General features: G+C 42.3%; 1 protein-coding gene across 1 annotated transcript; it reads right to left on the bottom strand.

Moving 5' to 3' along the window:
• Positions 1–23,242: 23,242 nt before the first annotated feature.
• IHH (Indian hedgehog signaling molecule) lies at positions 23,243–47,765 on the bottom strand. The gene is made up of 3 exons (XM_026708085.2): positions 47,060–47,765; positions 30,430–30,691; positions 23,243–26,084 (listed from the first exon to the last, which is right to left on the bottom strand). Exons 1-3 carry the CDS (start codon positions 47,363–47,365, stop codon positions 25,435–25,437), a joined length of 1,218 nt encoding a protein of 405 aa, XP_026563870.1. The 5' UTR covers positions 47,366–47,765; the 3' UTR covers positions 23,243–25,434.
• Positions 47,766–57,070: the final 9,305 nt, after the last annotated feature.

The following is a 57,070-nucleotide window of genomic DNA, read 5'->3' as shown; positions in this document are numbered from 1 at the left end:
CCTCTCCTCCTCCCTCCTCCTCTTCTTCTCCTTCTTCTTCTTCTCTTCTTCTTCTTCTTCTTCTTTCTTCTTCTTCTTCTTCTTCTTCTTCTTCTTCTTCTTCTTCTTCTTCTTCTTCTTCTTCTTCTTCTTCTTCTTTTTCAGAAAGACCTAGGTCTTCTAATGTTCCTTCCTTGTCTTACCTTGTTTAGGAGATAAGGTGAACACTCTCCATGGCAGAAGTGAAAACAAGGTCTAATTTTCCTCCTCTTCCACCCCACATTAAAAGAAAAATTCATTCATTCATTCATACAAAAAGAAAGGATTGTAAACTGGCAAGTATGGAGAGCCAACTTTCTTCAAATGTTGAGGTTGCAAGTAGACCATATTTTTCATAAAAATCAGTGGCAAGTTCTCTGCATAATCACTGCATGGATAATCAGGCAGGGAGCTGCAGTCAGGGGAGCTAAGCTCAGCCTTCCTATGGAAATGGAAATTATTGTCCAAGATTGTCACCAAATTTTGCAAGGTAGGAAGGGCAAAATTGCAGACTTTCAGGACTGAGGACTTCTTAGAACATATGGATTCTACTTCCAGCATTCACCTTTTCTCTGATGTGCTAAACACCATCCCAGATCAGCTTGTTCAGTCCCAGTGCTCTCTGGGAATGATGGAATGGCACACCTGGAAGGTCTGGAGAAGTTGCTTCATTCCCACCCTTCTATTTGATAACATGCCCTCTCTTCCTCATACCTTCTTCATGGTATTTTCATTGGGTAGACATTCTAGCATCATCAAGAGGACCTGGTTAAACCAGCCCATTTTCCCAGGACCTTGGGTGTTAATTAATGTCAGCTCATTAAAGAGATAGTAGCTGTTTATTATTATCTCTCTGGCTGCTGATTAACCACACCAGTGCTGCTGCAAGATTAAAATTAAAATGGGTAAAGGCAGGTTGCTTTCAGAAAGGGTGGGAAATCTGGTAGCAGAATAATACAAAGGAGTCAGCTAGTAGAGAAGCCAAGTTTTGCAGCGGGGAACTGTAAAGCTACCAGCTCTTGGTTATAAAAATCCAGACTACTACATGAAAATGAACAGTTAAAATTGTCCATATCTTTTTTTGCAGCCATTTCGTTTTCACCTTTACTTTTGCAGCTCAGAGGTGGCAGCCTTAGAGAAGGGTCTGGCAGGAGGTCTGTGACTGATGGGATGAAGTTCCACATGTGACAATATATACATGGATATCCGTGGTAAGCAAGGCTGCCTGCCATGGAGATACCGTGGAGATCGCTCAAAAGATGGCAGGAGGAGGAGAAGGAGGAGGAAGAGGAGGAGGAGGAGGAGGAGGAGGAGGAGGAGGAGGAGGAGGAGGAGGAGGAAGAGGAGGAGGAGGAGGAGGAATAATGATCAGCCCTAGACACAGTGCTACTTAAACCCATACTCTGTGGCATATACATAATTTATGATATTTTGAGAGCTGGAGTAGATTCTAGTAGTCAATATCATCTGACTTTTTTCTTGTTCTTTTTATAAGGAAGTGGAGGTGGACCTGGTTAGTATCACAACAGGAGACAACTAGGAAATCCTAGTTGCCTATAGTTTGGGAAGTTGAAAGAACATACTGGAAAAAAAAATAGCAAACTACTTTTGTATCATTGCCAAAGAAAAATGCATGGCAGTATCCATTTATTCACAAGGACCTAAACTCAAGTTGAAGGAGCCTTCGCATTTTACCGTTTTGGTGGGGGCAACCCCACTATTAGAATGGCTATTCCCCTTCCTCTTTGATTAGAGCAATCCCTGATTGGTTGGTTAATGCATAATGTGCCTACATCACTAAAGCTTAGGATATGATATATGATATGACATGTAATATCTGATACATTTAAACATTTGGGGAAAAAAACCCCAGGAAAATCCAGGAAACCAGTAAGAAAAGGAAATGCCACATTAAATGGCCCCATCAGGTAACCAGAATGCTTGATTTCATTTTAAACCAGGCTTGTGACAAATAAATGTACTTTATAAATGTGTCAAAAATATACAGTATACGCTGATTACTTCTGTATCACTATAATTTACTATATTTATCTTTTGCATTTTTTAAAAAATGCATTGAATGAACAGGGATGGAGGAACCTCCAATATCTAGTATTGTTTAAGAACCTGATTCTTCTTTAAAATGATTTCATTGTATACTTTTAAGAAGCAGGCGATAGCCTGATATTTTACACAAAGCAATAAAGCCCCAGTTTGGGTAGTTTTCTCTGTTAAAAAGAAAGAAAAAAAGGGAACGTAAAACAATATATTTCAAATGTACCATAACATTTATTCATGCTCTCTTTTCATGGATGTATTGGAATGCAGGGTGACTAAAGGAATCAGATATATTTATACTGTACCTTTGTTGTGAGAAAGAGAGCTTGCAGTCCTCTGGGATCTATGAGTTAGGTCAGTACATTGCAACTTTGGCAACTTCCACTTCTGAACTCCTCAGACAACTTACTGGAAAGTTTAGGAATTGAAGTTCACATATCTGACAGTTACCAAAGTTGGGAAACATGATTACACAAATCAGATTGATAAAAATAATGTAGATGGGTTTATTTATTTTATTTTATTGATTTGATTTGATTTGTGTGCACTTCCTTTAGAGGTTAGATCAGAGGTCTCCAAACTTGGCAACCTTAAGACTTGTGAACTTCAACTCCCAGGACTTCAACTCCGAGCTATGGCGGCTGGAGAATCCTGGGAGCTGAAGTCCACAAGGGTTAGATGGATGAGACGGGTCCACATAGAGAGAACTTGGAGCCTCAATTGCCATAGGTCTGGGAGGGGTTCTCTTCTCTTCTCTCCCATTGCTAGAAGCTTCCCATCCAGCCAAATGCCAGCACAGAGCTATCTTATGAGCTGTTAAATTTTGCATTCTGTTACTGGAGAATATAATGAATGGATAAAAGGAGCCAAAAGTGTGAATATGAACAGTTTTCTGCAAGCTACGTCAGATTGATCTAATAGTTTTTGTCTTTTTCTTGTCTTTTTTCTTTTGTTATTGCAGGAACAAATATAACAGGTGAACGGGTATCATCCTTCCTTAGTAGTGTCCCAAAGGTGCTTTTTTTTTTTTTTAACGAGGCAGCTGGACTTCCTTGTTTTTCTTGAAGACCAGAAAGACCAATTGTCTCTTGGAAAAAAAACACCTTTGGGACAGCCCTGACCTGGATCAGAGGTGGGTATTCAGCAGGTTCTCACCAGTTCTGGAGAACCGGTAGTGGAAATTTTGAGTAGTTTGGAGAACCGGCAAATACCACCTCTGACTGCCACGCCCTCCTTCCCCTGCTACGGCCACCAAGCCACGCCCACAGAACTGGTAGTAAAAAAATTTGAATCCCACCACTGGATGCCTGAAAACCTCCACAGACTTCCCTAGCAGTGTTCTCCTGTTCAAACCCACCCCTCTCATCTGCTGTTGGGCCTGGTTGCAAATGCTTAGGACCTTGCAAGCTGGTTTATGAGAGCTGTAGTCCAATTTATTTGGAGGTCCCTGGGTTTATTTATTTATTTATTTTAGTTTGTCAAGCATGTATGAGAAAACAAGCATGAAGTATGAACGTAACATATAAACACGTTAAGTATAAACGGGTATAAGTATCTACATAATAATTGAGTACAAATAAATGGGAGCAGTAGTACAGGGACGGTAGGCACGCTGGTGCGCTTCTGCACGCCCCTTTACAGACCTCTTAGGAATGGAGGGAGGTCCACGGTAGACAGTTTAAGGTTAAAGTAAAAGTTAATGTTTAAGGTTAAAGTTTGCCAGAGCTCTACTGGCCTAAAGGCCTGGAAGAAGCAGCACAGCCAAGGGAGTCAAACAGATCAAGAAAAAAAGGCGAAGGCCAAACCCACCCACCCCATCTTTTCCAATGCCTTTCAAGGCCGTTTCTGCCTCGGAGAAAAGGGCATCTCCCTGCGCCGGGCGGCGTTTTACTCAAGGGAAGGGAAGGGGAAGGGAAAGAGGGGCGGGCGGCCCATTCTCTCCGCTCCTCCGGGGAGCGAGACCCTCAAACGACCTTCTCCAGCGACTGAGGCGCCCGACGAAGAGCGCCAGCTCGCCTCTCCCCGGCAGCCTTTAAGGCTAATGAGCCCCATTATATCAATCACTCCGCTCAGCGCGGCCCTATTAGCAGGAACGGTGGCGGATCAATCAGGCTGAGGACTTCACCTCGGCCCGCTGACACCTCCGAGGTGCGCCGCTGGGTTATTGACTGCTTGCCCGGGGAATAGATTAAACAGATTAAATTTCTCGGGCGCTTTGCAGCCAGGAGGAGGGTTGGCGGGCGGGGGGGAGACAGGAAGCCCTGGAGCTCCTTCTGGCTCGGCTCCCGCTTGCGCCACAAGCGAGGATTCATGACAGGCACGGTGCCCTTGCTTGGGGAAGAGGGAAGATCTCGGCTCGTTGGGAAGGGCGAAGGATTCTCTCTCTCTCTCTCTTTCTCTCACGTGTGTGTGTGTGTTTGTGTACAAGGATTTCCCTCCCCTGATCCTTCTTATCCCATTGAAACGAAGCGATCCGGAAGAAACTGAGACGCTTCCATTTATACTGGAGAGGACAAATAATAAAAAAAAATGAACACAAACACATATTTGTGAGGAGTCCTCACAAATATGCCAACTTGCCTCTCTGATCTGCTGTCTCCCCCCACCCACCCTATATATAAGGCTCTTAACTCTAACCACGAAGGCTGTTGCATTCCAGCACTTGAGAAAGGACAGAATGATCTATTCTACACCATCCAGGTGGGGTGGTCTGAAATGCCTCAATGGACTGCAGGCCAGGAACATTTGTGTATGTGTGTATTATTGAATTAAAACGTGCATTTTTAAAACATACTATAGACCACAGGCTGGTCTATGGGAGCGGTCAGGTGGTTACGTGATGAAACAGAATATGAAAAATAGAGTGGGAATAAAACCAATACAATCAAAATTAAATCTGGTGTCATATAAACCAATCGTCATCAACAACTTGGCAAAGAGTATGTTTTCTGCCTACTTTTCTAAATACTGGGGGAAGGGAGAGACAAGCTCACTTCCATAGAAAGTGCAATTCACACACTGAGGGTATTACAGGAGAAGGTCCTTCCCAACATACCTAATAGTCAAGCTGCCAGCAGTGGTGTCTCTTCAGGAAGTCTTCATCCATTGATCTAAGGAGCATGGGATAGGAAGCCCTTATGGAAGTCAGGCTCTAAGCAATTTAATAGGTTGTCAGCCTTCCCCACTGCCATTTTTAAATTACATACCAAAAAACTACCCAAAGAAAATGAGCACATATAAATTAAAATAAAATACTAATAATACTAATATTACGGTAATACTACTACTACTACTACTACTACTACTACTAATAATAATAATAATAATAATAATATTAATAATAATATAAAAGGGAGGGGAGCTTCCTCCCCAAATAATTTATAAGATGTGTATTGCTACACATACAAGTATCAATACATTGAATACGTTACAGTTATCCATGAGTGCTCTACATTATTCAGTTCTGCAAACCACAGAATAGTTGCAGTTATATATTTGTCTTCCCAAGGATGAACTGTAAGTCTTTAACTCCCTTCTCACAAAGATAAACTTCAAAAGAATACAGACATCTGAAAATATTGAATCTTAAAGTTGAGTTAATGCATGTAATTGCTTCCTATCGAAATGAATGGAAAGCATTAATTTCACTGCATCTCCAGCAACATTAAGGTTATTTCTGAAATATTATTTCTTGTTGAAAAAGATGTAATTAAAATCCATTGAAATGTTTCCGTTGTTTATTTAACATCTCTTATTATTTTACTGTTAGGTAAAACATGAAACAAGAAAGTGCAAAACAAAAGATAATACAATATATGTAACTTAAAAGATTTTGGAGAGGAAATCAAAACAAATAAAATTGTAAAATTGTAAAAGGGGCATTCTAGTCTTTCATCTACTGCACTGTCTATTTGAGGAATGAAGAAACAGGATTCTGTTTATCTCTGTTGATCTGCCACTGTTCATTGATTAATCACTAAAATCCATTTCCACTTCCTAAAGAGGCTAAATTGGGAAAGGAAATTCATTCGGATTTCTGCTTGGCAATAGAACTACGCATTGTCCAGTTAAGAATCCATACTTTCAAATTCAGGATGTTTCATTGCTGGACAGTTCCTAGGTTTTCTGATATTTTCTGCGGAGGAGATGAAGGGGGATTGTCAGTGAAGCATCTAAAGAAATTGTTGGGGGAAATTCTCCGTTTTGCAATCCCAATATGTTTACATTCCAGTTGTGTCATGTTTTCTGAAAGGCACTGCATACAGCATCTGCTCTGCACAAGCTGAAGAAAGCAACTCCAAGTAAACCATCACAACTTCTGCTTAGTCTAAATTAGCTTTCCCCAAAGTGGTGCTGTCCAGATGTTTAATGCTGCAGCTCTAAAAATCCCCCTTCAGTATCAAAGGCTAGTCTAAAGTTTTAGAGGAATAATAGTAATACTGACCAAATTTGCTCTCTGATTCAAGAAGGAATAAATCTCAATTTTCTGTCTGCAATGAAGTCTTCTGTTGTAAAGAACTGGTATCAGATAACATTTAATCATTAACATCTTCAGCTTGCTTCACAAAACAGGTGTGAATAATGACACGAAATGTTGAGATTAACATGAGAAATATCCTGTTTCCCTGGATTTCCGGGGAAGAACAGTGTTTCAAAGTACTGTTGGTTATAAGAATAGGAGTGAAAAGGCAGATAACTTTGCTTGGAAGCAGTGGTAGATCTGGGACACTGCATTTCAAAAGCTATAGAAATTACAGGTGAATTTTGCATGATTAAAGCATTAATAGATGCACCGATAACCCCCAATTTAGAATGTGAGGAATTAGTACTTCCTTGAGGGATTAAATACTCTTTATTGATTCCAAAGTAACTCTAATTGATAAGGTATGTAGTACTCTTCATCTGTAATAAACTTCATATCCTAAAATCTAGAATCTCACTATTTGGACAGGATTAATTTATACCACCCTAGTAGGGTTTTTTTTACACTCTGTGTTTTTATTTATCACCAGTACAGCTGAAGCAATTCGACTGATGACTGCAGCCGAAATGCAGATGCAGATCCTTTCAGTTTGAAGCGCCTGCTGTTTGTAGTGAGCATGTGATGGAATAAAGGTGCAAGGAATGTGCAGGGTGGCGAGTTTAAAGAGAAGATGCAGTTGGTTCAGTTGTTGGAGCTCTGCAATCACCTCTCAATAGTGGAGACTCCCGGGATGTTAGATGGCAGGCCGATCTCATTCTGAGTTCTCTGTAGATCAGTTTGCATCTCAACTTGGCTATGCACCAGAGGAATTTAGGATTTAAGCAGCCTTGATGTGTGGATTGCTTGCAGTTCTTACCCTACTTGGGGAAATCTATATTAAGGAAGATAGATTACCAAAACTGAAGTGATATGCAAACTGAAGCAAGGGTGCAGAGAATTCCAACCCTCATAACTCCCAACTAGCTCAAGTAGTAGACCACCGGCTGTCAGGATTTTGATGGGTCCCTCCAGAAACCCCTAGGGATTCCGTTGTGTCACTGCAGCATCAGCTCTGCCCCTCCCCCCCAGGAGCAACCATCAAGGAGGGTTTTTTTTTTTGCCCTTTCTGCCTCTTCCCTCAGCTGTGCTGCCCAGCATTCCCTAATATTTCCCAGTCAGGATATTCTCTCCATTTTTGTCTGTTTTTCCAGTTTTTGACAAAATATGTTAAGGAGGAGGAGAGGGTGGGCAGGAGAGGTGAGGGAGGGAGGGAAGGAGAGAAAGAGAGAGAGAGAGAGAGAGAGAGAGAGAGAGAGAGAGAGAATATATATAAAGGAGCTTAGGGGAAGAAAAAAAGGATTACACTTGAGGAAAAATAGGCAAATTAAATCAATGTAGTTCAACATATCTCCTAGATGCATGCACACATACATAAATACACTTCATCCCACCCTGAATACACTTAGCCTTATACTGAAATCTCCTAGGTCCTAGGTCTTGCCCTTATTTTTAATACAGGCTTAAGAAAAAACACATATTTTAAGATACATGCCTAACCACTGTCCCTGCCTCCCCCCCAACCAAATGTCAGCGCATTCCTGTTCAGTCTTTCAATTGCCTGTTTATTTAAAATATTAGCTCCACCTTTCCCAGTGGAAGAGTGACTCCCAGGAGGTTATTGAAGAATTAGAAATAATTTAATTTCTGTCTCTTGACAGGTGCTTTGCACTGAAAAGCCTCTTGTCAGGCAGCAAATCCATCTTGCTGTAGACTTACATCAAATTTCATTCACTAATGAGAAAGTCTCGCTCCCCCACAGTCCCCCAACCCAGCCAGGCTTATTCGCCCGCTTGCCCCTTCTCCCACTCACAGAAAGCCCAGCACCATTAGGAAAATATATTGTTCCATTAACTGCATTGTTGCTGCGGTCAGATCCCTGATGCTGTGAATTATTATGTGGGGAGGGTGGGCATTTGATTAAAACAAACGATTTATTAAGGGAAAGGGCACTGATTAGATTTGACTGCCTTCCCCAACTCCGCTGTAGAGGCTGTCAAGATAGTCTCAACTGTATCCCCGCTCCCAAGACAGACACACTGCTCCCAAATGAGTCATTTTCCAGAAGGTCACTAGGAAATGGTTGGTGTCAACACTCCACAACTGTAGTGTGCTCGCCCGAATGGGGAGACTTGTTGATTCAAGCCTCAAATCAGAAATCCAAAAGCTTACAAAATTTCCATCCACGTTGTGTGTTTTAACAAAAAGAATGCAACTTTGCTCATCCAACTCATTCAGGTTGACTTTCTTGAGCAGCAGGTGGCCATTTCTGGCTTCTTTCCCTTGAACCTGTTATTTATTATGCTTTTAAAACTGAGAAAATATGAGGTGTTTGGTGGCCTCTGAGTTTGATTTTCTTCTTAGAGATGTTTCATTACCCAATGAGGTAAGGTTATGAGTGCTTTGAATGGGGAGATGAGGGTTTTCATTGTTTAGATCTACTTGCTTGTTCTCCTAGCCTTGTGTGGAACTGGAATATTATTGTTCCTTTGATATTTCCTGTTTATCTAATGCTGGTTCCTGCTTATCTAGATGTTGGTTAATGGGTGTATGATAAGGGAGAATCTGCCCAGGGCTGTTTATCCCCCCCACTCTTTTGTTCTTTTTGAATGGTTTATACATGGGGTTCATTTCAAAATTGTAAAAAGCTTATGCTTTTCACTGAAAACCCCCTAGTATTTATTTAAATATAACAATATTTGCATAGCAGTTAGCATAAAATATCATAAAATCAATGGCCTATCCAAAAAATGTCATAAACCGTAAACCATAAAGCATGCAGAACTTTTTCACACAGCTGTAGTTATTGACTTATGATTGGTCACTTAACAACCCTTTGAAGTTACGACAGAGTTGAAAAAAGTTACTTATAAATCTTTCCTTGAAGTTATGACTGCTGCCCCACCCCAGTCATTCTAGGTTCTTGGCTCACCTTTATGATCAATTGCAGCATTCCAGTCATGTGATCACATCACATCTGGCAAAAATGTCCAATGGATTAGACGGATTTGAACATACAACCAAGTGATTTGCTTAACGACCACAGTCACTTGCTTAATGACCATCACAAGAACAGTCATAAACTGAAGTTTAGTTACTTGGTGACTTATGACCACAATGACATGACCAAAATTGCAGGGTTAGTTGTGGCCATAAATCAAGGATTACTTGAATGTTGCCAATGGCTAGTTTTTCAGAGGCAAGCTTTTAGGAATTCTCTTATATTCTTAGACCAGACTGGATCTAAAAAGTTTACAGTTGAAATTAAAAGACTGGCAAGCTGGAAGTTGGTTCCATAAGGGGAACTACTATTTCCTTACTCTTAGCCAAAGTCAAAGGAGATGTTATCTAAATTACGCAAGCTAATTCTGTTTGATTTGTGTTGTGTCAAATAGGGAAAGCTGAAGTTGGCTATTAATTCCCAATTCTTTATTTGCATGGAACTTTGAAAGATAACTCAATCAGCAAAGTAAATATATGCATAAAATTTGTATAATGTTGATTAATGCTAAGTATAGAGCTATCCCACATCATGATACTTTGGCACTCATAAACATTTTTTTTCTAATCTCACAGATGATATTTCAGAATTGGATCCTGTTTGACCCAAAGCTTTTTATATATGCATGGCATTGCCAAATGCAGTGTGACAGGCTCATTAAAAAAAATAAGGAAGCTTCTACTTTGCAGAGTAATATCTGTGGTATACCTGAAATTACATGCCCCAAAGGAGGCCCTTTATGACACTGAACCTGTTCCATTGTTCCATGTATACAATCAATGATTGTGCAATAGATGTATTCTGGTCAAAATAGATAGAGAAAAACAAAGAACTAAGATTCTACATCTCTTAAAATGTACTAGCTAAACCAAATAATGGAATGCCCAGGAGTCATATCTTAACAAGAAGGATAGTATTAAATCTGACCCCAAATTTTAAACGTCTACTGTCAGTTATGACATTTTCAGTGCTTCCTAGTGCTTTCTTGAAAAGGCAGGATCCACTTTTTCAGATAAACCAAATGTTGATCCATTTGTTTGTAATAGGAATTGGCTGACCAGTCTGTCACCCAAATCAGACATTCTGGGTTGAGAGTGACTGACTCAAAGTCACTCAGCAGGTTTTCATTGGCCAAGGCCACAGTCTTCTGGTTTCTAGCCGGGTGCCTTTTTAACTACTATACCAAACTGGCTCTTAACAGAAGATGTTTAAAATAAAAAAAAGCTTACATTTTGTGTGAGAAAGCAAAATGTATATTGAAAACATGTGTTTGGTTACACATTATTATCAAGATGAAAAAAATAGTAGGGAACAACAAACACAAATTTATCACTCAATTATCTTTAAGGTGAGCCAAAAAAAGAAGAAGAAGCCCAAACACCCGCAGCACTTTTCCCGCCTTTATCCCCGTCGCGCGTGCGCGCGCGCGCCAAGGTTCTGCCCTCTGTTCCCTTCCCCCTGAAGAAGTTTGACATGCCTCCCTCCGCGAGGCTTGAAAGGCGCCGGACAAGAGGGACGCAGAGTCGGGTAATGTAAGGCAGTGGCGCTTCGAAGGCGGCGGTGGCGGCTGCTCTCCGGAGGCCTTGCGTTGCAATGCGGACGGAGGGCAGGTTGCGTCGATGGGTCTGTAGTTAGACGAGTGGTTGGCATGTGCTGAAGAGAGCTGCTTCCCGGCTTCAAATTTACCCGAGCACCTTGTGCTTTAATTTTTCTGCTGGGACAAATCCTCCTTTACTTTATGCATATTTTTAGACTTTTGTCCCCCTCACTGTAGAATTTACACCGTTGTAGGGGGAAGGGAGCGCTGTGAATTCTGCTTTGAAGGAAAGGCAGGGTGTAAATCAAAGACATAAATAAACCGTTGCATTGCTTGGATGCAGTCAATGTTCTTCGGCTGATTTTATTGCCCAAATCAGTGCATATTTTGTTTGGTTTTTTTTTAATGGGATCTTCCATTCTTTTCTGTGTAAATTTAAAAAAAACTTTTTTGGGGTGAAACTGATATTCTTGAATGTATGGGGAAATGGCTTTGGTGCGAAGTTTCTCTGCAGCCTTGCAAATATGTTCACCTGAGAAGGCTGCAAGTATGAATTTGCTTTGCCAGTTGTCCCATTGCTTTGGCAATAATCAAGATCAGCTCCCTTTTTTTCTGCAGCTGTCACTCTCATATCTTGGATCAATGGTATTGAAGTGTTTGACACATAGCAAATTATATTAGCTTTTCAGCTGGCACAAAGTGTCTTGAACATCTTTTTAACCAATGACGTTTTTATTCAAGATTTTGCAAGTATATTAATTATTTGCTAAAAGAATATCATTTCTGCATGTAACTATTAATCGGGAAATTAAAAATAACTACACATATTTGTGGATGTACATTCTCTTTTGATGTTTTTTTTTAATCTGCTACAAAAAGTACGGAGATATATGAATGTATGGGGATATTTGGGATATAAAAAGGTTTCTTTTGCAGTCAGATGGGCAGCAAATTAATAAATAATCATTTATATCTTTGGACACAACAAATGCGCAATGCAGTTTTGTTCCTCTATTAATGTATTGAGTTAAAGAAGATCTACACATTGTAATCTTATTAACTTTTTACTATTATTGAGATCATTGCTATCTCATTTCCCTAATAAATGTTGTTAATATTGTCCCCAAAATGAAGTCATTGAAAAACAAAAGAAAACGCCAGCAGGTTCAAAGGCAATTTAGGGACTAGTAGAATTGGAGGTGGGGGATCTATATTTTTGATCCTCATTTGGGTGGTATTCAGCCAGTTCTGACAGGTTCTGGAGAACCGGTAGCGGAAATTTTGAGTAGTTCGGAGAACTGGCAAATCCCACCTCTGACCGGCCCCGCCCCCATCTATTCTCTGCCTTCCGAGTCCCAGCTGATCAGCTGGGTCTTCTTTGGTTGCCCTGAACAGGAGAACAGAGCTGGAAAGCAGGTTAGTGGGGTGGGGAGGGAATGGGGATTTTGCAGTATCCTTCCCCTGCCACACCCACCAAGCCACGCCCACCAAGCCACACAAGGGCCCACCTAGTCACGCCCACAGAATTGGTAGTAAAAAGATTTGAATACCACCATTGGTTCAAAGATGTGGGCTCCATTTGTCATGTGACAGATGCCAAATTTAGTAGAGCAGAATTCCCCCGCCCCAGGAATAAGTACATCTGAAAATGAGGGCTTTCTACATATACAAAACCACATGAATTCATTTTTGTCCCAGGATTAGTATCTACTGTCTCCTGCTAAGGCTTTTATCAGAAGAATTCAAAATGAATTCAAAAGAGCTATGATAAATAATGTAAGTCCTTACGAATGTAGAATTTGTAATTTAGCTTGTATTCAGCTTACTATATTTTCTGTGTTTTTCTATATGAGGAATCTCTTAAGGATTTTACTTACGGGCGGGGAGAACAGATTTGTCATTTCAAAGGGTGATGCCCTCAAAGAAATGAAATATCTCCTGTTCTGAGATCTGAGGAGCTGGCCCTGTCTTTGATGGCTGAAATTGATGGTACAACAGCAGATATATGAAAACTGTTTTGTTGAAAAATTGGCAATTTAAATATCAGAGACAGAAAGGTGAGAAAGCAGGACATTCAAGGACAAGCTTAATATATATTGTGACTTTGCCATATATAACAAGGCCCTGCAAGTCTGGGGCCCTTACTCATTTCTAGAAGCTGTGGATGAGAAGAATCTGTGGTGTAATGTAATGTACATATAAGGATGTTTAGACCAAGCATGCAAAGCATCAATGCCTATTTTTGCATATATAACTCTGGAGAACTCAAAAGCTGTTTCAAGCATGCAGGTCATACCAATATTTCTTACTTGTTTCCACTTAAGTTTGGCCTAGATAGGTCTGTTGTACTGTGTTGAAAAGATCACATACAAAAGCCTGAGACCAAACAGAATTCGGATCTGATACATCAAATATTTGTTTGTTTATTTATATTGTATCCTGCTCATTTTGTCAAAGTTAATTCTGCTTTTCTAGTGTAGTATATGGTTTGCCAATTTGGGGATAGAACATTATAGATTTAATCTTCAATTGTTGCATCATCATATCAATTATATTTTTGTGCATTTTTTTATCGCCATGAACTTTTTATTTTTTATACAAGCTTTGAAAGACTACGAAGACAAAAATAACTCAAGAACAAAAGGATACATAGAGCAAAGTAGGAAACAAATAATCTCTACTTAATGCATAAGTAAAAACATTATGAAAAAGACTTTTGATAATACATTCTCTGCTTCACTTCTATTTGTTTCCCCAATTGCAAACCACTTCCTAAATATTTGTGCTATACTTCAATGGCTAAACATTGGAATTATTGTTAATATCTACTCAACATCATTTCATCTACTGTTTTTAACTGGCCTTTTAACATTTTTCATAATTGTATTTCCAGTATTGGAATTTGTCTTCCTGTGTAAAGGAGCCATTTCAGCTTGAACTTTGTTAGGCTTACATTATAAATATATACAATACTTTTAATTTTGCTGGTTCATTTTTAGAGTGAATTATCCTGTTCCCTGTCCCATGTTGATATGGGACAGTTTCCTGCTTAGTGTTACATTCAGCACTAGATAAACCTTGTTTTTGTTCATTGTATCAACTGAGCTCTTTTAAAGCTGCATGCAGGAACTGGGAACCAATTATGCTACAAAGGCAATTGAAAATATATTCATTGGGGGGAAGGATGGAACTCTATTGTAGTTATAGGATGCTCTCCGTGGTGCTGAAAATACCAGCAATTAGGAAAATATATATTGTACTAAAATCAAACTAAGCCACTATCTTTATATATTGAGAATTGAACGTAGCTCAGTGTTATTGAAATTAACTTGATGTGTTTCACAGAATCCAGAGAGAAACTCCAAAATATAGAAGCTTATAATAAAACTATGATTTAATAGCCATGTAAGCCTTTCACATAATATTAGCAGAAGATTTGTTCATCATTCATACAGATAATTGCTTCCTCCAACTATTATCGTTTTTCTACTCCCCTTTTATTAACACCCCTTCCCCAAATTACCTCTAGGGAAATGTATCATTGATGGGGGCAGATAGGGATGTATAAGCCTCCAGGTTTATTTTTTGGCTTTAACCAGAATTCCCTAGGGAATAGGAGAACTATAAGTGAATATATAAAAAGATATTGAAATTTTAATAAGCCTGAGAAAATGAGGAAACTAATGACGTGCAAGGGCTGTCAGGGAGGTAGGAAGGTAGGCAGGCAGAAAACATGTCTTATGAAGAGAAGCCAGTTTGGTGTAGTCGTTAAGGCATGGGATTGGAAACCAGAACACCATGAGTTTTAGTCCTGCCTTAGGCCTAATACACTCTCTCAGCCCTAGGAAATATGCAGATAATAAGCAACATAGTCAGAACCTACGTTCAATTAGATTGAAAAGTAATGATTGCTGGAGGTCCCCCTAGTAACTGAGCCTGAGGCATGAACCAATCAAGTACTATAACTATTAAAGGATTTATGTTACTATGCTCAGAATTACACTGGGCACCCTTATAAATGCATTAAATTAATAAGCAATACATTACAGTGGATGTGCTACTACCGGTAATAGAGTATATTTATTACTTCAGTACTGGGAATGGAAGAGGAATTAAACTGAACTATACAGTCTTGTTCCTGATTTTTAGCATCCTTTCTGTCTCGGTATATGGCTAGCTGGATTACAGTCAGGCTTACAGGCTACAAGTTTTGTGTAATCCTGCTCTTCTTTTCCATGTTATCATGTTCGATTCTCAGAGACAAGTCTTGGTGTTTCCTTGGCAAGATTTTTCAAAAGTGGTTTGCCATTGACTCCTTCCTAGGACTGAGAGAAAGTGACTGACACAAAGTCCCCCAGTTAGCTTTGTGTCCAAGGCAGGACTCGCCATCTCCTGGTTTCTAGATGAATGCTTAATCATAAGGCTAATCTTATCTAAGTATTCATCATCAGTTATACTTGAACAGAAAAAGAATAAGAAGCTTCTCTGATGTTTCCAGGGCCAAGTAGAATTCATGTTGGAAATCTTGAAAGCTTCATCTGTGGCTTCTGATCTTAGCTGAAGTCCATTTCCTTGCAATATTCTGATTCAACCTTCACAAAAATATTGCAAAGAGAAAGCAAAACTAGAGCCAGTTTGGCCTAGTGGTTAATGCAACAGGTCAGAAACCAGGAGACCATGAGTTCAAGTTCCATCGTAGCAGTGAAAGCCAGCTGCATGATTTTGGGGCCAGTCACTTTCTCTCAGCCCAACCCCTCTCCTGGGGTGGTTGTTGTGGGGAAAACTGGAGGAAGAAGTAGCATTAGATATGTTTGCCACCTTGAGTTGTTTATAAAAATAATAAACACAGGGTATAAATTGAATGAATGAATAAATTCCATACCAATACAAAGTAGATAGATTGATTGTGAGAGGCAGGCAGGCAGGCAGGCAAGCAGGCAGATAGATGGGTTATATTAGATGGGCCACAAGTACTATTTAAAAACTGGAGAGGACAGGCCTCAACATGAGCACTTAAAAAAAGAAAACAGGACAGGAATAAGGGAGCTGCTTCACTCTATTAAGGGCTATTTATAGCATGTTTAATCCTATCAGTGAGGGCTTGGAGCTGTGATCTGTGGCAAACATTTCTCTCGGTTGTGAGCATGAGGCATGGGGGCTGGCAGTGGGTGGCAGGATGGGTGGCCTGGTGTGGCATGGATCCACCACAATAGAAACATCACCATCAATTTGTCCTCATTTCCATGTCAATGGCATGGCTAAGAATGGGCAGCTGGGGAAATAAGGCCTGCTGGTCCCATCTGGATATTCACCCCTCCCTTTCACTGGGGTTTGATAGGCTTTTTGACTCCTCCTGCTCAGTGTCCCCGGCCGCCCCATTTCTTTTGACCAGTTTTCTCCACCTTCTCCCCAATTCCCCGCAGTCCATTCCTGTGTGCTTATACCCATTTAAGCAATTAGGAAAGCTCCATTAGCTTTGAGTTGTTAACAAGGAAGGGTAGGAGTGTTCTCTTCCCTCCTGTTCCGTTGTCATGTCAGCCTTTTCTATTTCATCAGATGTTCTTTGACCCTTCTTTTTAACCCCAAAGTCATGGCTGCCTACTGAGTTAGTCACGCAAGTCAAAAGGAAACAAGAGAATTGTTTTCTTTAAAAACAGAACTGCTCCCCTGGGGTTGAATCTTGCCAGCAGAAGGGTTGCTAGCTGATTAAGAGAAACCTGATGGTGGAGAAAAGTCAGTCTGATGACCCAAATTAAAAAAAAAAAGCAAAGTTGTGTAGTATGAAAGCAGATCTTTTGTCTGTCTAGTTCAATTCTCTCTTGGGTTAGAGGGGGTGACAGACCTGTTATGTGATGTTTAGGTCTATTTGATAGTGTTTATTTCTCTGGATTATTTTCCTTTTTCAGGTTATGTACATTCTTATTTTCTTGTCTGATTTTGTAAGTTGCCCAGAATTGTGATTGATTAAGATGACCTATACATTTCATGTAGAACTGTGATAAATAGTATTTATTCTGATCACAGTCTCAGCAGGGAGAGAAAAGGGCCTTTCCCCACCACCCCCAATCTAGGTCTGTGGATTTGTTTTAATTGGTGATGTTTGGAATCAAATTCTGATATTTCTTCCTAAAGACCATGCCATTTCTTTTGTTCCAATTTTCAAAGGAGCTTTCCTATCAGCACAGCTTAAAATTATTTTGGAACAGAGTCCTTCTGCACAAAAACAAGGGACACAATTGCAGCCCTTTAACAGGCAGGAGAGCTGCATCTAACATCTGTATATCCGCTCTACTTGTCTATTTTCTCTCTTTAAAACGGTACACAGACATTATAATACTATCAGAACCATGCACCCTTTAGAAAAATACAAAAAAAACCCGAAACCAGTTTAGCAATTTGGTCAATTATAAGCTGAACAGTATCCTGCTAGCGATATGACTCATCAAAAAAATCATTAATTTATATATAGGTTTCATATAAGCACATTTATCCATCTTCCAAAATAATAATTGGCTCTATTCCACACTAGTCAACTGCACTTGGTCCAGCAACTTGCATCCCACCATAATTGAAACAAAAAGCTAAATTTTTTCCTGATAAAAACATTGTTATATTTATAGGTTTCTGAGGTTTTCTTTGTATCTATTATTTAGAAAAATATCTGCACCCTGGGTGCAAGTTAATGCCTACTTGAAAGTGATCCAACACCATTTATATTCTCACTGCCCTATCATTATTAGATCTGTAATTCTCTAAGCATTGGGTTGTATGTGCCAGGTATTTTCTCTATTCCGGTAATAGTTTGGCATAAGATCTTGCAATGTAAAATGCTCATCTCTAATAAATTAAGGTGCAGTGCTGTAGAGATGTTTCTGTAATTTAATAAATATCTTATCGTGGAGAGATAAAAATTACATCTCAGAGCTATGGAATCAAAAAAAAAACAAGAGTGAAGAAAACACTCCAATTCAGCCTATTCTTTAGCTGACCAGGTAGGATGAAGAAGTAGCCTAAATTGAGTTGGGATTTTGGGCATTTCAGAGATTTTAATAACATCTTTTAAATGAGTTCTTTGCTGTCTAATTATACAAATATCCTTCTCCTACCATAACCTAGTCTAAATGTCCCAGGGCCCAGGAAATCCAAAATAGACCAACCTATATATCGTGTGCATGTTCAGAACTTCTTGAAACTGTCTGTCAAGGAGAAAGGAAGGAAGCCAATTCTCAACAACAGAGATAGCAAAGGTTACTTCCTAATGCAATTATTTAAAATCACTTAACAGAGAGTGACTAGTTATATAGATGTGGTGCCATAGGGTGTATCAAGCTATATATAATTCATCAATGGACTAAAGCAGCTTTTCCCAGCTTAGGGCACCTAGAGTTTTGGATTTCTAATTCCCACCATCCCAATGCAGGCTGCAGATGGTAGGAGTTGAATTCAAATACACCTGAAAAGCCCCAGTTTAAAGAGGGTTGATTTAAACCCTGCTTGAAAAGCCATAAATTCAACTTTTGTCACTTAATCAATGATGCAGAGCCTGGCAGAACACAAATGGATCGCTGTGGCTGTTGTGCTACAGAGAATGTTTGTGCAACTTTTGAACCTGGAGAGGCGGTGGGGGGGCGGGGAGGAAGACTTGCAGGACATTTGCAAAAGCTGCCTCTTTTCCCTACAGTAGTGCCAAACATGCTAAGTTTAATTCGAGAATATAGGTCCCTTTTTTGCAGTGGTCAGTTGTTTGTTTTTGAAAGGAGCTGGTGTGCTATCATACCTTTGTCACAGCTAATCCATGCCCACCCACTTCCATAATTGGTGGCTCTCCTCATTGTTTAGAATTTTATACTAATAAGATAATATAAGGGGGAAATAGCCATAGCACTTAGACTTATATAACACTTCACAGTGCTTCACAGCCCTCTCTAAGTGGTTTACAGAGTCAGCCTATTGCCCCCAACAATCTGGGTCCTCCTTTTTACTCAGAAGGATGGAAGGCTGAGTCAACCTTGAGCCTGGTGAGACTCGAACTGCTGAACTGCCGAACTGCTGGCAGCCAGCAGTCAGCAGAAGTATCCTGCAGTACTGCATTCTAATCACTGTGCCACTGTGGCTCATATAACTTCATATAAATATAACTTTGAGGCTGAACAATTAATATACAATCAATTTCTTTCTTGAAGTTTATTCCCAGAGGAATTGTCAGGAGAGGAGGAACAAGCTTGTTAAATGTTAAGTTCATAGCGCACCATCATGTATCTGAATGCCAGTCTCCTTAGCTGTGAATCCTTTTCCAGAAACTCCTTTGTGGCTAGCAGCTAACAACAGGGAGCATGTGGCAAATAGTGCTGCCCTAAGAATTGCACTCCAACTAATTTATTAGATTGTTATTTTTGAATGATACTCATGATGATCTACCCTTTCTGCATGAGCAAAATCACTCCATATTGAAGCATCATTTTTGAATATCCTAGTTCTCTTGACTGAGTCTTTGAAACCAGTTCCAAATGCCTGATTTCCATGCAGGGAAGGCATATTCCTAAAAATGGAACATTTGGTTTAACCAGCTGTGTGGGAAGAGGAGGGAGGAATCCTCCAGCAGTATAATTAAGCGTATTTTTCTTGGAAGTATCTGCTAATATGTAGCACCCTCTGCTGACCCTTTATGGAATATTTCCAAGATAAAGAAATTAATTGGCAGTCCCTGTCAATTACTTTGAATTGAAGAGGCAATACATTGAATTCTGTATTTAGAAGAGTTTCTTTTATGTATGCCAATTTGACTTAGACATTCTCATGTTTATCTCAAACCTATCATTCCACTAAGTTTCTTCTTGTTGCCAATCAAGTCTCCTTGTCTAATCACTTATTCATTGATTTAAAAAAAAACATGTCTGTGCATTAAAAATAATTTATAGCATTCTGTCAACAAAAGTCTTCTTAAATCATTATTCATCAATGAAGCTACCCAGAAGCATACCATATACTAGTTCGCAAGTGAGCAGTATCTCCGGAACATGTCAGTTTATCAAAATGTAATATTTTGAGCAAAATATTGAATAAAATTAGAACTTCCAAATTTGTTTCAAAAGAATTTTAAAACAAATGAAGATATTAATAAATATGACAATAATAGCAAGGCTTACTTTTAATTTTTTATAAAACTGGAAAATAAAGATGGTTATAAATGTAGCTCAGTTTCATCTTTGGCCACTGCAAAACTGATCCTTATAGCACATTTGATAGTAGCCAGCATCTCTACTGAAAAAAAGTTGATGAAGGAAAGAATGCTACCTTCAAAGATATTCATTTTCCCTATTATTTGGTAGAAAACCTTCACATTAACGTGGATCCATTGTTCCAATTCCTATCTTTTGGAAGAGCAGAAAACTAATTTGGTCGTCCTGTCTTTGACGCCTTTCAAAGATAGATATAATTATTTCTTCTCTGGGCCAACTATATCCAACCTCTTCCCGGCTTTAGTCTCCAAGTTACTCCTGATCTCTTCCCTGTTTCTAGAAGTGGAGAAATACCTTCTTGCCACAACAGAAGACAAATTGTGATTGTTCTTTGCTCTCTATAGTGAAAAAGAAAAGTGCCGAGTTTGTTACTTCTGAATAAATAAATCACTGTAAAGTTCTATTTCTTTCTAATGAGTGAAAGTCTGTATATTTGTGGGTGTAGTAAGTTTTTTCTCCTGCACATTCAGAAATAGGGATTTTTTAAAAATAAACCAGTATAATTTTGGCCTGCACAAATGATCATCCATCAGGCCAAATGCAAAATGCTGGCTATTCGCTGCCTAGAGTCACCTTGCAGCAACATTGGGTGGTAAACAAATTTAATAAATAAAATAAATAAATATGAACAATGTATAGGCTGTGACAAATATTCAAAAATATTGTTTATTTCATGTCTCCAACTAGTGACAAAGGAGATTTTTCTTTACCGGACTTTATTTCTCTTAAGTAGGGAAGAGCAGATTCATTATGAAGAGGAATCAGTAGAACTGCAAAACTAGAGTCTGCAGAAAATCCCAGAATCAATAAAATACCTTATTCATTTAACAAGTAATGAAAAAAAAAAATCCTTTGCCCAAGTATTTGGACTTGGCATAAGGCAATTTCCTAAATTGCCACTCAATTAGATGTCATATTAAACAGCCTCTAACTTTTGCTGATTGATACATTATGGATTTGGAATACTGCAGCTTTTTATCATGAAGTCACTCCCCTGTCTCCATTCCCAATAGTCCTATTTGTCTAAATAATCCATACATCTGAAAAATTAATTGCTTTCCTGTATTCTTCAAGAAACCCTTGTACACAAATGTTGCATTGGCAGAGAATAAACAATCTATTCATTAAATAAGATTTAATGCATTTTTACATTTAGTATCAGAAGAACAGACTTTGTAGCCACCATTCTTTTTGCAAACAAACAAAACCCCCATTGTTTACCCCAGCAGTTAAGTGTGCCAATTGATCACATTGGTATATAGTTTCCCCTAAGATGCTGGAGTAGGTAGTACAAAACTGAAACACTCTTTGGAACCAAGGAGCTATTGGAATAAATTGGAAATGTTGGGTGGGGGGAATCAATAAAAGTGCCCCCTAGGAATAATCTCTGGACAGTTTTCCTTTTTTAGCCACCAGGTGGTACTCTTGGATTTCCAACCCTGGACTTCCTGCTATGGCAGTGCTAGGAAGAGCAGCCTTACAATAGTAGTACAGCCGGCCTTCACCTGACCCTCCAGATGTGCAAGATTATTGGTTTCCATCCACCCCACGGGCAAACACAAATAGCTTTAGAAACAAGTCTGCTGCTCCTTTGCTGAAAAGCAAATTCTTTTTCATTTGCTGAACCTCGGGAGGCATTTTAGGTCCATGTGACACCATAAGAAGGTAAGCTTGGGTGGATACAAAAACAGCCTGATTGTGTAAAAACCAAGGCAGCTTGAATAAAAACCACAGGCATTCACACAAAGACAACTTCTTTATTAGGGTGAACCAAAAAGTCCCAAAGTGAACAGCAATTATGTAAGATGCTCAGAGCTCTTCATCAGGCTGAATGTTGCTGCAATGACAACAAAAAGGCATGGAAATTTCATACCAAAGCTAGAAAGTTAATGTTGATCAAGATGACTTAAGCAAGATTTTAGGCTGATCTAGGTTCTATTCTGCATTAAAAGACAATGGAACAAAGAGACACACTAGAGGCTGCTCAGCCAAAATGTGATTTGGTCTTGGTTTAGCGCAGGCGTCTCCACACTTGGCAATTTTAATACCAGTGGACTTCAACTCTCAGAATTTCTCAGACAACCATGGCTTAGTGCAATTCATGAGCCCAACTAATGGCTGATTCAAAGGGTATGAAACTCACCAAGAGAACCTAATTCAGTTAGGATGTTTCCAGACTGAAGGTGCCTAACATACTTATCCAAAGAGATTGTATAGTTACCTGGTCATTTTCTCCCTAATGGATTTCTTGCAACAATGAGGAAATAATGGGAACAAGCCATATGAAATCACATCCTTTAGATTTTAAGTAATATTTATTCTTTCCCATGCTGATTCCAGCAAATGTCATCTGAAAATATTGTAAAGGCAGGTTACTACATTATGCTAATCCATGAATTAGTTTTGTATAAACCCATCCATTCTGGTTTGTAAACTGTGGTTTATGATTTAGCATATTTGAATCTAACTATTATGGTTTATTGCATGCACCATGGTTCAAACTGTAGCTTAGTGTGATGTGATCAGTTGTACTTGTTTAAAGATGCCCTCTTAACCAAATCATGGGGCATTTCTCCCAGCACATATTACATTAGCATATATTCTCCTGGTAGTTGTTACAATTTTCTTTCAAAAAGAGGTGAAGAGGAGTGAGCAGGCCGCTCAATCCTTTGATATGTAAAAATCAGAAATAGGCACCACAACTGAAATACTGCATGAATTGGCTTCAGGCTTAAGAACCGGCTGGTTTTGCTTCTCCCCTTCCCCATTTCAATCCCACAGCCCAGTTGGATCCTGTCTTTTGTGCTAGATATGTGATGTGTTAAGGGCCATGCTGTCTTTTTAGTCACAGACACTCACAAGACATCCAGTGTGAGTCAAGAAATTTATTGGACTTCTCATCCATTTGGGAAATTTACATCCAGTGAAAAGACAAATGCTTACACTTCCCTCACACCCTGCCCAAGATCACATAAAAAGCTGTGCTTTTTAGAAACAATCCTTAAATACTTTTATTAGAAACAATTGCCCCAACCAATCCCCCACCCCTTTGGTCTCTTTTAGCAGGAAGTTTTGCCAAGCAGAGAACTCTGAGCAGGGCAGGGAAATAAATAAATCCAATGTGAAGAGCAAAGATTCCTTTTCATCTACTACAACCCGTGGGAGGGAGGGAGGGTCAGATTTGAGAAGGACGGTGGAGAGGCATAAGAATTCCCTCTGTGGGCAAAAAGAAACTTATTCTTGGTGGCTACTTAATGGGCTGTGCTGATAGCTACATGGAAGCAAAATGTTAGCTGTCAGAATCGAAGGTGGAGGAGGACCAAGTGCTGGTGTAAAGATGTCACTGCAGCATAATATCCTCAAGGAGAGGCTTAAACTGGGAGATCTGGACCTGGTTTTCACACGTGACAATTTCCAACATGGATTTAACTTAATGTGGGAAAATGCTGGGTGTACTTGAAAACTTACCACATCTCAAAAAATCCATTACCGCTTAACCAAAAACCTGATCCAGAGAGAGAAAAAAGAGAGAGAGAGAGAGAGATTGAGCCACTAATGCTTTTCCTGTACAGCTGAAAGCTATTTTCTAGTAAGTTGCATTAGATGACGAGCAAACCAGTTTTATTTTTCTGCATGTAAACCTAGCACTTTACTAGTTCTTTTTTTAAATGCATATATTCATCTAGAACAATAATTTTGTCAGCAAACATCAAACAGAGTGGAGTGGATCTCAGGCATACTCTGCAGAAGCATGATCGATACATAATGCATACAGTTGTCCTACAGGTAGCTTTCCACATTGCCTTGGCAAAGAAAGATCCATATTTATCAAACTAATGCAAAGAAAAAAAGGATTGGCAGAGCAAACAAGCAATTCTTCTCTGTAAATGGCTTTGGGTCTGGTCCTTTTTCTTACATAAGCTCAAATATCAGATCCTCTGCTTTGCACCCCTCTCTTTGGGATGCCAAGAAGACAGGGGGTTAAGCTCCTGAAAAACACCTGCCCTCCTGTGCCTTCAAAAAGCAATAAAAGACTTTGGGGGAAAAACAAACAATCCATTTCCTCTCCCCGACTCTTAATCTGTCCCTCCATGAGTAGAGAATTCCCCAGTTCTGTTTTCTAATTTTGTTCCTCCTGGTGATTTTTCAAGACCAGCCATAGGTGAGGTGATTAAATAATATTATTACAATAACAACTTTTTGGTGAATCAAGCTTGAGTTGGCTTCTTAAAGCAGGCTAAGGTCTTCCCCCCTCCCATGCCACCCTGTAGTCTTCCTCTTTCAGTGCACATTTTTTAGGTGGAGTGATTCTTTTGATTTACATTAGTGAATGCACAAGACAAAGAGAGGGCTTTCATCACTACAGGCCAATAGTCTACTGATCCAAAGATGATTATATGATAACCTACACATCTTCCCTCTCTATTGCCTGTTCCCTCACCATAACTGATGTGCCCTTCTTCTTTTCTGTGCTCATTGCTCCCAGATTCAGGTGAACTTTCAGCCGGAAATAAGCATTTCCGTCCTTCTTCTCCCAAGGGTGAGAATCCAGGAGTGTCTCCTGTATAGCTGCTTTGGCCTCAAAAGAACAGTGCCAGGAGGCGTACAGTTCCTAAAAGGAGGTGTCTTTGGGAGAAGTCTCACAACCACACCCTCAGCCTCTCCCTGGAGCCTCCTTGCATATACAGTCACATGGGACTTCCCCAATCTGCAATGCAGAGTTGCAGAATTTCCCAGCCACCTCATTCATTCATTCATCCTGGGTTTGAGGATCTTCATCTGGATCCCTCTCCTTTTTGCATCAAGAGGCTCTTCAACCAAAAATAGCAGCATATGGCCCCATTGCTGGGCACTCCCTTCTGTAGCCAACAGCACAAAGAAGGCGGAAACAAAAATCGAAACCTTCCTTCCACTCTTGTTCTTGGTGTAGGTGATGGGAAGCCAGAGGTCCCACCTCCTTTCCCCCACCCATTAGGGTTTTGGCAGTCCCTCCCAAGAACCAGTGGAGGCCACTGGGTTTCTCCCTGTCTCAGCTGTCTCAGCGGCAATGGAAAACATTCAGTCAGCTCTCAAACTGCACTGTGGCCAACTGGTGGAAGCTATCTGAAGCTAGGAACATTTGGCCCAGGCGGTAAAGCAGGACAGAGTACCAGTGCACACCTTCTGGCTGGGTCCAGTCACGCCCTGCCCAGTGGTGATACAGTCGCAAGGGCCCGAAAGCCCACTGAGCCAAGTGGTGGTCCCGCACCAGAGCAAAACAAGAAGCCACCACTTCATCCACCACCAGAGTCCCGTGGCTGGTGAGGGGGGCATAGGCACCAACATCCACCTGTAAGGAGACAGCCGTTATCCTGGCTGGCTGCAGCCGTCCCCCCTCAGTTACCAGCACGTATTGGCCTGGCTGGACCAGGCTGGCAAAAATAGTCTTCATGGGTGCAGTTGCGTTCTCCCCCACAAAAAGGAGGTGTGCTGCCGTGAGAGCCAAGCGGCGGGGTGGGTCCTGGGTTTCAACGACGTGGAAGGCGGTCCGTGGTGACACTGCCTTATCCAGAAATGCCAGGAACTCACTGTAGACGAGGTGACCTTGCGCATCCATGGCCTGGACCTTCTGCCCTGGCTTCAGTGCCCACAATGGAATCTTGGTCCCACTCTCTAGAGTTGTCAAGGCTCGAGCTGGGAAACAACCTCCCGTCTTTGCCGCAGCTGAATGCTCTGAACAAAAAGAGAGAAAGAGTCGCAGTGTGGTTATTAGAAAGAGGGCAACTCAAAGACAGGCATAAAAATTCATGGGAGATGGAATAGGGTGGGAGGGTCTCCGGAGATTGGATAAATAGGACTGTATAAATAAATGTCTTGCTGCTGTGGTAGAGGGGAAAGCCATTCTCCGTGGTTATCCAATTAAACAGTTTTGAAGCCATCCGCAGCAGATTTGTCAGGAAGAAATATAGACACAGAAATAACACAGACAGTGGAGAACATATAGAAGAAATGTGGTTTTCTAGCTGTAACCTAGCCAGGAAGAAATATAGACTCTGAAATTATAGAGCCGGCTCCATACACCTTCTGGAAGCTTTAACACTGCTTCTATATAATAGCAGACAATTAATTCTCTGGGTGGATGAATTGCAAATGTGTTTTTTTTAAGCGGTTTGATGGAGAATGGGAAATGGACTTCTACATCGAATTAAGGAACAATTTTATTTGTTTTTTGCAGAGAAGATAGATTGACTTTGGAGACTTGGCATATTGTATTTAATCGATCAGCAATTGATAAGCGATGGTATAAAGAAGGAAATGTGGATATTTGAACCAGGATCAATTAAGATTAATATTTGGGATGATTGGGGACTGAAGCCATGGTAAATTTTTTATGAGTTGATCATAATAACAGCTTGTTAACAGAGGGTTTTAGAAGTTCAATTTTGTTTTTTTCTTATTGCTGTCTACAATTTCTCTTATTCTTCTACTTTTACATAATAAGTTTATTATTATTGGTTATACTGTTAACCATTTTGTTACTAATATAGTTCATAAATGACAGGTTAACAATTTGTAAATAGATTTAGTAGTTTAACAGTTTGAAATTCTTTTAGCCTGTTATGCTTGGGATGGGAATCCAACATTGCTGTATTATACTAATCAGCATTCAACTAGGGAGGATGTTAGATTCTTTAAGACACTTAGTTTGTTTCTTTAAGACACTTTTTTTTTGTTGTGTGTTTTTTTTCTTTTGTTTTTTTTTAAATATTTTGGTGTTTTGTATTTTAATCTTTTTTCAATAAACTAAAATTTTCTATTAAAAACAGTTTTGAAGCAACGCGTGAAAGTTGGGTTTGTTTCTCAATCTGGAATGACTGGCACATCCAAAGTTCCACCTGGATGGCGCTGTACGAAGGATAATCAGTTATAGTTATGCAAAAAAAGGGAAACTGCTTCTTTTACACAATTTAAGAGATGAGGTGCAATCCGTTTCAGCCAGTCTAACTTCTGTGCTGCTAATGAATATAGAATTAATCTGTATTGGGTTTTTTTTAATCAAAATCAAAATCAATTAATTGCTCCCAAACTTCCCAAAGAATTTTAGAATCTGTTCTTTGGTCATAGTACTTGAAAGCAACTTTTATTCCAACTCCTTCCAATTAGATTTTTGGGGAAAATTTCTTATGGCAGGAACAGGTTCAAAATGGAACAAGAGTGCTCGCAACAGCTATAAGGAAGAGAGAATTTCAGCAAATACAACTTGCATGACAGAGCATATCACAGATATTCTGAGTCCAGACCTCTTTGGCAATCTCCCTGCATCACTTCTCCAAATTCATCATTGTACAAATATACCCCAAGTATATTTTTTTTTCTGAAGGAAAAAAGAAGAGTGAAGAACCACTTCTGTGGCCCATAGAACCGAAGGACCAGATAAGGAAATCCATCCTTCACTCGAAAGATCGACAATCTTATTGTTCTCTAAATACTTGGACAACAAAACACAATTTTACATGCCTTTGTCTCTTAAAGGTCTGTATTGCTGTAGGAGGGAGAATAAGAGGAGAGCAGATGAGACAGTAAGCAATGTTATTTCCTAGCCAGCCACAGTTGCACTCCAGACATCAAGACTTCAAGTCCTGGGGTAAAAGAGGAACCTCCCTTTTCTCTATCAGCACTTCTTCATTCTCAGAGAAGAGATTGGGGAGATTTATGTATTTATTTCTCCTATTTACTGTATGTCACTGCACAGAAACAAATGATGGCATAAACGAACAACATATGGCAGATACAATTCAATCATAATTTTTCTGCATAACTTTGTTGTTCCAATTTAAACATGATTGTATTTCCTATGTGCCAAGACCAATCTGCCTTCTTTGGTCAAGTCTTGGTATAGCTCCCTGGGATTCTGCACATAGCTGCTACAGGAAAAAAGCTATTCTGCAACTATGTTATCTTATTTGACCATAGATTGAACAGAGAAGTATATGTAGATTTGTAATTCAGGAATCCCAATGTTCTCCAGGGGGTCATTACAGAGAGCTGCACAATAGCATAACAGTAACCACTGGTTTAAGCTTAAATTGGAAATAACTCTTCCATGTGAAAATTTTCCAAGTTTGTTCTAGAAATTCATTGTACTGGGAAAATAATTTTTGTTACCAGAACCAAGCACATGTTGTGCTACAAAGAATATTAAAACAATTAAACTGTTCAGTTTTGTTTTTCAATATTTCATAGATATTTACAGAGTCCAAGCAAGATAAGAGATGGACAGACACTTTCTTGTCCCAGGCATACTATATACTGCCTAACCAGCAGAGACACATAAGCCAGGTTACAGAACTGATACAGATGTTTAGCAACTGTTATCAGGCCAGATAACAGGGTACACAGCATTACTGGTCACATAATTGTGATTAAACACAAAAATCCAATTGCCATTCAGCCCGTTCCTTATCATTATATAGTTTCTCTACAACCCTTCTAAACAGCTCAGGGCTAAGGTAGCCTATCTGTACTGCCCACTAGATTTCCTAACCTCCATCTGCCTGAAATCCTGGATGAAGATCTCTTTTAAGATTGTCTGTTCTCAAGTGCCGGTTCTCAGTACTAGCAGACACTGGATTCTCTCTTCAGTGACCAGTTCTTTACCCCTGCAAAATTCTTCTCCTCCAGTTGTCCACTATCATGAGAATGTTTCTGTCTTTGAATAATTTGTAATGTTGGAACATCCATTTAGAAATGTGAGCATCCAGAAACAGCAGAATACCCCAACAGTGTGCACGACATTAATAAGATAAAGCAAAATTGCTTTGCTATTTTTGCCTGCAGAGCTTAGAGGAAGTATCTTAAATATATGATCTGGGAAAATCGCCTGGCGGTGATCTACCAGCAGTCCAGGATCCCAGCTAGGGCAACAGGCAGGCCACGGTATCCAGTGCAACAAATCAGTTATGAATACATCCACAGCAGTTCTGCTGCTATCAAGGCTTTGGATACCAAAAATCCAAGGGGAAGAAGCTGTTGGACAAAGTTTCTTGATACTTGGCTGGCAAAGCTCCATCCAGTGGTCTACAAGGCAGCATTGTCCATCCTAACACCAGAAGGGAGGGGCTGTGCTCCACTCTGCCTGGGCCAGTCTCTTTCTCCAGCGCCGTTCACTCTGGATAGGCTTGCAGTCAATTGATGGAGATTTGGCTGCTGGGCCAAGCACTGTAAGATCAAGCCCGGGCAAAGGCACTTCGTTCCCATCAGCGACAGAGCCTGTGGGTCTGGAAAGGGCCGGGACACCCGCAGGTCATGCTAATGGTCAAAGGACAGGAACAAGAGGCCACAGTCAAAGCACGGTACTCTGGCCACCAGGGGGAACCTGGTGCACATAATCCCAACAGACAACATAGGCCTTAGGAGTGGGCCATGGCTCAGGGATGCCTTCTGCTGGACAGAATCTACACTTCTGGTCTTACATCTCTCTCTCACACACACACACATTCACACGCACACACAAAAACTAGCTGCTTGGTGGAGAGTAAGTGAGATAAAAGAAGTACCTTCTATAAAACCACCTTTCCTGCAGCATTAACATAAGCACCTCAATTTAGGTGGGAGTTCTTACTCTGGCCCAGTGGAGAAGACCCTGAGGGGAAGCCATGCCCAACAAAGGTTATCTAAATCCTCATATGAAATATACATCCTATATTGCCTTACCATAAGCAGACATGGGATGGCATTTCTTGTTAATTACCCCCACCTCACCTATCGTATTAACTCTGGGAAAGAAAAAGTCCTTGGTCAAGAATCAAGGAATTTCTTCCCATCAGTTCCATTGGCAGCCTCAATGCCATCAGCTACGAGGACAGATTCCTTGGAAACTACACAGCAGATGTGTGGGATCACACTGGTGTTGCTGATGCAGCAACCAAGGCAAAACATATAATAAGGCGCCATCTTTTCCTTCCACCCGAAATTCTACAGATCCTTCTATCTTTCTTATCTTTGTGTCTCCCGCTTCCTCAGAGACCCCATTATCTCCACTGTTGCATTTTATGCCACTCTCAAAATAGCGCCTCACCTGATTTAACAGAACAGTGAATGTGAGCCTTGGATTCATAATAAACCCAGTCAAAACCAGCCTCCACAGCCAGGCGTGCGAGCATCCCATACTTGTTGCGGTCCCGGTCAGAGGTGGTAATGTCAACAGCACGGCCTTCATAGTGCAGGGACTCCTCTGAGTGGTGTCCATCTTCATCCCAACCTTCAGTCACCCGGAGCTTCACCCCTGGCCACTGGTTCATCACGGAAATGGCTAGGGAGTTTAGGCGGTCCTTGCAACGCTGCGGAAGAAGAACAGCAAAAGAGGAAGCGATCAGCAGTGCAACGCTCACAGCCTGGAAGGAAGCATTATTCCATAGCCACCATCCCAGCTTGGCAACAGACAGGCCATGGTATCCGGTGCAACAACTCAGTCATGAATATATCCACAGCGGTTCTGCTGATATCAAGGCTTTGGGTACCCCAGATCCAAGGGGGAGAAGTTGCTGAAGCCAAGTGGACTCTGACACTTCCAATCACTAAGGGGAGTTTGTTTACAAAAGGTTGCTTTTAAAATCCAAACATCCTTGAATGTCTGGAGGGTAGGGAGGGAGGAAAGGTGCAATCCATCTTTTTCAGTTTTATTTCTATACTTAAAAAAAAACCATAATGGAGTAATAATATGATTCCATGCCAACAACCTAAAGCATGGGTGGCTGGGGAATTCTGGGAGTTGAAGTCCATGTATCTTAAAGTTGCCAAGGTTGGGAAACCTCGATTTAAAAGAATAATACAGTAATCAGAATATGACATTCTCATTCACAACTGAAAATAATATAGTCTCCTCTATCAGCCTGCAGTTTTTCCATCTCATTCTATTCCCTATTTAATCTAGGCCTTTACTCACATTAAATTAGTTTTTTATTCAGAAATAAGTTAATATAACTTAAAATGCTGGAGATCTTCATTTTGCTCAGATAAGGATTGTGTTCAGTGTTCCAGCTATAGATATCTACCACAAATCCAATTGTCTTGCTGGCAAAATGGACCCCTCCCTTCATAGAGGTTGGCCGCAGCCCAGGGCCGCATCGGAATGACCGACCTACGCAAGAAGAGGTTATGCCACAAAGTCCACTCTGTGTAGTTGCAACTTGATGGCTGATGTGCATATGTAATTCAGTTTTTGCCTGATACCGTGATGAACATTTTGCCACTTGTCTTCTCCCTCAAGCAGAAATTGTGACTGCTCTCAATTAGCAGTGGAGGAATCACCATTTCTGGATGGGAGTAACTTGAGAAAGTTACACTGCAGAACACCAAATCACAACCTGACTTATGCTATGTAACATTTCAAGACAGCAGAATAGAGAAGACTATACAGATTCATTTCTAGAACTGCATACAGCTTAGAGTTTAAACTGATCCACTTTAAAATAAGGTAAAACTTGATATAAAGACATTTGCGTCAATGCCTGTTAACTGCATAAATAGGTCCATATGGGGTTTTTTTGGGGGGGGGGGAAGGGGGAGTCAATACATTCTTCCGGGATGCTGCTTTGCTTTTACCTTCCTGGTATAGCTCATAGCCTTGGGATTGCTGTACCCAAGTATTAATTAGTCCAACACCCATCCCACTTATTTTTTTCCAATTCAGCCAAGGTCAGTTAAGTGTAGCCACTTGCTGTGGGGTAATTCTCCATTTGTGGAGGGAAGAGGGAATGGCCTTGACGGACAAAAGAGAGAGCTGCTACCAAGGCAACAGTCAGATTAAAAGGGCCTGAGCCCAGGTCAGGAAGGTAAGGTGGGTAAAGGATTCAGGCCCCTTCCTAGTTCATTCAAAGATAAAGCGAAGGGGAGAAAAGGCACATTCAAATTTGCAAGATTCTGTTATTATCTGTCTGTTCCAATGAAAGTAGTTTTAAGATCTCATACGGCTTTGGTTTCTCAGTCTAGCCTATTATCCGTATCTCATCTATCCATTAGCTCCTTAACCTATTTAAAAATTCACCGTTAAATAATAATTTTGCCAATACTTTCTATCAAAATGTGAATTTCCAAATGAACAGAATGACAGAATTTGCTGCAGCAGAAAAGGTCTGTTGCACCTGGAAGACTGACGTATTTATGATTGGAATTACATTCTGGAATTGCATTCATCGGATGCCGAATATATAATCCTACATTAGAAGACATTGAGCACACAAATTTTGTTGGTGGGAGTGAATAGCAGAGAGGAGCAAGGCCAGGAAGACAAAAAAAGTGACAGTGATAATTATACACTTGTAACATAATTATTGTGCCTAGGAACAAATTAGTATTAGTTCTAACAAAACACTAATTAATGTAGATGTTGTTAAAAAGTGTAATTCCAGTTCAAGCCAGAGAGGATAGAACAGAATTTTCTGATTAACTTCTGCTTATTTTCTACATGAGTGAATCTTCTTTTCAAACAATGCTGGCCTTAAGGATCTTGTAAATCCAAATTTCTTATGTCATATTTCTAAATGTATTTTAGATTAATCTCATGTACATTTCAAAATGTATAACTCTATTTGCTGAGGGAGGCAGGGAGTTCAGGTAAGTGATTTAAGAATTAATGCACAGGTATATTTGGCAGGTACAAAAATTATTGGAAAACCATGTTCCTACAGTATCTGTCCCACAAATATTCACAAATATTCCTCCAGCATCTCTAATACTTTCCTCTCATAGAGTTGTGTAAACCACTGAGTTTAAAACATTTCAATATCAAAAATTTGTCCTGAATCAAACCTGAAACTGTAGCCATGTTCTAAAAGTTTGTCTTAATCTTGGGGAAAAAAACCCTGGTTTTGTTCTAAGATTGTTTTGTTTGTTCCAAGAAGCTTCAGGTTCTATGATTGGCTTGGTATAAAATTCTCCCACCCCTCACTACACTTTCTGCCATCATAGCCAGTAAGTATCAGGGACTGGTTCCAATAGTGCTCTCAGCCAAGACTGAGTGGATGGAGAAAGCAACATTTGCTTAAGTACATACATCAAAATCTAAGGGATTGTAGATGTTTCTTCAGTTTAAGCAAAGCTGATCACACAAGCCTTTGACCAATAACAGGCTCTAGGTTCCCAGTTCCATCCTAAAACCAATATTAGGAAAACTATAGCAAAAAGAAAAGAAAGCATTAGAACTGAGACAACAAATGGGTGCAGATAATGTTCAGACACTCTTTGTTACTGACCACTGCTAATGGACAACAGAAACATATTGACTGGATTTAAAAAGCAACTGCAGACTTTTGTGATGTGTCTTTTGTGATGTGTCTGCAGACTTTTGTGATGTGATGTGCAAAATGCAGAACCAATGAGAGCTTCAAGTTGGACACCTTTTTTAGCTAATGGCGTTAGCAAACCCAGACTGCATTTCCTTCCTTGTTGGAAATTGGAATGGTGAAAACTTGACCAAAAGAGCATAGGGAAAATGAAGGAAAGGACATAAAACACAGCCCCTTTCCTCTCCCCTTTGGTCTTATCTCTTATCAGACAGTATGGTGGGGACCTAATAACCCATCAAGTGCTGCAACAATACAATCACCATGGCCCCAATCAGGCTAGCTAGCGATAAGGGATAATCAAAGTTGTAATTTAACTATCCCAAGAGGGTCACAGTTTCTCCAAGTGTTTACAGACTCTTTTAGACCAAGACTTTGCAAATTCATGTGCCCTTGAGGGGGTCTGTTTTTTATTAGTATCGGGAAGCCCACTCATCATAAAGTAAAGGTAAAGAAGTCCCTGTGGATTTTACTTGGCTAGTCATTGCTGACTATAGGGTGTGGTGCTCATCTCTGTTTCAAAGCCATTGAACCTCTGAAGACATTTCTGCGGTCATGTGGCCAGCATGACATCATGGAGTACTGTTATTTTCCTACCAAAGTGGAACCTATTTACCTACTTGAATTTGCATGCTTTCAAACTGCTGAGTTGGCAGGAGCTGAGGCTGGGATGGGAGCTCACCCTGTCTTGTGGTGCTTGGGTCTCAAACTCAGGCTGCTGGCTTCCCAACTGACAAGCCCAGCACCTTAACCGCTGAGTCACTGTGCTGCTCACACATCATAGCTACTTGAAAATAGGCGGATACTAAGTGGTCAGTTATTCTTTGCACTTCATGAGTCACACACTGGGGATGTGAAGCAAAATATTCACCTGAGGTACTAGCGCACAAATATATACCTGTACAAAAAACTCTCAAGAGAGTTGCTGAGTTACATAATGACTTGGGCAAAAGCACGATATTTCTATTTCACATATGACTGACACCTGAGCAAAAAGATAAGTAATTACAGATAGTCCTTGACTTATAACAGCACTGAAGAAGTGACTTATGACCATTTTCCACACTTATGGCCATTGCAGCATCCCCACGGTCACGTGATTTACATTCGGATGCTTGACAGCTGGCTCACATTTATGACGGTTGCAGTGTCCCGGAGTCATGTCATTCCCCTTTTGCGACCTTCTGGCAAGCAAACTCAATGGGGAAGTCAGGTTCACTTAATAACCGAGTTACTAATTTAACAAATGGGGCAAGAAAAATCATAAAATGGGGCAAAACTTAAATTTCTCATTTAGCAACATAAATTTTGGGCTCCATTGTGCTCATAAATTAAGCACTACCTATATAATGCCAGTTGCAGCAAAAAAGGATTTGTTGTTTCATTACATTTTAGTACTTGATGTCATTGCTAAAAAAAAAAAATATCACCGAGAGTCCGAATTGCTTTCCTGATATATTGCAAATAACTGAGTGATCTTCCAGTAGGTCATGTCTATACAACCCTGCTATAGGCTGAAAGAATTCCGGAAGTGTGTAGCTCTTAACTTCAGCAAAATTCCGGGGCCACCAGATTTCAGGAGGACCCATCACCACAACTCATCGCAACTTTTTTTACAGCTTCTTCTACATGTTTTAGTGGCTTTTTATTTGCTTTCAGAGCTACAGCGGGTTGGAGGGATTATTCTTTAAGAGTTCAGTCTTTTTCTCAAAACACTTTTGTAGCAGAAGCTCCCTTAAAACATTGTATTTATTGTTGTGGTTGTCACATGTTTTTTCCTTGGGTGCCACAAAGTCTGGGTGTAGACCAGTGTCCTGTACAAATAAGAGTGGTTCACTATTCACTTTTGAAAATGTAACAGTTATACAGGCAATCGTTTGTTAAAGGCACTGTCTCTTCTCATTTATTTCATTTTTGCAAAGTTGAGTCTACTTTGCATACCAGCCTGCATCGTTTCTTCAGAATCTCAGGAATCTGATATCAAGAAGTGACATATAATGTGTATAAGGAATGTTATGTAACATGCTTTCCTATTTCTACCCAGATCGCCACCCTTCACCTTGCTTATGTACCGTCTAACTTCTTTGCATTATCTCAAGAGTTTTCAAAACACTTTTTCCTTCCATTCAATCACGCCTGATTTTCAGAGACTGCTTAGACAGATCTCTGCAGTTTTCTTGGCAAGGTTTTTTCACAAGAGGGTTTGCCATTGCCTCCTTCCTAGAACTGACAGAAAGTGACTGGCCTAAGGACCACCACCCCCGCCACCGCCTTTGTGCCCTAGGCAGGACTTAGAACCCCTGGTCTCCCTTTTTCTTGCTTGATGCCATAATCCTACACTACACTAGCTCTCTTTCAAACACTACAGAACCCTAAAATAATAAATGACTGGAAAGTGATGGATTTGTGATTTCATTAGGATAAGGATTGTGTAAGAAATAACAACACATTATTATACGTTCCTTTTAATCTGTATATCTCAATACAATAATGATAAAAGCAAGCAACTTCAGAACAGGTACTGTACAACATTCTGACTTTGCTGTTGGCTTTGCCAGACCAAGCAGGATGAGTTGTGACAGTGATCAAGCTTTCCACGTAGAAGCCATCAAGCTTGCTTAGGCAGAGCTGGTGCTGCAGGCTTTACCTATACCGACTAAAGGCTGGCATGTCCAGGCCGAGTTCTGGCAGCAGCACTGCTTCCTATCTACAAATGCAGACGCAACAGCAACCTCCACCACTTTGGTCAAATCCAGGAAAGGAGCACTGTGCCACTCTTCCCCTTTCGCAGATATGTGTGATGCCATAATTCACATAAAAAGAGCCACTGCATGAGTTATATTGCCATGGCGCTGAGACTTGTCAATCCTCCCAAACACTCAGAGATATCTCTGTACAAGCCCCCCAAATATTTGTGATGGTCCTCAAATTGTCTTGTGATACACGTACACACACACACACACACACACACACACACACACACACACATACTGCTCTAAGTAGGAAATAAAGCAGCAGTTCTTGATCTTTTCTTCACTATGGACCGCCTTTAAGTACTTTTTGTGATCACGAACCATGGCCACAGACCACCAAGATTTAACTCAAGATTTAAATCATAACAATTCTTCAAGACTTTGTGGACCCCCTGTGATGACATCGTGTCCCCTCCCCCTTTCAAGGAGTTCGTGGACCACAGGTTGAGAACCACTGCAGCAAAGAAACTGTTTCATCCTATTTCCTGAAACTCACTAGAAACAAGCGAAGGATTGTGAAATATGTTTCTTGTGAACGGAGCAACAACTTGTCTTAAAATTGGGATTCTTTATCCAGATTACTCAGGGGCTCTCTCATTCAGCTCCCACTGCGGCATGCCAGCAAACCATCAGACATTCAAATGTTGCACATTTCCCCAAAATCTGAGATTGAACTATGTGGAAACAGCTCCCATGTAAAAAGAAAAGGTACGAAGGAGACCCTAACTGATCAGAAAGGGCAGTAAGACAGCCAGGCGCCCATCTCTGACCTTGGAATATGGCCAAACTGTCTGCGAGGGCAAAAGACTTGGGCCTCCCACTCCTGAGGTCGCTTCTGTATCAGCCTTGAGAAAATGGGGAAGCTCCCATTGCTGAATTCTCCCCACGTTCAGAAAAAAAGGTTATATTGTCAGGGCTGGCCTTTGTCCCCAGGAGAGCAGAGGCACAAAGGGCTGTTCCAGTTTCTACAACCATACTCTGTTGTTTATTCTGGGCCTCAAGAGATAAGGTGAGATAGAAGGATACAAAAACCTACGCAAAAGAGAAATGTTTATCCTTATTCAATGCCTAATAGGAGGAGAGATGAATTGAAGCTTCCAAGTTAGATCCCTAAACTGCCTTCTGGCTCATAAATCCTCCTGAGATAGCAGGTAACAAAATTACCGCCTTAATTCAGCCCAGAAACAAAGAAATCACTGGGGAAATGTCCTGTGTTGGGCTTTATGGAGATGGTGTTCCTTAACTCTGGAGGTGCTAAAAATCACACCTTCTTGAGATACCGCCCGGATTCATACAGAATGTTAAGTCATAATGTTTGGTTTGGCTTAGCGTACTATTATGAATCCAACCCACATGGTGTATTAAATGCAATGTGTGAGTCCAAGTTAGCTCTTTAACAAGACCCATTGCATAATCCCTTGGGAATCTTTCTACTGATCCCTTTTTGACAGAAGCCAACAAGCCATGGAGTCAACACCACAGACAAGAAGTGACGAGCACCTACACCTATGCACTACTCACAGCTATTTGCTTTCCACACCATCACATATGAAACCACCTCGTTTGTGCTATTATTCCAGTTCAGGGATACATTGAAGAGTTACCCACATGGATCGTTTCAGAGAAAACGTTTACTGCCTAGAAAAAATCACACGCTCAGCTCAGAACTACTATAATTTGTATCTTGGTTAATTCCTATTAGAGCCGGCAGGGGTCAATGGAGAGCTGCAAAGGAGAAGCCAGTGGACCTCTGGGAAAGGTCTCTAACTTCTGGTCCCAGGGTATGACCCTGGAAAGTCTTAAACCCCCTGGACAGCCAGCCATGTTGGAGGAACAGACGAAGAAAGCCTTTACAACACTTTTGCTGAGATTGCTGACCCACATCTTTTTCGGTTCAGGCCAAGTTAACTAAGTCACTCTAGATGTCAACAGCTCACTTTGTCCTGCCCCAGCTTAGAGGTGTCTGGCCTTTACGGGGAAGTGGGGGACAAGTGGGATTTTCCTATTGTAGCACACCAAGCCCTTGAAAAAATAGAAAACATTTTTGCCCCTCCTTACAACTCAACAAATAATCATAGCTACCAGAAAGAAATAGCAGCCCCCATCCCTCGCGCTGTATTTGCCTTGGGTACGGGGAAATCCTGCTGCTGGGTAGACTGAGGCAGCTGCTTCAAGCAATAGATGCGAGAAGAAGGGAGATGGGGGAGTGGGAGTGTCTTTATTCCTTATTTCTTTTACTGTGCCAAATCTTACGCCAGCGATAAAATGACTTAAATAAATTGAATAATTACATACATTAACCCAATTTATCAGGGAGTAGTCCTTATGTCATTAGTTTCCCATCAAATAACAGCAGGAAATCCCACTTCCAAAGTTCCTTAGTCTGTTGCTCAATGTCAATGGTTGCTCTAGAAGGGGATAAATAAAAGGCCCTGGACCAGATATGGTCCATTGGTTCCCCATTCTGTGTCTGCCATATACTTTTTAGGCAAAAAAGTAAAATCCTGTCAATCGAGACCTTGCAGCATGCTAGTTCTCACCAAGTGCATTTTTCACCTAAACTTACACTGCAGATACAGGTTGAGCAGTGTTAGCAACGCAGATTGGAAGAATGCATGCATGGCGCTATTTTGCTCCTGGTGGAGAAATCAGGATTTTAAAAAATGAAAAATGGTACTTAAGAACAAAGCAAGAGAAAGCCAGACAGCCGATAAAATTAAGGATGGCCTTGTTTTATGCAGCAATGTGCGTATTGCTTGTGCTAAATACATGGGAAGCGTAATCTGCAGCAATAAGCGCTGCCACTTCTTGTTGTTCAGACATATTTGGCAATTCAAATTTGGCAGCTCAAATCCCACCAGGCTCAAAGTTGACTCAGCCTTCCATCCTTCCGAGGTGGGTAAAATGAGGACCCAGATTGTTGGGGGCAATAGGCTGACTCTGTAAAACCGCTTAGAAAGGGCTGTGAAGCTCTGTGAAGCGGTATATAAGTCTAAGTTCTGTTGCTATATAGTGGGGATTTTCCAAATAGACTGAGATGGACAAGCAGGTTCATCCTCCATCCTGAAGTTCACCGAGGGGAAAAAAGGCATTACTACAAAGGGGATGTCAACCCTCCTGTGGGTGCTGCCATCAAGTCAGTGCTGATGCCTGTTGACTATCTGGGCAAGTCTCTGTAGTTTTCTTGTCAAGATTTCAGAAGAGGTTTGCCATTGCCTCCTTCTTAGGGCTGAGAAAGAATGACAGGCCCGAGGTCATTCAGTTAGCTTTGTGCCTAAGGTGGGGCTAGAGCTCATAGTCTTCAAGTCTTTAGCCTGGTCCCTTAACTACATTTCCAAACTAGCTCCTCTACTAGTCCTCCTCGTCCTAGCGAAAACCTGCATTCTCTTGGGTTCAGAAAGCAAACCACTTCATCCTGGTTGGATCCATGGATGGATACACGAGGGTTCTAGGGAGCAGACCAAGGTGGACCACCTGGAAGAACCACTGCTTTATTCAAGAAGGAAGGCTTTACAGAATAACAGAGCTGGAAGGGACCGGGGGGGTCTTCTAGTTCACCCCCCGCTCGATCAGGAATCCCTACACCATTTCAAACAAATGGTTGTCCAATCTCTTCTTAAAAACCTCCAGCGATGAAGCTCCCACAACTTCTGGTGGCAAGTTGTTCCACTGGTTGACTGTCAAGAAATTTCCTCCTTATTTCCAGGTTGACTCTCTCCTTGACTAGTTTCCATCCATTGCTTCTTGTCCTGCCTTGGCTGGAGCTGAAGCAGCTTGCGTTTCTGAATGCTCAGACTCCATTTCTTTCCCCCGGCCAATCTGGAGGAGAGGAAGCAAAGGCCCTAACAAGCAGCAGCTCACCACAGACTGGCAGGGCTGGGCCCGGCTTTAGTGTTTGCAGGCCACACAGAGGGATGTTGGGGTTTGGCTTGGAAAGCCAATTGGCAAAGGAAGCCAGGCAGGGTGGGGAAGAGGTGAGGCAACCAGGCCTAGGCCTTATCTCAGCTCAGGCACCACGAGTAAACAGAGACAGAAATTCTTGAAAAAGATGGAGTGATAAGAGCAGGTGGGTGTTGCCCAGGGATATGTAGACCCCTGGACTTGATGAAACGCCATCTGCAGGGGAAAGTGAAGGAGGAGCTGAACAGGAGCTGGGTCCCTACCCCGACTGCTCAGGAGCCTGTCCGCCTGAACCCCACCTCAGCATTGTCTCTCTCCTTGGAATTGCTAAGGGAAGCAGAGGAGAGACCTACCCCACTCAGACCACTGTTTTGATATGCAGTTTTTAATGTGTTTGTAGTTTGGTAAAAAGATAACCCCATTAGCACCCCTGTGTGTAGTATTTCTTGGTGGTGAGGTGGTGGCAACCTGGTTAGAATGCAGTTCTGGGGGGCTAACTCACTGCTCGCTCCAGGAATCCAATCCTGAATGGCTCCAGGTTGCCTCAGCCTTCCATCCTTCCGAGGTGGGTAAAATGAGGACCCAGATTGTTGGGGGCAAGAGGCTGACTCTGTAAACCGCTTAGAGAGGGCTGTGAAGCCCTAAAAAGTGGTATATAAGTCTAAACGCTATTGCTATTTCACACACCACACAGCCCAAGCATGGAAAATAATTCAGAGGGAATAATAATATTGCCTTTGGATCCATAGGAGAAATCCCAATTTGCAGACTGAAAAAGACTCCATACTATCCAGGATCACCAGGTACTGCATCAGTTGGGAGGGATGTGTGTGGGCCGCTGCTCCCAGCATCAATGCCCACTTTAGGGTTCTGGTTGTGGAAGGGGATAAAAAAACCACAAGATTTGCAGAGTGGTGGTTTTCATTCCTCATTGCTGGAAGTTTATCCTTGGAATGGGGAGATGGAGAAATCCCAAGTCCCAGGGTATACCCCAGAATTGCATAGGCACCTGGGACATAGTCATCTGGTCTCCATCCTGCTTACATCTCAGAATATGTAGCCTAAACTCTGAAATAAATAAATAAATAGCTTTGCCTGCTGTGCTCAAAGCGTAGCAGCCTGGTCTTGATTTCACTGAATCCTTAAGCCCTTCCTTAAGCCACCCTGATGCCCACAAAGGCAGGTGAGGCTACTGACCCAGCAGCCCTCTAGGTCTACCACAGGGGCTGCCCAGGACCATCATCCTGGCTGGTAAGCAGAGGGCAACCCCCCCCCTCCCCCAAAAGATGGTGCAAAGCGTCTTATCTGCATTCCTGGATCCCACAGGCATTTCCCCCGGTTATACCAGAGAGCCCTACATAACTTTCGGCCCCACACCACCCATCCCCCCCACCCTGCTGTCGCCACCCTGGTTTCCTGCTCCAATGGGGCAAGACTTGTGGAATTTACAAGAGGGAATCGTCCCCTGTGTAAGCATCTCAGTCATGCTTATGTCAACATCTTCACAGCCCCGCTGCTGCTCGGCACTCACCTTGCTCAAACACACTCCCAGCAACCCTGGCCCGCAGGGAGAAGGGGGAAACTGAGGCATGGGGGAGGGGGGGAGAGGAGGAAAACTCAGCTTGTTCGTTCAGAAACCATCCTGCACTTGGGAGGTGGGGGAGTAGCAGTGGCCCTGGGTTTCAAACTGCAGAAAAGGTCCTATTCTGCTTGTTCTGTACACCCATTCAGTGAACCCAGGTCATCCCTATCTTCCTTCCGGGTTCTTCCTAGCTCCATGATAAGGGTATAGCAAGGTCCTCAAATATATCCCACAGGCTTTTGCTGCTTTTAGTATGTTTTAATGTTTTACTATTCCTCTGCAAACCGCCCTAGGAATTTAACTGAAGGACAGGGTGAAAATCTTGATAAATGATTAATTAAGGCTGCAGTTGTAGGCATACTTCCTAGGTAGTATGAAAGTATTCTATTTGCAATTAGTAGGGCTTACTTTTGAGTAGTTTCAGAGGGACTCTGCTGAAGGTAACTATATAACACATGCTTTTAAAAATAGGTTTTTTCCAGTTTAATCTTAAACCTATCTAGTCTCTCTCTCTCTCCCTTCCCTCCCTCCCTTTCTCTCTCTCTCTTGCATACACACACACACACACACACACCACTATACCGAGCTATGAATCACGGCTCCACTCAGGGATACAGTTAGGTAACTCATGAAGGTCAATATATGTGTCCCAGGATAATGTTTCAGGATCCAATCTGGGTCATGCACCGGGACCAGAGGTTTTGCCTTCTGAGCTTTTGGACTCGTGGGGCATCCCATCTTCAGGGAACCTCTCTCTACCAGAGCATGTTACTATTAGACAGAAATTCCTTGAGGATGAGCTCCAGCATAAGTCTGAAAGCTCGGAAGACAAAACCTATCTGGTCCCAGTGAATGACCCTGATTGGATTCTGAACAGTTAGGTAATTTTACACTTTCTTTTCTTTTTTCTTTCGTCCCCCTCCTTCCTTTTGAGATATTAATATAGGTGTATTTTGCTTATTAGAGACTATGGTGCACCACCCCTGACGCAAGTCAGAGCTGCTGCTGAATGTAACCCTGAATGTTTTTTCTTTAGTCTTGCCTTAGTGGCACTGCTGCCTGTGTTCCCTGCTCCAAATCTTTTGAAGCTCACCACTTTTTGCAAAGCAGAAGAGAGAAGATTTCATTTTATTATTTTATTCCCATCCACCCCCATTTTGCAGCATGAATTTTATGTATGTAAGATAAATAAAAAAAAGATGCATATTTTTAGAAAAGTAAAAAAAAGAATCCTGGCTCTTAATAACTGAAAACCAACCAGGGTTGGTCACTCAAGGCTCCCTTCCACCCTCCCTCCATTTCTCTCTCTCTCTTTCAGTAGGCAATGTTTGTTTTGGGACATTTTCAAAGGTGAGGCTTTCATCAATTTGTTTTTCATTTTCTGTATCTAGAATGTAAATTTAAAATTCTTCCACTGGCCGTGCTAGCTGGGGAATTAAAAGAGTGCCAGGCTCCCAGAAGGATACCGCTTTGGGGTGGGCTGGACTAGAATATGCATTATTAGTTTTAAAAGGGGATAACCTACTTTCTTTATCTCATTAATAGTCATTAATGGCACATTTTATTTATCTATTTGGGGGGCATCAGGTGTAAAAACGCTTTCTTTCGGCTGCAGAGTAAGCAGCCTAATAGTCACAAAAGCAGGATTCCAGCAGGAATTTCAATTTAATTTTCTCAGCGCTAGTGATATATTTTAATGTGAGGTTGCCATTCTCACCTCTCACCTCCAATTCTATGGCTAGGAACTTCCTGGACTAGGAAAATTCAGAGTCCATCATTCTATTGGCCTTCACACTGTTTTCCAGAATGAGAGGTGCTCACAGCTACTGCTGTGTCCAGGTAAAAAGTTCTAACAAAGTAGCTCAGCAACTTAAAATATATCCAGTTTTACTGCTGACTGCTCGTTGAACTAATTTGGAAGTGCTGAAGTTTATCTATCTAGGACATAACTTTTAGCCAGGTTGTGAGTAGCTTTGGTTCTATTTTCCTCTTTAATCTGGTGGGACAGTAGAATAAGATTTCAGTGGAGACGTTGCCCTCAAAAATGACTCCCGGAAATCTTTTATGTGTGCCCCTCCCCCCCAACCCCCATCAACCAAGACTGTCAAAACATCCCATTTAGGAGTACTTTTAATCAATAGAACTTAACTACTTCCTTGAAATTTACTAGTTTGAAGAGAACTGATTATAGCTAAAGCTTTCTCCATAAGCTTAATTTTTATGTGGGAGAAGGCTGATATCCATGGGGCACAGGGAAGGGAAGGTTAACTCTTCCCTCACAATCTATGCATACCTGAAAATGTTCTCCCCCCATCATTTCACTAATGTCTGTATTGGCAATAATAGAAAGTTTCTTCCTCAACCGTCCTTGTCTATATTTTAAATTGCCAGATTGGGAGACCAGATTTTTGCAGTTTGAAGCACATGATGGAGAGGTGGTTAATCTTTCCTGCCCCTGATGCAAGCCCTCCATGCACCTACCATTAAGCTTTTTTGGGGGGAGGGGGAAACTATTGCTATTAATGAAAAATATAAGGACAATTGATTCAGGGGAGAGTTCTCCTTGATTTGTGCCTTGCAAAACTTCTGCTTTTTATAGACAAAGATTTGGACTAGACTATCATAGTCCAGACAAATCTACATCTTTGGCCTGAAAAGTCATTTTTGCTAACCAAAGTTAGAATAGCCAGGGGCCTATTAGAACAGGGCATTAACTTGCGCTTAAACAGTGTTCCCATTTAGTTCTCCTGACACTCCTAAACATGCTTTAGAGGCACCATGCTCATGTCTCTAAGCATTCCTGGTCTAACACATCTGGACCATTGCTGCTTTTTGGTTCTGCTGCTTGCTACATCATCTGACATGAAGCTGTGTGATTGGTTTATCACAAGTTACAGTGATGATAGTAAGCTTAGAAGCGCTTGGAAAACACCACAGTGAATTAAACCAGTAGTCCACATACTGTAGCTCAGCCTCTATCTCCTTTTTTTAGCCAATCCTTTTGTAAGGTCCAGAAGTAGAATATGCTGAACTATCTACATGCTGAAATATTCATCCCCAGCATTTGATAGTCATGCTACAAACAGCCTCAACAATGAAAATTAGAATTTTTGCTGTCTTGGCTAGCAGTTCTAATGGACCCCATAATCCAATAGTGGCTAGGTTCTGATGCCCATCTGTCATTTGGTTGTACAGATTCTTGTAAAGGTTGCTGGACTATAAGGACTTAATTTGATCCAGCCAAGTTTTGCTTATATTTGTCGAATTATTTATATCTCACCTTTAAGGCCTAAGTTCATGTTACCTTCTTAAAGATTGAGAAAGTAAGTAAATTTCCAATTATTTGGTTTGTATGATTTAAGTAGGATTTCTAGACCAATTTGCTTTAAGACATTTCCTTTTTAAAATCATTTATCTTTGGAAAGTAATAGCATCTTCTCAAATTACACTTCCACTTAACAGAGTTTCCAATCTGAACTAGTTTCGAATGACTGTACCACTTTGTATCTATCACACCTTCAGATTCAATGTTGGGTATATTAGTACAAGGAGACTTTCCGAGGTCTGAGCTGAGTTCTAAACACAGGGCTAAGACACTGCGAACAGGCACAATGACTTCACTGCACATCCAGATTCTGAAGATAGAAGCTTTATGGGATTTAGATGAACTGTCTTCCAATGGTGCAATTCAGCTGAGAATTTTCTGAATTCTCAGGTCTTTTGGTATTGCCATTGTTGACCCTGAATTAAGTGCTAGGGAAAGAGTCTTTGCAAAACTGGGGAGGGCAAAAAGCCAGTGGAAAGGCACGTGGTCACTCCTGTTCCCCTGGGAAGCCATATACTGTATGTGCAAATCCTACAAAGAGGCACAAAAAGCATTACCCCAAAGCACTGCCTACTCAAGATAAGAGAGAGTGATGCTTCACCAGGTTTCTACTCAGTATCCATACAGACAGCTGGAGCCTGGGGAACAGCGTTAGCCTCCACTATAAGCAGCCTTCCCTGCTCATGCGTTTCTTTAAAACTTCCATTAACCCCTAGCAGATTATGGGAGTTGTAGTCCAAGACAAGCACTGGTCTGAAAAAAAATGGCTGAGCTTGGAAACCTGGGATGAAAGAAGGAATCTCATCCAAGCCCTTTCACTGAATGGCTTGGTTTTATTTATACTATTTTACAGTTGGGTTGAGAGGAACTAAAACCGAAAAAGGACTCAGTATACATCGTACTGGGTCGTCTTCCTCCCCCCCGAAAGATAGCAAGGGGGAATAAGATTTAAAAAATGATAAATTGGTCAATTATCCTTTCCATCTAAACAATCAGAGCCACTCTGCTGCTGCTGCCTGAGGGATCATTGATATACCTACTTCCGAAGCAAATCCTGCTCAATTCCATAGGATTTGTTTCCACAGCTCAAAGAGCAAAGATTTCTCTGCTATCACTCAAGTCATTTCTTTCCCCCGCAGAAATTGTGCCTCGTTTTCTTCTCCTTTGGAACGAGCAAAAAGAACATTCCGCCCCCCACCCTCCATTAGGAACAGGGAAGACGATATCCAAATATTTTGGGTTTTTCCCATCCTAATAATTCCTTCATAGCCCTGAAATAAGAGTTTTGAGTCCGGAGTACATCGGCAGGATCGGGACCCCGCGCACGCGGAACTCGTGGCTAACCATCCATTGTCTTGGCGCGTCAAAGGGGCGATCTAAAACTGCCATTTGGTTTAAACGGGGAAAATAGGGAAGGTAGACGCGGCCGTCCCTTTTAAAACTCTCCCCCTCCCCCGCCCTCACAAGGAGATCCTAAATCTCGAGGTGGAAGCGAGCCCACCCGAAGAATCCTGCCCAGGCTTTTCCAAAGCTGCCATATCACGGCTCCCATAACCGGCCTTTTACTTCCTTTCCCACCCAAAACTCAACGGAACGGTTGGAGTTTGGGGCGCCAGACAGGTGTCCGGAGCCGGGATGGGACAAACAGGTGTCCCCCGCGCGGTGCGCTCGGCCGGCGGAGAGCGGAGCGCGCAAGGCACCTGCGCGGGATCCGCTCCCAGCCCGAGGATCCCGCTAATCCCTGGGGCAAGGAACCCGGCTAGAGAGGCAGCAGGCGTGGGAAGGGGGCCGGGGTCGGCGCCTACCTGGGTCATGAGGCGGTCGGCGCCGGTGTTCTCCTCATCTTTGAAGATGATGTCCGGGTTGTAGTTGGGCGTCAGCTCCTTGAAGCGCTCCGAGTTGCGGGCGATCTTGCCTTCGTACCTGCCGCTTGCGCCCAGCGTCTTCTCGGGCACGTTGGGGCTGAACTGCTTGTAGGCGAGAGGGATAAGCTTCCTGGGCAGGCGGCGACGGCTGCCCACTACCCGGCCCGGCCCGCAGCCGCGCACCTCCGGCGCCAACAGGAGCAGCGCGCAGCCGCTGAGGAGGAGCAGCAGCCGCGCCGCCTTCATGGCTCTGACGGACCCACAGGAGCTCAGCGGGACTCGCTCCAAGAGGAACAGCAGCAGCAGCAGCAGCAGCGAAGGCGGCGGCGGCGGCGGCGGTGGCGGCCGGGCTGCCCCGGGAGGGGAGCAGCGGCCGCGGCCATGCGGCGAGGGGGGCAGGTGAGCTGGTCGGCCGCTCTGAGCCGGCCCGCTCCGGCCGCCGCCAATAAATAGCGAAGGCTCCGTTTGTTTTGGCTGCCGCGGTTAAAGCGTCGCCGCCGCCGCCGCCGCCGCGCTCTAGCGGTCAGCGCTGCCGCCGGAGCTGCTGCTCTTTCTGACTGCGCCTCAGCTCGCAGGGCACGAGTGAGCGACGGAGAGGGGAAATTGAAGAAATCCGGATCGAGGACCGCCAGGACCGCACCCAGCCCGTGGCCGGCCCTCTCGCCCTCCCTTTCCTCCTCCTCTCCTCCTCCTCCTCCTCGCGGAACCTGCCTGCCGCTGCCAGGGCCCCGCCGACCGGGAGGTGGGCGGGAGGGGGGGGGAGGCAAAAGCCCGCCCGACCCACCTCCGCGGCTCGCTCACCTGCTGTCATTGGGGAGGCGGACGCGCGCCTCCGCCTCAGGAGTGCCGCCCTCGCCTTCGCCCTCGCCTCCCCCCACCTCCCGCCAGGCTCCCGTCTCCACGTGTTCCGGGCCGAAGGTGCCAAAGAGGTCATCGAGGCTGTCGTCCGAGGAGGAGCGCTGCCTCGTGCCAGGGGCGGCGTTGGCGCAGCCGAAGCCACTGTCGTTGGGTCTCGGGCTCCCCAAAGCGTCCCCGGGCGTCGAGAAGGTGGGGAGAGAGCGAGGCCCTCCAGGCCCAGAGCGTAATCTGAGGCTAATCGTAAAAAGGCCGGGAGGTGGAAAAGACGGCCCGCATTGATCCACGGCGGCTCTGGGCTACCCCCTCACTTCGCAGTCTGGAACCCGGCCCCTCGATCCGCCCCACCCGTGTGTTTGTGTGTGTTGGGGTGTCCCTGGCTCGCTCGCGTGCCCAGCTCTCTGGGCTCTGGCGGGCAGGGAGGGGAAGCTCAGCTGGTTGAAGTTTAACCACCACCTCCTGGGGCCCTATTGTTCGGCCGGAGGCCCGATATTTCCACAGCGGCTCGTAGGATCTGATTAACCGGCTGAGACAACAATGCCGCCTGGGCCGGGCTTCCCCTCGCAGCTGCCAGCGGGCAAAGTCAACACAAGGCCCGGGAGCACAGTCCCGGAGGAGCCAGAGCACTTCGTGGGAGTCGAGCCTTTAGTCCCGGACCTATTTCGGTGCCAGAGTTCAGCCCCGGAGGGCTGGCAAAGCCGCAGGAAGGAAGAGACGCCCCCAGAGCATGTGCAAAGTTATTTTCTGTGTCGAAGAAGCCCCCAGCCCTGGTGGAATGCAAGGCGGTTCCCTTTTCTAGAAATGGCCAGCCTGCTTCCTCCCTCTTTACTACATCTCGGGCTTTTTTTATTGATATGAAGGGAAACTTAAGGGAGGCACCTTTATTCCAATCTGCCTCTTTGCTTCTTTGCCCTAATAGGCAGGGTCTCTCTGGCAGGCTCCTGTCACAACCTTCTACAACTTGGGATCTGCAGCTCTGTTCCACCAGAAGCCTCTGTGTGCATCCAAGTGCAACGGAATCGCTTCAGGTAGGGGAAATGATGATGAGCCGCTTGGGAGAAACTTCCTTTCCAGCGAGAAGGGCAGGGCCATCCCTTCTGTAGGACCTCAGCATCGGAGTTTGAAGTGTAGCCAATTGCCCAAGCTCTCTGTTGGTAAAAATGGGAGAGGAAGATGGCAGAAGAAACCACATGAAACCTGAGCTTGCATGTAGAACCTGGGACTCATTGACTGGTGCATGCACTCTTTAAAGGTCGTACTTCAGCCAGCAGGAAGTGTTAAGGCACTCCCATTGTCTGTGGCATTCAGTCACTTCTTGGCACCCTTGAAAAGAAGTCATGCTGAGAGATCCTGCAGCAGACCTGGGAGCGGGAAAGAGTTTTCCATCTGGAGAGCAGCTTTTTTTTATTTATTTTTTGCAGTGGAAACCAGATTGAGCTATCCCCGGGGGTCCTTATCCTGAAGCCTGGTACCCAGAAGGGGACCTAAACGCCAACCAATGGCGGATCAAAAAGATACAGGAAATCAGGCAGGAGATGTGTGGAACTGATGGGACAGAGAAAAGGCTTCCAGGGTCTCTGCAAACAATCTCCTGGGATTTTTCCTTGCTAGCATCTGGTGGAGATAGCAATGGCACAAGAGTCGACTTTCTTCTCCTTAGCTATCTAGGCACAAGGCCTGGAACGTCTTTTCTCTTCAGAACTGGCTCTTACATGCATCTGGGAAGGTTCAAGTTCAGAAAAGTTGAACTGCAAATAAACTGGGAAGCTAAAGCAGGTGGTTGCCCTCAAGAAATTTCTGACACCTCGTCATGGGCCAAGGCACTTTGATCCTACAGTGTGAGCTGGTGTGTCCTATGGGGTGGCCTCTAACTGTACCCTGCTGTCATTCTCATTGTTGCCAGCCCAGACACACTTCTGGAGAGCACCAGATGTGGCAAGGCTGTTCCCAGCCATATTAAAAAAATAAATAAATAAAAATACTTTCAGCTATTCTAATTGTCTTGTCCTGGCTGGTTTCAATTCAAATTTCCTCAAGGGTAACACAGCTTGAAAATGCAGCCGCCCCCCTCCAAAAAAAAAAGTAACACCAAGAAGATGCTTATTCAAAATTCAGGAAAATAGTAATCTTACACCCAAATTCTGGATCTTCAACCTGGCAGTGGTTACAGTGTTTCCACAAATTTGTATCCCTGTTCTCTGGTCTTTCTGGATTTTTTTTTTTCCTAGAGTGGTCATTCATAATTTTTTTTTCCTAGAGTGGTCACTCATAATTTTACTGCTGTCTGGCTCTTTGGTAACGTTGAATGGCCGTGCACTCCACACCATGCATTTTATGAGGGGCATCCATTGCTTCCTTTCAAAATCCCAACTATATTCCCAAAGAGCCCTGCCTCAGTCCAACCTTTTGTGTGTGTGTGTGTGTGTGGACTTTGCAATTCCCTGAAGTCTGACACGAACCGTTCAAGAGCCAGGGCTATGGGTGGAGGGGCTGTGTCTGGTTCTGAGGCGAATCAAGGGCGGCGCTGAGCAAGGAGACAAGAAGCGGGCTGATGCCCTGGCCTGGCAGGGCCTCCCCGCAAGAGGACACGCAGTCCAGGGGGCGCTCTTTCCTTATTTTTCAAATCCAGCAGTTCTCGGCCAGAAGAACGGAAAAGGTTCGATTTTGGAAGAGGCTCAGCCTCGTGCTTTGGGCTCAGCGTCCACGCGGTCCCGTCTGGGTCCGGCTGGTAAGGCTCGTGCGCGCGCACTGCGGGCGATTGATTCCCCCCCCCAGGTAAGCATGCCGTGTGCCTCCAATGTGCTGCTGGGGCGTTTTATAATCCAAGCGGACATCTTTACAACGGGGCAATAAAGAGCTTACTTCTTGCCGTCCCGCCTCCGATCGCGGGTAAGCCTAAGTAGGGGGAAAGGGTTCACACCATGCCCGCCGTGAGGGAGAAGACGAATCAAGTCTCTCTATGTAAAATCTTTGGAGACCCTGCAAGCTGATTACATGGAAGCGGAGTTTTTCTAAATAAGTGTGAAATCAACTGAGGCCTGAACTCCCACTCTCACACTTTGTAGACCCCGGAGTTTGCTGAACAAGAACGACGGAATCAGATTTGCCACTGAGCTACCTTCCCCGAAAGGAGCCGCCCCATTTCCCGGGGTACTAACGTGTTAGGAGACACCCCCGCCCCCGCCGCCGCTCCCTCCCCACCCTCCCGGTCCATGGAAGCTGATTTAGGGCCACTTTCTCCAACAAGGTGCCCGCTAGAAATTTTGGACTGCAAAACGATCTTGCCGATCATGTTGACTTAGGAAACGGCACTTTTGCGGTCTGGAGAACGCGACGTTTGGGGGAAAGCCGCTTTTATGCTAAAAAAAAAAAAAAAAGGAGCAGTGTTGGTTTTTAAGGGCGAGAGAAAGAGAGCGACCTTGTGAATTCCAGGGGCAGGAAATGATTCCTTGGAATTCAGGACCATCACCTGAACGTGGGCACAAGGCAGGGGCAGCAGATACAGAAGCTGCAAAGAGGGCGAGAGCTGAACAACAGAGGAAGAACTACTGGTGGGATGGACTGGAAGAGCAGTTCAATCGTCCTGCCTGGCTTGTGGGGGAAAATGTTTGAAGGATGGTCAGAAGGACAGAGTACGCTTACCCTGTGGAGGAAAGGCTGCAGACAGCCAGAATGGCTGATTTCAAATATCTGAAGGATTCCCATGTAAAGCAGCCGGTGGAATTGTTCAGAATTATTTCAGAAGGCAGGACAGGAATCAGAAGGTTTAAACTACAAGGAAAGAGATGGAACAAATTTCTCTAGGTGGAGTCTTTTCTTTTCTTTTTAATTGAAGTTGTATTGCTCGGGGCATTGTAGTAACAGATTCCTGGACGAGGGGTTCGACTAGATCAGGATTTTCATACCTTTTCAAGCCTTAGAACCTTTTCATTTAAAAAAAATCCACATCCAGGAATCCCTGCTCAAGGTAAACAATGCTCTACCACTAAGAAAACTGGCAATAAAATGGAACCTATGCTCATTATTCATTTATCGAAATACCAATGACTTTAATATATAAAGTCAAATTGACAAAAATGGATGTTCCACATTGTCCCAGAAAATTCCTCTCCTCATTGTAAATATAAAAAAGCTGACTTTAATTATACATATAACATTAATGTTTCCAACGTGCCAAAATTAAAACCTGAATTTCACAATTCATTGGACAGATGCTTTAAAACAAAACCAATGTCCAATGATTGGGATGTGACCATTTTTCTTTAAACCTGGCTGTAGGTGGCTTATCCCCCCATTCTTTTTCTCATAGTTTGAAAAAACTTGGACTAAGTTATCTATCTGTAAAGCCCCTTCCAGCTCTCGTTTTATATAATTGTGTAAGATAAAGCATCATCTATAATTTCACCATCCTTGACTTATGACCACAGTTGGGACCAGAATCTCAGTCACTGAACGGAGCAGAGGTTAAGTGAGATATCCACATGACTACTTCTATAAATAATGACCACAGTCCCTGCTCTCCCAGCTACAGTTGTTAAAGCAACTGTATGGGTCATTACCCAGATGAAGAAAAAGAGCTGTTTGCCAAAGGCGGGCAGGCTGTTCCCTTTCATGGGCGGAAGGGGACTCTGCCGGCAGAGCTTAGCTTTTCAGGAGCTAAAGTCTTTTTCTGCAGCCCTTTGGAGCAGTTCCCTTCTCTCGGCCAGCAGCTCGTTCGTTCTCAAAGGGTTGTCTGCAGCGTTGAATCTCTGCTGTGCAACAGGCCACAGTAGCAGATTGCAACCTCCTTCGCTGGTTTCCCCAATGATCTTCTGGGGAAGCCAGCAGAAAAGATTGCAAATGGTGCTTGGCAACTGGTCATAAGTGCAAACAGATTGCCAAGCACCAGATCATGATCATAGGATTCATTCTCCCTCCCCCGTGTGTGTGTGTGTGTGTGAGAGAGAGAGAGAGAGAGAGAGAGAGAGATGTTTTATGAGACTATGATAACTTTGAATGGTTGTTAAATAACCAGTCAGAAGATGAATTTCTAGATCTAGTTCTAGTTGTATTTCTAATAATACATCTCAGCTCCACCTAGGCCCCACAGACATTCTTAAAAGTATGATAACAAGAGGAGGTGGCACCAGCTAGTATTTTTGAAATGTGCCCCAAAAGAAAATGGTAAAAAAACACTTCCTGGAATTCACCAGATTCCTTCTGTTTATTAGAAACTAGGGTTCTTATGACTGATTATTGTCATTTTATTAATAGAAAAGTCTGATTTGGAATTATGGGGACTGAGGTCTGTAGCAACTGAGGATTATCTGAGCAATAAGAAAAGCCTTTGCATCTCTTGGCTAGCCATGATGGAAGATGTAAACCTATCCAAGTGTAAACAAAGTAGATAAAAATGTAAAAAAAAAAGGAGGAGGAGGAGGAGGAGGCTTGCAAAATAGATATTGACAAAGCTAGAGGGGTACAAGTAGTTTTCAGCTTCTAAAATGCCTAAAAACAGCCAAGGATTAGTAACTATTTCATCCCCAAATCAGCCTTAGCTTATACGGAGTTATTATGAAACATAGTTTTGGCTGACAGTTTTTCATTAACTTAAGTGAGCCTTTGCTGTAGCATCCTAATACTGTGTTTTGCCAAGGCAGTGATATGCTGATTCCTCTTTGTTGTCCTGGATACCTAACACACACACACACACACACACACACACACACACACACACACACACAATTATCATCCCCGGTGGTCAGAGAATATTTTGAGGATGCTGATTGGCTGAGGAGTAGCCAATGGCATCTGTTTTTTATTGCTCTTCATAAGATAACAGGCACCTTCCCAGGAAATCTACCAAGAACTCATCAAGGTTGGCCTGGTCACATGGATTACCCTCTGAAAAAGAGCGAAATACAATAAAGTTTATGTACCATGACTCAGGGTTAAATTAAACAGGAAAAACTGGTTATTTTCTTAAACAGAAAGGATTGGCATAAGGCTATTTAAAACATGGGCTGGAAATGAAGCCAAGTCTTGCATTGTATGGTCAGAGGGGAATATTAGGATTGGCAGATCTTTGTGGTGTTTGCATGAATTGCATATTGGCCTGTGTGTCTATATTGGCAATTATTAGATGAGAATCTTCTGAAGGCGTGATAAAGTGATAAAAATAATTCCCACTTAATAATTTTCTACTGGTGTTTTTTCCCCGTGTTGCTTTTTTTTCTGAATATTTGATATAATTTACTATATATTTTAGTATTATAAATCAGCTTTAATTACCAGTGTAGGCTATCACACCTGGTATCTATTCCACAGTGTTGAGCTTCAGGACTGTGGTCTAGGCAATAGATTTCTATTAACACCCGAAATCAGATTCCTAATAAATTCTGAAGTCTGCTACAATTATTTTAATTGTTGGCTTTTATTGTGAACTACTCTCATTTTATTTTAAATAAGTGGCACATAAATATTTTACACAGAGCATGAGATTAGTCTAGATAGGGACATATGACTGTAGAAAGGCTAAGACTCAATTTATTTATATACATGTAGTCCTCAAGTTATGTCCACAGTTGGGAACAAATTTTTCATTATTAAGCAAGACGATTGTTTAAGTGAGCTGCACCCAATTTTATGACCTTGTTTGCCATGGTTATTAAGCACATTACTACAGTTCTTAAGTAAATTATGGCCATTAAGTGAATCCAAGTTTCCCCCATTGACTTTGTTTGATGGAAGCCTGCTAGGAAGGTTGCCAGTGACGATCACATGACCCCTGGATAACTGCAGCTGTCATAAAACAAGTGTCATTTACTAAGTGCCCAGATTTGGATCATGCGATTGTGAGGCTGCTGCGATGGTTTGCAAGCATGAGAGTTTGTGGTTAGGTCTTGTTTTTTTCAGTTGCCATTGTAACTTTGCCAAACAAATGGTTGTAAGTCAAGGACTACCTGTCTCTTACTTGTTCTGGAAACATTGCAAAGCAGGATAGATAAACTACTGTGATATTCCAGATTGGAAGCCATACTGGAATGCCTTGCAGGATAATGCCTTGTAAAAACCTATTTTGCTTTTAGTAGAGTGATGAGACCATAAAACAAAGCTAGGATGTTCACAGATGCCTCCTTTGCCAAACTACCTACTGCACTGTGTAATTTTTTTTTTTTTTAAAGAAAGTGGTAGAAGCTATAATGATGCAAAATAAAATGTCAGCCTCAACTTTCTTTTCAAGAATGCCTCCTGGGCCTCAGATGGCCCCATAAGCTTTCCTGAAGATAAAAGGGATAGCTGGTTGCAGCCCTGTGGTTTGCTTGGAAGCACGCCTACGTCTCCAGGAAAAGAGCAAAAGAGAGAGAGAGCAGGGATAGGAGAGAGTATCCTGCTGGGGAAGGAGAGATGGTATTTTAGCTAAGTGGCCACGGCTCCACTACATACAGGTAGTCCTTATTAAGCAACCACAGTTTGGAACGGCAACTCTGTCATTAAGCAAAGCAGTTGCTAAGTGAAACCACGACTATGCTTATTATGGTCTTACAGTCAAGCTTTCCTTTGCTTTATGGACCTGTGAAGTTCACAAATGCAAGGACCGATTGCAAAGTTACTTTTTCCATCCCCATCGTAACTGCAGTCATGACTAAATGAAGTAGTTGCTAATGAAGAATACCGTATATGTATCCTCAAAATGCAACGTACACACATCAGCTCCAAATGGCTGGCAATATTTTTTCTGAACTAGAGCTTTGTGTAAAATGTTTAGAATGAACTAATTCCGAGGCCCAGGAATGTGATTTTGAAGTGAATAAAGCTCTTGGATCTTTCTCACAAAAATCCACTTCTGATGATCTTAAACTGCTTTGCTTTCCAACCTGTAATTCAAGGGGGAAATGGGTGGAAGGAAACATTGATTTTATTGCTGCTGCTTTTAAATAAATGGATCTAGATTCCCTATCCATTGTAAATTTATCAGTTATCTTTCAGGACTTATCTGCATATTGTCACAGCACAGAGATGCCAGCGGTATTTAAATGCCATGACCTCATCATATTATCTCAGTCCCAGCCTACAGCTGAGGCAACTTGAAGTCGTATGTAGTCGTCCAATTTTAGAGTAATATTTTTGTTCTACCCCAACAGACTTTTGGTTGGGGACATGATAGGCAAGGCTTCCTTAATGGTGTGGTTGATGACAGAACCAGTGGCTGGAGTTTGTCCAGCTCATATTAATCATTTTAGGCTAGTGTGACGTATTCCCTACATTTCAAGTCACTGGAGATGTTCTCCATAGCCTTTCTTGAGCTTGGATTTCAGGAGAAAGTGGGAATCTGGCTTACTTAAAGGCATTTGTCACACAACACCTGACCCTGGCTTTGAAAAACATTAGTAAGGTGTTGTGCAGACTCCTTATTTGCAAGGGTTTGGCACTTTTTTAAAAAGCACTAAACCTATTTCTTTAACAAACAAGTTTAACGCTCTGGGGAAAGTGCTAATCCTGTACTGCACATATGGTGGATTTAAACCAGGAAAAACACCTAAATTCAGATCTACTAACTGTTTATGTCTGGTTTAGTGCCAAATCAGTGTGTATCTGTTTTAGTGCCAATTATAGATTTTCTGCTCCTCTCTTCACAAGTGGTTAATGAGTTTCATGTTGCCATTCTGTTGTTGATAGTTTTGCATATTTCTAGGCTATTTCAGGATATTTTGGGCCAAATGATCAAATTGGACTGCTTGGTCACTTACTGTCAGCATTACCGCTCAACATGCACTAATGTCGAAAAAAGTAGAAGTCTTCAGCTACCCATTCAGTTACATGGACACATTTCTGTTAATGCAAATAACTACAGAAGATCAAATGTGTATGTCTTTGCTTCTGAGTGATTGACAGTTCACAAGCATAGGTATACTCATCAGTACTTAGCATAGTGGAAAGAAGCACCTTCATTGCTTCTCACAACTCTTTCTATGCACATGTGACCTATGAATCCAACTACTTTTATATAGAGATTTTATACATTTTTAAAATGAGGATTACTCTTATGTTTAAAAAATAGGACTAGCACCTTCACAAGAATGCTATATATATAAAAAACTAACACACACATATATA

This window comes from Pseudonaja textilis, chromosome 1, assembly GCF_049901715.1.
Source record: "Pseudonaja textilis isolate UNSWEBS1 chromosome 1, rPseTex1.2, whole genome shotgun sequence".
Taxonomy (NCBI): domain Eukaryota; kingdom Metazoa; phylum Chordata; class Lepidosauria; order Squamata; family Elapidae; genus Pseudonaja; species Pseudonaja textilis.
Note: the sequence above shows the minus strand (reverse complement) of the source record. Positions and strands in the feature narration are given on the sequence as shown.

What these genes read in the sequence shown, in the direction of transcription:
- IHH (XM_026708085.2), bottom strand. Translation starts at nt 47,365, where the DNA reads ATGAAGGCGGCGCGGCTGCTGCTCCTCCTCAGCGGCTGCGCGCTGCTC. An exon ending in CCGACCGCCTCATGACCCAG is followed by an intron (nt 30,692 to 47,059) that starts GTAGGCGCCGAC and finishes CTTCTTCCGCAG; the next exon opens with CGTTGCAAGGACCGCCTAAA. An exon ending in TCACTGTTCTGTTAAATCAG is followed by an intron (nt 26,085 to 30,429) that starts GTGAGGCGCTAT and finishes CTTTTTGTTCAG; the next exon opens with AGCATTCAGCTGCGGCAAAG.